Genomic DNA, 72,089 nt, shown 5'->3' with positions numbered 1-72,089 from the left:
GATCTGGTTTGTATCTCCATTTGAATCTGAAAAGGAAGGAGGCAATAATCATAAAGACAGGGAAGTTTATTTATTTAATTCCATTTATATCCCACCCTTCTCCGAAGACTCAGGGTTCCCTCTTTCCCACGAAAGGGTTGACACCGAAAGTTTAATTGATGTGGGTCTGGCCAAATGGGTTTTGAGGGGAGGGGAGTGAACCAGGAACTCTTTATAAAGTATCAAGTTGTAACACAATGCCAGATCCTGTCTTGTATTTCCACAACCGATCACATCCTAGTAAAACCTCCTTTTGGACAAGCCCTGGCTCCAAGAGTTCTTTATTTTCCTAAGATGTGGGTTGGGGTGGGTCCTGACACTTGGTTTTTCCCACAAGCTTTGGGTTTAGATGAGGCTGGAGCCCAGTTGTGGATGAATAGAAGTGAGTCAGCCTGGGGTTCCATGAGTATTTTATGGTTTTGATTTTTGTTTGTTTTGTTATTTTAGTGTTTATTGTGTCATACAGGGTTGTTGTTATAACAGAGGTGGCTTATAAAGTCTTATTTATAAATCTTCATTTTATAAAGTCTTCTAAAATAAAAGTGCTTCTCGTATAAGCAGTAATACCTATTCTGTATAAAAATTATCTTCAGGCTTGGAAACTAATCTGAATTGTCTCTGGACAATTTGACTTTGTATTATTAGATACCAGTTGGTTCTTAATTTTTAAAAAAAGTTAATATGGCTGTAGTTTGCCTCTAGATATCACTAGAAGATTATTCATTTCCAGAATTTTAAGTAGTAAAATGTGGTAATAGTATTGGTTAGGAGATGCCGTCTAAATGTTTGAAATACGCTTCCTGCGAAATTTTAAAAATTAATCACAAAATAGGGAACTAAGATATTAGTAAAAAATTTGGTAGTGTTTGCTATTTGTCATGGATAATTGATTTTAATTTCAAACGGTATCAAATGTTAATTATTGTGTTAATTCATTCAAACATCTTTGTTGTAGACAAGAAGAAATGAAAGCTCAACATTAAAAGAAGAAGGAAATAAACAATTTAAAAATGGAGGTAAGCAAATGGCTTATGACAATATTCAAACTTTTGTTCGTGTTTGGGCCTCCAAATGCTGCTTAAAGACAGATTCTAAGTTGGTGCAGGATAATTCTTCCAGAATAACTATCCCAGTCAGTATGGCCCAGATTAATAAGAATTCAACATTTCTGGACATCTGGTAGCACAAGACTAGCAAGTAATGCAACATAGTAATCAATGAAATCCTCAAAGGATTTATCTAGTCTTATTTTTAATTAGCTATCTTTGGGATATACAGTATCCTTCAGAATTGTTTCAATTTAAGATTATGCCATAGTGTTTAGAAGTAAGTTATCTTAAGGTGCTGTAAGTTAAGGAGGTAGGAATGAAATCTAGTATTGTATTATTAGTGGACTTCTGTTCCAAACATGCCACAGTAGTCTAGAGCAGATTTTGGCTTGAAGATGGGAGTGATAGAGGATGATAATAATTTTCTCCCTGTTATGTTAATGAAAGCCTTCCTATGTTGGAAAAAAAGCTGCAAGGTTGCTGGCATTTAGATGTTGGGATTGTTAGATTCAGTGAGAGACACATTTTGGTAGAGATAAACATGAGTCTGTTGCCAGCTGTTAACACCAACAGGTTTCCTGGGAATAATCTTTCATTGATGATTATAAGTTATCTTAAAATGGTTGAAAAGTAGTCATGGCTACTTCCTTTGTGCAGCAAGCACAAAGGACCTGTTCTTGTGTTGATTGGCAATCTGCTATACCTGAGCTGATTTTGGAGAGGAAGCATATTCTTACTATATATGCTCCTGGTTGCTTTTCCCAGTATAGGTAGTCCTTGACGTACGACCCTAGTCATAAAGTGAGATGTCATGTGACTGCATCCATTAGTGATTATAGTCTTGGCACTCTTGCTACCATTGTTAACCAAGAATAACGGGTTGCTAAGTGAGTGCCCATCCAAATCCAAACCATTCTGGGCTTGGTCCCTCCCAGCCTCAAGCCTAAGTAAGATACAGGACTGCTTCTAGCTCTCCCAAGCTGCCTGCCTGACACCCATCTCTGCCCCTTGGCAGCTGCAACCCTCCAGGAAGCCTCGGCATCCCCGCCTGCCCCAGCAATGGGGCACTAAGCTGCAGTGCCCAGGAAGCCCCAGCAAACCTCAGCAAGTGTCCCTTTGCCCAATTTCCACCTTTCCCAGCTCTCCACACTGACCTGTTGACCTTCTGCGGTGGCGGAAGCAGAAGGCCTCAACTGCCTTTGGTGTCTTTGCAGAGAGAGCCCGTGGGCATTTCTGATGCACCTTCCTCAGCGCACATGGAAAGTTGCTGGTTGTTGTTGGGCTGACTTCTCCCTTCAGGGGCACTTCTGGTGCACCCTCCGCAGTGCACGTTGGAAGCTGTTGCTTGCCATTTGTGAAGTTTTCTCCTTCCTCCTGCAAAGTGCTCTGCCGGAGGAAAAAGACAAATGGTGAGTAGCTTCCAGTCATGCACTGCAAAGTGTGCCAAAAGCAAAAAGGAATGTTTTGCAAAAGGCAGGAGGAAGAAGACGAAAGCCTCACGAATGATCAGCAGCTTCCAACGTGATCTGCGGAGTGTGTGCTGGTTGACCTTACAACCGTTGCCCTTCCTTTGGCTTCCATTGGCTGAGGGCTTCTGCCCTTGGCAGAACAGTTAGTTGGCTCTTCATGAATATCTCAAACAGCTACCTTGGGGTTATGCTGAGTTAACTTTCTTAATCCAGGAATTAATACAGCATGGGCGATTCTGCATAAACATTATGTTCTGGTATTGAGAGAATTGAAAAGAGAAATCTGCTCTTCTACATGAGGGAAATGGAAAAAGGGCAGCAGCGTCATCATTTCCTTTATCTTCACTGGAACCTTTAATTCCTCTCCAGCCAATCACATGCCCAGTCTGGATTCTGGTGCCCCCAGTGTTTCTGGATTCTCTTGATACCACAGTCCGCTGAACTTTTTCAGATTAGGCTTAACTTCAAAAATGAGCTCTGAGAATTGCCACAGTCTTGTTGTAGAGCTTGGTTTCTAGGTACTATTGGTCCTGTGATTGCTCTTATAACATGGTGGCATCATGACCGCTGTTCTTTGTTTGGAAGATCCTTGGAGGTTTTTTTTTCCTATCGTATACTTCCTGCTCTTGATCCTAGTATACTAGTGTACGGTATCTTCTCTCATATTCTTAAGTACAGGATAGATACCTTATGAATTACAGGGATATTAATTGATGGGGTGGTCAGTTCTTTTCCAAAAAATAATGGATAATCCTATCTACATTTCCTTTCTTTGTCTTCAATTTTTGTCATCCATGTATAGAATTAATAGCTATAGTTTCTGATATTCTCACTATTGCCATGCTGTTGAGTATTTTTTAGGAGCTTTCCTATCAGTTGTTGCTTCTAATTTAATAAATTAGCGATAGATATTGTGATAAAAAAACAAAAGGGTTTTCAGTTATTAATCTCAATTTTTAGGATCTACAAATAGTACTTATTTATACATATGTATCCCACCTTTTTATTTTTATAAGTAACTCAAGTTACTTATAATAATATTTGTTCCTCCTTTTATTTTCCCCACAGCAACAAACCTGTGAGGTGGATTGGGCTGAGACACCCAAGCTGGTGTTCCATGCCTAAGGCAGGGCTGGGATTCACAGCCTCCCAGTTTCTAGTCTAGTGCCTTAACCATTAGACATATGTTAATATATGTATTACAAGGGACGCGGTGGCTCAGTGGGTTAGGATGCTGAGCTTGTCGATCAGAAGGTCAGCAGTTTGGCGGGTCGAATCCCGAGTGCCGCGTAACAGAGTGAGCGCCTGTTACTCGTCCCAGCTTCTGCCCACCTAGCAGTTCGAAAGCACGTAAAAATGCAAGTAGAAAAATAGGGACCACTCTGGTGGGAAGGTAACAGCGTTTCGTGCGCCTTTGGCGTCTAGTCATGCCGGCCACATGACCACAGGGACGTCCTCCGACAAGCGCTGGCTCTTTGGCTTTGAAACGGAGATGAGCACCGGCTCCCTAGACTCGGAAACGACTAGCACGCATGTGCGGGGGAACCTTTACCTAATATATGTATTGACTGCATGTATATTGTACTGTGCATGTATAAAAATACAAACAGATAGTAAACTGCTTCTAAAGAAATTCAAGGCTATTCCGCTTCCACCCAGGTAGAATATATGTTATCCTCCCTTACATAATATATCTTCCCTTTCATCTTTCTTATAGAACCAAGGTCACTGCAAAAATAGGAACGTGATAAAACAAGTTTATTGTTCATTTATTGATTTGGAGAATGTATAAGATAAATAGGCTTGAACTGTGAAATGCTTGCACAAAAAATGGAGTTGAGGGTTGGTTGTTGAATGCTGTAGGAATACTATAGGGTGGAAGCAAAACACACATGAGAATAAATGTTTGCCAAATAGTTTAGGGAGTGAACCAAGATTATATATTGTCCCCTTGGTTGTTTATAGGTTTATGGATGAATAAGGAATGCTTGTGTGAACAATGAGATGTGTGGTTTGGGAATACAAATATGCATGCATTTTTGTATATAGACAATGCTGAATTATTATTGCCTTAGAACCCAACTCCTTTTATAGCAAGTGCTGGATTGATTCTATGACTCAAGAGGAATATGGTTCTCAAAATTAATGTATTAAAAAGCAAGATAACTGCTTGGTAAGCAAAATTGGGGAAAAAATTGCTAGTTTTACATAAATGGTAAAAAATGAGAGCAAATTTGCATACCCTGATACACTTTTTACTAACGGTAGGATAATGGATGGAGGATAATGTTAAAATATTCAAATGATGGTAGGCAATGGATAGGTAGCCCATTGTAAGAAATTAACCTTTGCCAAAGGAAGCAAGAGTTGGGTATGTCAGGAAAATGCATAAAATATGCTGTTTGAATAGGATACTGAAACACTGATAAAACAAAAAGTGAGTGTCAAGCATTAATGGTGGTGAATGTGTGGATTGAACATAAAAGTGAGTGTTAGGTGTTTTGATCTTACAGAAAGAATGAATAAAATTAAAGAATGAAGGGGTCAATAAAATTAAAGAATGAAGGGGTCAAGGGGCAGGAACACAAAAATTGCAGTTAGATGGAGTTAATGAGATCCTGAAAAAGAGAAAAGTGGGAAATTTAAACAATAAAAATCAATGGGTAGCACAGTATACGGACGGACATAATCAATCAAGGCTTGATTTCAAGAATTTAAAGATGACAGGTTTAGTGAATGGTGTTGAAGTAAATTAGATTTGGCTGTATTTCTTTTTTCTTCTTGCCTTGGGTCAGTTTCTTTGATTTACTCTTTCTTACTCTTTTTTTCTGCACCTGCTTGCTTGCCCCCTCGTCCATAATGTGTGTGTGTGTGTGTGTGTGTGAGAGAGAGAGAGAGGGGGGGGGGAGGGAGAGAGAGAGAGAGAGAGAGGGGGGGGGAGAGAATAGCAAAGCTAGTCTGAAACAGGAGACCAAAGAAATACTTGATGGTTTCAAATTGTTCACATCCTATTTTGGTTCTTGACTGGTATTGTTTTGATTATATAAGAATTGGCGGCCCTTTGAAGAAGAATTTGTTACTATGGTTGCCCACAATTTTTCCTGATCTTGATACTTTTAAAAATGTGTGCTTGTTATAATTATGGGAAAAATAGCCGGTCATGAAGAAACTCTATTTATATGGTTGCTAGGAGTCAGAAATGACTTAAATGGCATATAATCAATCATAATAATAACTGTGAACCATCCTTTAGATAAGCGGTTGTCACAGTGCTGTCTGAGGATCAATGAAATCAAATAATAAGGGTTTTAACATTTCTCAGGTTTAATTCCTAATACAATACCTGCTAAGAGATACCCCACATAAACCAAAGCTCTTTGGGATCCTCAAACATTTTTAGGAATGTAAAGGATCCTGAGACCAAAATATTTGAGAACCACTGCTGTAGAGGCAAGGATAGGACTTTGTTGACATTATATTTTAGGAAAGCCTGATTTGTTAGAGGAAACTATTAGAAAGTAGAGATAGTCCTTGATTTATGACCATTCGTTTAATGACTGTTTGAAGTTACAGTGGTGCTGAAAAAGTGACTTTTATGTGGTCCTTACACTTTTGATAGTTGAAGCATCCTGAAATCATGGATTGCCATTTGCAAGCTTCCCAAGTGGCTTCTGACCAGGCAAGGTCAATGGGGACCCTACGATACAATGGGAATAAAACAACGAACAAGAAGTCTTTATTAGTTTTTAATTCAATTCTGGCTGTCTAAATCAAGTGTTAACGTGACTATATATATAATCTCAGAAAATCCAAGTTCTGTTATGCAATATTTTCATGTTAGCATCATTTTAACATACTGTACATTTCCTTGCTTGGAAATCATCTTGTATGTAAATATTTTTCATAACTGAATGATACATATTTACAGATTGGATTAACCTGAATCTGAGCTGTATTTAAAAGTTATGGGGTTTTGAACTTATGCTGGCGAAGTATATTGTGTCCCACAAATCAGTCATAACCATATTAGAGTTGGTTTTTTTAAAATATTTCTGCAGTTTGCTTTTTTTTTAACTTTTTCTGTTATTTTAAAATGAAAAATTATTTAAAATATATAAATATTTCTGCATTGTTTTGTGTTTTTCAGTTTTTTTAATTTGTTTTTTACCCCTCTGCCCTAACTTCAGAGTATAAAGAAGCAGAAGACTCATATGCCAAAGCCCTGCGTGTTTGTCCAGCCTCCTGTAACACAGAGAGATCCATTTTGTATTCAAATAGAGCCGCAGCAAGAATGAAACAGGTAATACTAATTTCCAAGATTGTGAAGGGATAAGTTTTGATAAGTCTTAGTTTTGTCAGAACTTTTATGTGGGGAGAGGTGCAGGGGCAGGGGGAAATAACACCAGGGGAAAAAAAAAGTTGATTTGGCCTTTCAGATGCCAGTGCCAATTTATTAAGTTTGAACAGATCTGCTGCAGCAGAATGAGTGTATTGCCAGCATTTGCTAACTGGCCAGCTTTCCTCTCAAGCTGTGGTCCCTTGCCGTATCCCAACTTTCACTTGAAAGGAATGCTGGGAAAGAGCCTTTGCTATCGCAGTGTTTTTCAACCCTGACAACTTTTAAGATGTGTAGACTTCCGCTCCAAGAATTCCCCAGCCAGTATGCTGGGTAAACTGCTCTTCCTGTTTGACGTGTTTAGACCAGGATAGGTAGTGAAGGAGCTCTGGATGTTGCTAACTTAGGGAATAGGCTTTCTGTCAGTTCTTCTCCTCTTCTCTCTGGTATGATCCTTGGAAAAGGCTGATGGGAGACTTGCCCGAAAACGGCAAACAGAGATGTGTAATTTTTTTGGTTTGCTTCACTCACCACAACAACCCAGAGTCGAAAATCTCTTCTTGCATACATTGGAGTGGTAATAAAATTTTTGGACCCAAGGCATATTGATATTAATTATGTTGTATCTTTTATGACTTGATGTGGTGGCACAGTAGTTACAATGCAGTGGCGCAGTGGTTAGAATGCAGTACTGCAGCTAACACTGCCCACTGCCAGAAGTTCGATCCTGACCACCTCAAGGTTGACTCAGCCTTCCATCCTTCCAAGGTCAGTAAAAATGAGGACCCAGAATATTGGGGGCAATATCCTGATATTGTAAACCACCCAGAGAATGCTGTAAAGGAGTGGTATATAAGGCTAAGTACTATTATTTTCTACAAATGGAAAATTCTTGGGTGTCTTGGAATAAGTTAGCCAACCTACAGCCTCTAATTTCACTGATTTACTGTCCCATAGTTATGGATTTAGATGCTGAGCACATATTTTTAAGCTACCATGTAATCTTTCCCAATTTTTATGAATGTTGGAAAAATTATATTTTATATAAAATGTCAATGTTATTTCTCACTTAGGACAAGAAAGAAATGGCTATAAGTGACTGCAGCAAAGGTATTTTCTTCTTGTGCTTTTGCTCTTGGTGGGGATATTATGTTTAGGGACTATACATGGGAGAGATTATAGGGAATTTGACAGATATCCAATATTATTATCTACTAGGATGAAGCCTGATCAATGGCATTGTTAATTTTTTCCTTTTGCCTCCCTCAAATATTTGGTTTACACAAGGAGGATTTGATGACTGAAATAAACAGCTAAATAATTAGTGCATGATTGATAAAGTTTGACACAAGCTTTCAACTGAGCATAAAACTAGGAAGGTTCAGTACATAGAAAATATTTGGCTTAGGTTTATCTGATTTTAAAAGAAGAAATGAATTGGGCAGGTTTATAGGGATTTGGGAATAGGCTGGGTAGAATGGAGCAGAGCCAGTAACAGTGAAATCAGAGTGGTTTCCATCACTGTTAACTAAGATGCATACTAACCTATGATTTATTGAATATATAATAATGGATTGGACTCATAGAATATTAAGCTGTTAATCAGATAGAATAATTTATGAGCTACATTGTTGGTTCATGTGACATGTGAAATTGAAAGCAAACTTTTGTTTTCAGTCTTATGAATAATAGATTCAGGGTCTAGTATGTAATAGAGTTAGAAATGTTGAGTTCTAAATAATTTAAGGACATATCTTTACACACACACACACACACACACACACACACACACACTCTGCAGCATGATTTTACAGGTATCTTGTAGAAATATGCAAATAAGATGTATTATTGCTCTCTTCTTGTTTTTCAGCTCTAGAGTTAAACCCAAACTATATCAAAGCACTGTTGAGGAGGGCAGAACTATATGAAAAAACAGAAAAACTAGATGAAGCTTTAGAGGATTACAAAAATCTGTTGGAAAAAGATCCATCGATATATCAAGCAAGGGAAGCTTGCATGGTAAACTTATTTTATTTATAGTAATACTATTAAAGCACTGAACTTTTCAGGACACAGGTGAAAGATGGCAGTCTAAGAAGCATGATCCAAAAGAATAGGAAGTGAAGAGAAAGGCCGGCACTGAAACCCTAATCCTGATTTTTCAAGTTGGAGGATCAGTTATAAGAGATGAGGGAAGAACATTCTAACACTTCCTTCTTGAATTAAAGCTTTTATTTCAGAGGTGGGCAGCACAACTTTGGTATTAAAGGAAGACAGCTGCCCTAATAGGCTAAGATTGTGCGTAGATCCTCTATTATATAAGTGTCTGTTGAGTGGAATAGTCAAATTCAGGTGTTCATAATTTTCAGTGAGTTGTAGGTCTTTTTATTTATTGAGACAATGCTCAGGTGTTTTGTTTTTTTTGCAAGCATTGATTATCTGTTTTAACATTGTAAAGTTACTAGGTGATAGGTGACAGGTGATCAACAAAAATATTTGGCCTTTGCATAAGGTTAACGTGCATTTTGGGTTAGCTGTGTGTAGAGCATTTCATTTCTACCTTAATATTTAGTTTTTTTCATTGTTTTGGTGAAAGTCGATGTTTTTCCCTTTTAACAGACATAGGTCACAGATGTAGTTCAGTCTCCAAGTGTGGGAAAAATCTGCCATGGAGGGAACAAAACACCATTTTGATTTTTATCCCTTTTCTTATTCTTTTTTGTGACTTTTTGAAGAGCATTTGTTTTCAAATTCTCAGAATAGAAGATAAAGTTGTAGCTTTTTGGTCCCCTCCACAATAATTTGCTTTTTAATTTTAGCAATGTGTGGTCCTAATAGCCACTTTTAAAGAGGCAGGTGTGGAGGGTTGTCTAAAAATAGAAAAATCACAAAATCAGAATGTTCTTATGAGAGAATATCATAAAGATGTTCCACTCTTTGCATAACATCATCAACACTTAACCATAGCCTTTAATAATCGCCTTGGAAGTTTCTTAAATGCATTATGAAATGGCTGTTTATGTCTCTGAATTATATGACCTAAAAGAAAATCTAAGTCTGTAGTTGTATGGTGAGCATGTCTTAGATTTGGAAGCCCAAGATTGCATCCCCTCAGCTATTTCTCTTAACGTGGATGAGAGCAAAATCTCTTTGACTGGTATGTATGGGTCTCTAGTGTCAGATAATGATCTGGCGTATATGTGAACTTAAAGCAAGTGTTGACAATAATTGTGTCCTTATCTTTTCATCATCAAGTGATGTGTCAATCTCTGCACACCACATAAAGAATAAAGTTGCTTAGCATGTTTGTAGAATTGGTCTTCTGTTTGCTTTTGTTTTTAGAGATTGCCAAAACAAATAGAAGAACGTAATGAAAAACTTAAGGCTGAGATGTTAGGTAAGTAAATTTTGTATATAATTTGCTTATGCTGGAGAATGGTTTCTGTAAGGGTATATGTATAAAACATGGCTTTTTAAAATGGCCTTTTCTGTAGAATTTGTAGAATTTGATACTACCACAGACTCATTTCAGATTCTGCCATCTTTGAAAAAAAAGGATTTGTGTATATGTGTATTTATCTTGTCAGATCATTAAAATATGGTTGGAGCTGGGTCACCCTGATCTGTACAGCTACAAAAATAGAAACAACATCCCTACTGCAACAGTAGAAATACAAATTATTCATGTTGGCAGTAAGAAACAAACTTTTATATGATAGGAAACAGCAAACTTGCTTCTGCCATGGGATCTGCAGCTTTAAAGATGGGAATAATAGACTGGGTACAGAGGCTAGTTGCAGATTTTATTGATAATTTATATTATCAATAATCAAGATGCTTTGTTATGGCACCCAGTGGGACCAACTTGGCCTATTTATGTAATAATCTTTTGGTTTTCAGATCTTGATACTTTGTGATTTCCATTTTTTTGCTATTTCCATATGAATTATCATTGTTTTTCTTTTCAGTCACAGCTGTAGTTAGTGTGTTACGAACCAAAACTTTTATCAGTTTATATTTGGAAATCCTACAATATATTAATTTGCTCATATTCAACTGCTTTTTCAACTCTACATTTTTACCAATTTTTCATTAGTGGCACATGGTAATTTTTATAGATGTTCCAGTGAATAATTTGGGTGACTGTGTTATGTCATTGTTTATCATCAGTTTGTACAAACTTGCATGAGCTCTGTATATGATCTACTGTTTCTTCTGCTTCTTTGCACAATCTGAATTTTTAATCATTGGATGATTTTGAAATTCTGGCCTTGATTACATTAGCTTGAATAGCTTGTTGTTACGCAGCCAACATTGAGCCTTCAGTTTCTTTTTTTTCTAATGTTCCAGTTGTAAGCCATTGCCAGGTTTTAACTTTACTCGCTCTCCCCTCAATCTGTTGTAGAAATTGTCTAATAATGATGATGATGATGATGATGCAATACCAGGTGATGCACAAATTGAAGAGAAACAGCTAGAAAAAAATAACAAAATATTGTGATTTGGAAATTGAAGTTGAGTGACTATGGTGGAAGAAATAGGATCAGTACCCAAATGGCTGCCTAGATATATGGAAATTTTGAACTTATTAGACCTGAATATCCTTACTTTGCAAAAAATCACCCTACTCAGAACTGCCTATATACTCAAATGCTACCTTAATAACTCTTAGGTCCTTGGTTAGGACTTGAACTGTTAAGTTTTTACCAGTCCCAGACTATACATTGAATTGAACATTAACCATGATAATAATAATTAGATTTATTATACCATCCACTTTCCCAAAAGTTTCTGAGTGGTGGAAAAGGTCATTTCACTCTGGAGTACTTGTAGAGAGTTAATAATAGTTGTTGAAAGGTCAGTAAATGGCAAAACATCCAATTCCTTTCCACGCCCAATTCCTTTTCATTAGAAACTAGTTTTTGCTTCAGCATTTGCAATACTTCAGAAGGGATTTCTGAATTTAATCCCGAGTCTTATGAAGTCCTTCAAGTCATTTTTTTGTATGGTTCAAAACAAGATAGAACAGTGTTTTTGTCTGAAATTGAAAAAAATACTAGTAGCTTTGTTGTCATTTTTAGCTGAATTTTGCTTTCAAAATGTTCTTATAGTTAAGTAATAGTGAAACTAATATTTGAAGTATTTTTTTTCAAAGCAACAGAACAGATTTTATGCTAGTTCTATGCTTGTACTGAACCATGCTCTTTGTGGATAGCTGATTGCATTTTTTTCCCCAAACTCAAATTGTTTGTTGAGCAAAGAAAAGGCTTATCCAGCTCAGTCTTTTTTCCCCTCTTATCATTCATCCACATGCTTACTTTTGATTTTGTTTTTTATAGTCTTAAGGCATTGCTTAACCTGGGCTGCTCCCAGTTTCATTTCTCCATGAACCTTGTATTGTATAATTACAGTAGTACGTCAGATGACCATATGGGTCTTCTCATCCTTTTTTAAATAAAAATGTTAACTAAGGAGTTCTAGAATTTAGGATGAACACAGCAGCTGTAAATAATTGTGATTAAAAAGTTATGTTGGTAGTAGCAAACCGAGTCTTTCAGTTTGAAAACGGGTGTTTTGTTTCCCACCGGTCTGTCAAAACCATGCTATGGGCATTATGAAGTTCACAGGAGTTGTACTAGTATAGATGTAAATTTCGGACATGTAGCATCTTTTCCCCTAGAGGCGCTCTTAAAATGACCATTTGCTGTTGGAGGTGGATGATACAAAGAATTATCACCCTTCTTATGTTGGCATTTCCTGAATAGAATTCTTAACAGCCCTTTTAAGACTTCCTTCTTCTGTAGGCTATCATTGTCAGAAGAAATTCCCTTCCATTATTGTGATATTTTTTTAATGTAGTTGAAGGTATGATTTTTTTTAAATGTGTGTATATTGCAGGCAAGCTGAAGGATCTTGGGAACCTGGTTCTCCGTCCTTTTGGCTTATCAACGGAAAACTTCCAAGTGAAGCAAGATTCGTCAACTGGCTCCTACTCTATCAACTTTGTTCAAAATCCAAATAATAACAACCGATAACACTAGCCCAAACTGCACGTGGCAAAATCTTGAGCTTTGAAGCTTAATGGTAATGTGGTTTCAGTGAATGCAAAATGGATGAGTACACTTTTAATGCATAACGCCATTCTTTAAACTGGAAGGATTTGAAGTGAGACCTATGCATTGTGTATGTGTGTAAGTTTCTTTCAAAAGAGGTGGGCAGAAGAGGACTGTTACTTGACCCTTGCAGTGATGTTTCATGCACTTTGGGCACTCTGAATCTCTCGTCTTCAGGAGGGATGGGGGTTAGCTTTGCGAGTTAGAAAAATGTCAGTGTGTCTAAAACTGTAACCATAGTACAATCATTTCATCATTTGTGAAGTTTGTAAATCTCTTTGAAGGGCAGAGAAGTGTTTCTCTATTTAGAGAATCAACTTTTACGTTACAGATTAATAAATCATTCATGGTATTAGTGCCTGCCTTTTAATTCAAAATAGCCTTTTCAGTGTTAAATGTTTCATAACAGCTTAAATTCACTTGAATGAGGGAAAGTGCGTGTTAGCACCTGCATACTACTCCAAGATCCCCTCCCCAGGTGATTTTATTTTATTTTATGCTTTTTTTAAGAAGACACGTTGATAGGCTTTTAAATACATCTATTTATTTATTTTGAAAATCCAAAAAATTAAATAAATGAGGGGGCGTCTAGTAAAACAATTCAAGTTCTTGATCACCAAAAATAATGTTAATTTATTTGCAACATTCTCTGGTTATAAAGCAAGCTGCCTATCCCTCCTTGGACATGCCTACCAAACATTTATGCTTTATCGGATTGGTTTCCACAAAATGTATCTTGTCTTGTAGAAGATACATAGGCAGCTTGTTGTAATTTCTGTCAGTATCATAAAAAGAATATTGCAATATTAAATATGCTTTTATTACATTTGGTTTCATCTTTAAGGAATAGAATGCAATTGTATAATTTGTACCAAACACCATTATTCACCAATAGTGTTTAATCCTATTACTACACAGCCTTCATTTCAGTAAGACCTCAAGATAGAATGTTTTGATAAAAGAAAAAGAAAATAGGATGCATTTATTTCTGAGTTCTTCCTATATCAGTCCCTACAGTTTGTCAATTCATAGCCACATTGTTTCTTTCAGATTTAAGAATCTATGGTACAGTATAGATTTGCAAACAGCAATTGAATCCTTGAGTGCAGCTGATAATTCTACATGGTTAAAACATCTTTTTGCAAATTTGAATACATACTTAGCATTTATATGGAATTCGTACGTATTCAGAGTAAGAAAGCAGTGAAAATGGCACACGAAACATTTATATATTCTTTATGTTAGTACTTTGTAACAAATTTGGCAAGAATAACAGCTTCCAAACTGGGTTTGTTTTTGCTTTTGGAATTTTTCTTCTTCCATGTAGAAAACTTAAGTTGAAAAGATTACTGTATTGTGTCTTCTCCCACACGCTGTTTATTTGAGATCTCCCCACAGATTTTTAATAGTACTCAAGCCCAAGAATTGTAGGCCATTCTAAAATGCTTATCTTTGTTTCTAAATAAGTACGTCACAGTTCACAAATAGAGTTGTTTATGCCAATAGTGATTTGCATGGGAGGGCTGGCAGAAGAAAGCCTTTTCTTTAACCTCATCTCAAAAATAATTATCTAGATATCCTTGATAAACCTGAAACATTCTGAAAAAAGTGTTTTGGGCCAATGAAACAAAAAGTGAACTCTTTAGCCACAATCACAAAGAGAAAAAAGAGTCGAAACATTTGGAGAGAAAGAAACATTTCTGAACAGTAAGCACAGGGTGTGTCTATGTGCTCCGGGATTAAATGGCAGCCACTGACAGAGGAAACATTTTGTGAGTGGACGAATGAAAAGATTAAATGAAATACTAAGATTTCTAGAATTTATTGTCCATAGTTAGTGAAATAATTGAATTTGAAAAGAAGCTGGATAATTGATCAGGAGAAACAGCTTGAAGTGTCTCCAGACTTTGAAAGTGGAACATCTGTGAGATCTCAATTTGAAGTGCATATGAAGAGACTTGAGAATTATTTTCAGCTTGAAGCTGCAAGGGGAAAAAATGCCAAGATTTTGTACAGAAAGACTTATTAGCTGGCTACAGAAGTATAGGGAAGGAGGAATTTTAAAGAGAGATTTTGGCAATTGCTGCATTCTCTGTTTATACGGTTGGAAGAAAATAGTTAAGAAAGTGCTAGGAGAGTTTGGAAGGAGCTGAACGAATTAGGATAGGCCAATGAATGAAATATGACCGAGAGCAGCACGGGTGGCCTAGAGATGGAGCTCTCGCCTCACAATCGGGAGGCTTCCATGCTAGGTAGTGGCAGATCTTACTCTGAGCGCAATGAGTAATTCGCATAGGCATCAGGAAGGGCATCAGGCCAGTAAATGGAGCACTGTTCAGTCACCCCAACTCCATGTTGCAAGGGATTACAGGGTTGAAAGAAAGAAAAAATGAAATATGACCGAGAGATTATAATTGGAAGCTGTTTTACACCTATAGTGATATTTCCCTATCACCGAGATCTTTTGGCTATGTTGGAATGTGCAAATATTTTCAGTTAACCTGCTTCAGGTTAGAGTGGAGACTGGAAAGGTGATTATTTGACTGCCCAGTGTGAAACTATCCAGAAGAGACGTTGGTATAGCTTAAGAGACGTGTGATATGGTAGCTATCACACACGTACCTTTTTAAGTTCTGCTGATAGGAGAGGCAAAAACCTGGGAAGTACCTGAGAGGCTCATTACCAGCAGACTTGAAATTACTAGTGCTTGAAGATATAGGATGTTTTGATGAATTGGCAATTGGAAAGGGAATTTAAGAATTGTTCAATAGTCTAGTATTAGCAATAAAGTAGAAAAGACTGAGAACATCAACAGCATATTAGTATGTGCTAATATTTGCCAGTTAGAAGATGGTGGAGTTGGAAGTGGAACTCCCTATTATTTCTCTCTGGGTGTGCCTGAAAGTCACAACAGAATACTGTCTTCGAAGTTGGGGACTCAGTACAAAGAGAGAGAGATTGTCTGGCCAAGGTGTTGCACATTTTTGGATGAACCCTTAAAATACTGAATCTCTTGATACTTAAGGTGATGCCTGATTTTCATCTACATATTTTTAACCTAAGTGTGCTGACTTTGTGTACAGATAGGGGAATTCACTGGGTGTGAATGGATAGGTTATCCACCTGAGTGAGGTTGCAGGAGGAGGCAGGATTCTCTCAAAGTAATAGTGGGATGGTAATCTGGAATTTAAGAGATTTCAAAGAGATGCTAGATGGTGAAAAAAAAGTAATAAATTGGGCAGAGTCAGTATAAGTGGTGGCACCAGGTTAGTGATCTCCCCATATGATTGATGAATTGTTCAAGTGGGATGATTGAAATTAGTTGGTGGCCTTGGACTAATGGAATAGAATTTAAGTGGAGAGAATAACGTGATCCTGCTAGTGACAGATTGGGGAAGATATGATGCACGGTGCTAGGTTTGCTGTTCTAAGGAAAGAGATTGCTGATAATCTCCACTTCTGGCACAATAGCCCCACACCTGTCTTTTGGTAGTTGGATTGTTAGTGCTCTTGGCCTCAAGTTGATGGTAACTGTAATAAGTCTGTGGTTATCTATAGCTTGATGGAGGAGGAACAGGTAGATCTCATGTGTCTTGCTGGGACCTCTCTGAGCAAGGGCACCAATGTTGTTCTCTTGGAGATTCATTCTATTGTGTTTCATGTTGTTCATCAACTAGTGTCAGGAAGGGAGCAGTGGCACTGATCTATAAAAATACAGTGAGCAAATGTAAGTGCCAATTTATTACACTGAGCTGTAAGAACAAGTTAAGGATCCTGCTGGCTGATCAGCATGATCTTTCAATGATTTCTGGACCTGATATTGGCATTGGAGTTATTTGGCTTATTGATACTGGGCAGTTTTGGTTACCATGTCTTGAGTGTTGGGTCTGGACAGATTTGGGAATACATGACCTCCAAGCAACTATCACTTTTGTCTCTTGTGATCTCAAGCCCAACATATTAAGACAAAATTTCAGAACAGTTGTTTAGTGATCTACATATGGAGTATAACATTTAGTTATTTGCCCTGATCAGATCACTTCCTGACTAAGATAACATTGCTATCCGTGACTTCTGTGGGGTGAAGAAGCATATTCGTAACAGCCTGTCCCATATGCTTTATTATCTAGGAGGATTATGGGGGGGACTTGAATAATTTCCCACAGCTTGGCAATAGGGGGACCACCTGGGCTCTCAATGAGATTGGTATTGGGCAACACTCAAAAGCAATCTACAGATAACTTTTCAAGATATCTAGTGCAGGGCTTTTCAACCAGTGGTATGGGTACCACCTGTGGTACATTGGCACCTAGCAGGTGGTACACGACCATCTTAGAAAACGTAGCGGGGGAGGGGAATGAGCTGAACCGGAGACAGCACCGCACAAGCCTGAGCGAGACGGCTGGAGCTGCAGGGCTGTCAGGGCTGAGCGGAAGCACCAGGATCAGCGCCAGGCTCCAGCTGGAGCTCGGCACTGATCCTGGCGCTTCTGAGCCCAGAAGAAGCGCCGATCAGCTGGAATGTTGCAGCGTCTCCAGGGTCTTGTGATTTACATTCAGATGCTTGGCAACTGATTCATATTTATGACGGTCAGTGTCCCAGGGTCATGTGAAGTGACCAAAACCTGCTGCAACCACCCAGCAGATGGGGGGGAATAAAAACCAACCACCCCACCCCACCCCACCCCTGCTGCCAATCCTCAACAGAAATGCTCACAACAATGAAAACTTCGCACAGGAGGAAGAGCGCCGCTGGGTGGGCAGGCAGGTGTCTTGCTTGGCTGTGGCTGGGGGGGCCCCACTTTTTTCAGTGCCATTGTAAGTTCGAACAGTCACTAAGTGAACTTTTGTAAGTTGAGGACTACCTTTACTTCATCACAGTTTTCCTTTTTTTTTTTTTTTGGTCATCAAGTTTTTGACACCTTACTGGTGGTACTCGGATGTTGCCATATCCTAAAAGTGGTACAATGGGTGAAAAGGTTGAAATGCCCTGATCTAGCCCATTAAATGGCTTACCTGCTTACCACTGAGACAAATTAAATTACAACTATAAGCAAACTAGACTGGAGGATAATGAGGAAAATAATACCATCGATTTAAAAGTAAGGAGACATGTTGTATTCTCCCGCTGCAGAAAGATACTCCCTGCCCCTTACCTGTTTTGTAAAACTATAAACTCTAGAAGTGGTGTAATCTACATTGCTCAGAAAGCAACTGTCTTCTGTTGGAATTGCTGTTGGCTAGTTCTGCTTAATATTACAACTTTCATTAATTTTTTACTGTCAAAGAAGCAAACAGATGAAGAGACAGCAACATTGCTTCTGAAAACTTTTTAAAAGTGCAGAGAAAACAAATCAACATTTTAGTTCAAAACATGGTACACAACAATTCTTGAATATTTAACTTCAGGCAAAACTGTAAAAGTTTAATATTTTTCCTTATTCAAGTCTACCAAATAAAGGAGGCATAGTGACATAATATACAGACATAAAAGGTAACGTCAAGCAAAGCTTAAATATTAAGCAACTAAAGAAAAAAGTGAAAAGCAATACAACTACCACTAAAAATTTCCCTGACAGCATAATCTCAAAATGAAAACCAACGTGGTTACAATTCAATTCTTCATGAGCGATATAAATAGTCATCTTGTCTCTTTTCAAACTTAGCCTCCTCCTTCTCCACATCATTGAATTATGGTGGTAAAATAGGCAGAATTGGTGTGTATGAAGAAAAATAAAATCAGAGCTCTGGCTAATTGGGATGTTGTCTATGCAGGCACTGTTGGCTCCGCCCATAATCAATATATGTACCCTCGTTTGTATAGATTGATACCATTTTCCTGAGTAGAAACTTAGCACTTTGTGCCATGGTGATTCCCTCAAGCTTTATGTATTTTTCAAGCAAAAACACATCATTTTAAATTAAGATGCTTTTTAAAAGCATTTTTTCCTCCAGAATAGATAACACTACATTATATCATTAAAGTTTCTTTTAGCCTTTTCCACACTGGTTTCTAGTAACCTTTTGAATGAAAAATTGTAACAAAAAACAAAAAAAAACTTACACCATTTCTCTTTTGCTTTAACATCAGTGAAAAGAGTACTGCAGAACCTTTAAAAGTCACCAAATTTCTTATGAAAGTGGGCACGATTGAAATTACTATTAGTCATTATTAAGCAGGGCTTTTTTTTTAAAGTAGGTGGTCTGGAATCTATACTTTTAAAAATGTTTTCACAGATAATTATTAAATCTTTCAATATAGACTTGTAATAAACATCTTCCCCTTGTTTCAAATGCTATTTAAAATATAAATTTGTTACTAAATAAAATAAAAGTATGATTGCAACTTGGAAAATATGAACTGGACACTTGCTGTATTTGCTGGAATACATAATTTTAGGAAAAAAATAGGTTAATGTATTTTAATATCCTAAAGACTGAAATCTATATATTAGAAGGCATCCTTGTATTGACATGAAAACTGTTAATTATATCAATCTATATACTGTGCATTTTTTGGACATCGGTTTGTCAAGCTAACTGCTGGATTTTGCTGCCGATGTAAGGGTTTGCATACTTTCAAAATGAGAAGCAGTTTAAAAATACTGAACAAGTAATTCTTTTAGGCTTTCAGTGTAATCCAGTGAAAATTTGGCATAACTTATTCTCATTGAAATGTGAAACCACATTACTGTTAAAGACTCAAGTCCTGTTGAGAAAAGATTAGAGGCTTCCTAGGATAGGAAACTTTCCTGTGTAAACCAGCTAATCTTAAAATGCCAAGGCAGTCTCAGTGGAACATGTTAGTTATGACTAACTTAATGTGCAATACATCACTGTGCTATAAAAAGAAATGTCATGACTTTGGATACCAATTACTATTCCATCTTAACAGTACCTGTTTGTGGCAGAAATTGCTGGGCGGACACAAGCAGACACAAGATCTGTACCTTGTGATACACTCTCTTTCACTGCTCATTTTAAAAATGAACCTCTGTTCTAGCCATCAAACTATTTCCAAAAGGGATGGTCTTTGCCACAATTACTCAAGGCAGAGTTATTTATTTTTGCCCCTAGCTGCTTTCTTTTTTGAAAACCTTAGTCTCAGAACACATCTGCCAGCACTTATTAACACAGTTGAATTTGGACATGCTTCCAGTAAAGGATTAGAGCTCTGCTAACACTTGCACTAAAGACTAATGTTTGTCAAGATGTAAAATGTAGCACACACTAAGAACAAAAGTAAATGTTCAGAACTTTACAGCCAACTTTCCAGGTGTCTCGGTCAGTTACCGATGCCCATTCAGTCAATTGTATTTGAAGAGTAACATTACACTTTGTGATTCTTCATCCTGGTACTTCAAGTGGCTCCTTATGTGTTGAATAGGCTCCTTGGTTCATGCCTTTGTTTATTGCAAAAATAGTTTATAAAATATCAACATTTTAGATCTGAAATTAAAGGTACAACACATACAGGTTTCCTGGAAATGGGGTACAATTCGTTTTTTTAAAAAAGTATGTCAGCATACACCATATGCTGGATTGCAGAAGAAAGTGGCATATCAGGTGTATGCAATTTCTGGTTAGCTGACAGACTTCATGCCAGTGCAAGAGAGTTCCATAAATACAGCAGATGATTAATGTCTCTGAGCTGAAAAAGAAAAATATGAATTTATAGGGTAAGCTTATTTTCACACGTTCATACTATTATTATAGAACTGGGTTTTTTTTAATGGATATAAATTTATTCCACTGAAACAATATTGAAGAAATTTAAACTCCATAACAAAGCTAACACAATGTGTCATCAGCAATTTTTCCATTCTCTTATATTTTGTAACCTTTATAAAATAATTCTGATTGGATTCCATAGGAAAATGGAGGCTAGTGTACTTTGAAGATCCTCTAGGGATTTCATAATATAGGTAACCTAACATCACATGTTTAAAATATCCAATTGTCTCATTTTTGAGCCATACCATCAATGATATATGATAAAAGTTCTCATATAATTGGATTTGTTAAAATATAATTAAAAATCATGTTTTAAGTTAGAAGTCAAAAGTATGTTTGATAAGACTCAAAAGATTTTTAATGCTTTATAATATTGGACAAAGAAAAAATATCAGGAAAGTAAGAGGCAGCTGGATTATTTGGCATCAAGGACGTTAAAAGAATATTAAAAAAGAATAAGGCAATTGCAGAAAAGTTTAATCTTCATTGTAGTTCATTACAGAATTAGTCTTGCAACAACTCATCAAAACTGAAATTTTTAGGAAAGCAATTTGTGGAATTATGGTAAATATTTGCGAGTAGGGATTATACCCTAAGTAGAAAGTATTGATTATCCCAAAAGCTAGATCCAGACATATCCCCTCCCACTGCCAAAACTTCATCCAGATGGTATTCATAAAAAGAGTTCTGAATTCAAATGTGAAATTGTTGATATCTTTGTATTAAAACAAGTGGGGAAAATAGCATAAACTAGAAAATTACAGATAAATTGGGTTAATATCTAGTCTGATAGACAAGTCTTGCAGAAGAAAAACCATCTATTGAAAAGTTTTATTCCACTAACATTTTACAAATAGGAAGTGGTAAATGCATGTTTAGGCCGGGAATATGCCACTTATTAGTGGGTGTGGGGTACACTTGAATTTGAGATCATGTGTTAGGCACACACTCAAAATAACCATAGGGAGACTTGCTTATTCATCAGATGACAGCTATAGTCACAAAATACTTTAACAAAGTCTCTAATCCATGTTTGAATCATAATTTATAGACTATAAAATTATAGTTGTCATGACCATAGCATCTGGTCCAAATTACAGAGATGTATGTTATACTATAATCATAATGCCAAGGAGGCAGATTGCATAATTTGTATAATGTGTATGACAATGCATGTGACGTTCCCTCCATCTTGACATGAAAAAATAACTCCTGGATTGACAAAAGCTTGAAGGACAGAACACAGTGAATAAATGTTCAGTTTGGAGCTTAATGCTTTCAAAATCATGAAATGATGATGAAAAGTGTCAAAACAATTTATCATAACTGGAGGGAAAAGTCCTTATAAAAAAGTGAAGTAATGCATATTTGGTTGGAATCCATACAATCTAAGAGAATGTGTTGGGGATGCTTTAATAAAAAAGATACTTATTTTATGACTGCCATGAAGACAAATTCTGCTGAAAATTATTGATATTGTAGAAAAGGTGAAAAGAGCAGGTACCAAAATGAAAAAAGCATTAAAACATAATCTCTATAAATATATGAAACTTTTAGAAAAAAATGAATAAAAGATACACAAAATCATATGGAAAAAAGAAAATTATTCTTATAATCCAGTGTCTTCTAATTCTAAAATATAGATTTGTCCCGAATGGTATTCATAAATTAAAAGCAACTATGTCCACTTCTGCATGATGAGATCTGCCAGACCATTTATTTATACTATTGTTTGCTTTGAAATAATTTGTGCCAGTTTATTTGTAAGGTTAGCCATGATATAAATACCTGCATTGATATGAGCAATCCTAAACTCATGTGTAAAACCAGGAAACCCTAACATAGCCAGTAGAAATCTAATGCTAATATTTTTCTGTACCTTGGATTCAAGTAATAGACTCCCTAATATACTATGTTAAATACATAGCTACTGATGTCTTAAGGTAAAATGACACCGGAAGCAAGGAAGGATAATCTGGGGGGGGGAGTCAATATAAGACAAAGTTTGTCAAGAGTTTTAGCTTTCAAGAGAAACTGGCATTGGCACTGCAGGTAGAGTAGTACACTGTACTATGTCAAAGGACAGAGGCATTGTATTTCTAGAGGATCGTTATCACAGAACCACTTCACACTGCTCAAAGTGGGAACAGCAGCAATTATATTTGTTCCATTCTAACTACGCCAAATCCTGTCCATGATGAATGCAGACTCCTTCAAATGAGGCCAGCTGGGAATAATTAACAAGGACACTTCTGAAAAAACCGGAATGCCCAAATTTCAGACAGTACTGTTAGGAACTGTTATCCTCAAAAGGATTTTGGATAATGAAGCTATTGGAAACAAGGAAAGTCATAACTGCAACTGAGAACATTAGAAAACCATACAGTACCAAAAAAGAAAATCCTTCAGACAGGATAGATTTCAGAAGAACCTTCCTTTGCAGTAAGTAGTGGCAAATAATTTTGAAGATGCCTCTATTGCATCAGTTCTATTTAATGGAAGAAACAGCAAAGAATTCTGATTTAAGGTGATGTCTAATCCCTCTATAATTTTTAACATCCAATTTTTCAGCCTCTCTGGTTCTAGTATTCTTATACTATCTGCCCTTAACTTGATTCACTAATACTCAATTCATCACTTAACAGAAATATTTGTTACAAAAATTAATAATTCTTTGGCTAGCCCATGTGATGGATGCACGCAAGAGAAGTATACAGGATTATAATTGATTTGAACTTCTCTTGGGCTGCTCCAACCATTAAGAATGAAAAACATTTTTATAGCCCTGTGGTTTAATAGCATAAGATGAACCATGGTGGATCAGACCAAAGACCTAGTTTATCAAGTGTTCTCTACTCAAAATTGGCCAACCAATTTGGCTATGCAAAATCTACAAGCCAGATATATCTGGCAAGAGCACATTCTTGTTCCCCAGTGCTTGTTTTTAGACATTTTTAATCTTACCATGATTAAAGGGTAGCTTATCTTATACATTTGTCTAATAAAAACTTTAAATCCATCCCTGATAACAAAACTGATTTAACACCAGGTTTGAACTGAGCTCGTGTATATAAATACATATAAATACTGAGTTCAAAATGCACACAATTACGTGTTATATACTTCAGTAAGGCATGCATTTTGTTCCTGCTGAAATGATGGCAATGCTTTTTGAACATTAAAGAACACAGAACACCCCTCCTATAGAGATTATTGACAAAGTGAATTATTGGCTTGCCTAACTCACTGAAATATTTGTGCTTTTGCATTATAAATTCAAATCTTGCACTTTATTGTACTCAATTTTAGTTCAACCTAGTGTTGATTTATTTTTCATAGCTGGATTACTATTAAGGCATGGGTGGTACACTTATACGTTAACTCATTCGAAGTTGCTGGAGTAATTCCATTACTTTTCATATTTTATTGTGCTACCTTGCTTGTATAGAAGTGCTTTTTCCTTCACTTTCAGCACATCCAGATACAGGCTCTGGACTATTTATCACTTCTTTTTCTAGCAGGAACTAGATTTCTCATTTCATTAAATTAGTGTATTATTTTAATTGCTTGACAACTCTCAATGACATGTACTTGACCTTTCCCAAGCACACTTTTGACCCACCACCAGGCTCCCAAAGGATTCATTTACTGAGAATATTACTATTCAATAAGAGCTTTTTAAAATAAACATGCTAACACAATCCTGATTAAAACATTTCTATGGATAAATGATCAAGGTCATAATCCAAAGAGTCATGTTCATACATTCTATGTACTAATTTATTTTTCTCTAAAGATTGCTCATTAGGCAGTAGATTAGGTAAACAACATCTGAGAGGAGTTGCACTGAATCTTAAAAATGCCAAGATGTGTGAGATGTTAAAGAGTTTTTGGAGTTAGGATATACCCTATGCTTTTCTTGATTTTTTAGCTTGGTCTATTGACACAAGAGATAAGCAGTGAAGTAGAAAGATATGAGGCTTGGCCCACAGAAAACCGAGCTCAACTTCTCACTTTAATGTATGTAATACATAAAGATGTAAAAGGCAGGTGTGAAAAAAAAATACACACAAACTTATATATGAGTATGTGTATACAGAGAATATAAAAATATAAGATATATATAATTTATAGTTGTACACATTTAGTTTTATTTACAATGGTACTCATTAGGCGACCCTCTTGAGTCTCACCTACTCATAGGATAATTGTGGGGATGAAATCGGGGGAAAAAAACTATTGTACCCTGAGAATGGGCTTTCACAAAAAAGCAGGACGTAACTAAAGGTAAAGGTTCCCCCGCACATGCGTGCTAGTCGTTTCCAACTCTAGGGGCCGGTGATCATCTCCGTTTCAAAGCCGAAGAGCCAGCGCTTGTCCGAGGACGTCTCCGTGGTCATGTGCCTGGCATGACTAGACGCCAAAGGCACACAGAACGCTGTTACCTTCCCACCGTAGTGGTCCCTATTTTTCTACTTGCATTTTTACGTGCTTTCGAACTGCTAGGCTGGCAGAAGCTGGGACGAGTAACAGGCGCTCACTCTGTTACGTGGCACTCAGGATTCGACCCGCCAAACTGCCGACCTTCTGATCGACAAGCTCAGCGTCCTAACCCACTGAGCCACCGCGTCCCTACAGGACGTAACTAGTCAACTTTAAAAATGAGATTAAACGAGCAATGGTTTAAGAGCTTGATTCTTTGTTGGTTTTGCTGTGGTGAACTATTGTAGCTTTCACTGTAGTTACTACAGCTAAGCAGACTGAAAATAGATCAATTACAAGTTGCATGAAAAGTTGCTCTTTCATCTGCCAACAGCCCTATAGAAGTTGTAATTCCGCAAACCAATGCAGAAAATGTACAAAAATAATTTCCACTAAAATGTGGGCATAGAACTTGTGTAGATCTTGGTAAGATTCTCACAGCAAGATGAAATGGAGTTTAACGTATGTATGAAGGGAATTAGTTTTACGTCATTCATACAGATGCAAGACCATCATCACTATTTCTTCCATTAAAGAAAATGCTGAAATAGCACAAGAAATTCCCTTAAACAATTTGTTCAATACACTATGCAAACTACAAGACACTGCAGTAGTCCCTAATATCAAGCTTAATCAAAAGATGTAGTCAATTTTTACCTTATGTACAAAGAACCTGTCCATAAAAATTGTATGTGTGTGTTAACCTATCAGTCTCCTCTTCAGCCTCTGAAAAGCACATTGGGATAGGAGATTAAACCCAAATTTGGGTCTTACAAACCTGTAACTGATAGAAATCTCAATTATGCTCCCTAACTCCTGCATGAGAGAGACACTTTCTCCTCAAAAAGATGGAATTTCAAACAAGTTTATTTCATTTGATGCTTCAAGAGTTGCTTCTCCCTCCAAAAACAGCCATAGTAAATCACATCCATCACCTTGATGCCTTGCAATGAACAGTAATATTCATTACATACTGCATAACATCTACAGTATATATGATTTTAAAAAGTTAACCACATAAATCAAGACTTTCATAGGACAAAAAATGTCATGAAGCCATGGCCAAAGACATCAGAATGTCATTAAAAATTCAAACGTATTTAGAACATTTTTTTTTTAAAGGCACCAGTCTACGAAGTAGCAAGATACGTGAGAGAAAAGAATACTGAAAATAAAAATCAATTCCTGCTTGATAATGGTAAAATTGTGCATTTCCTTCCAGACTGTAAGAATTCTGTGACAAGAGAGAATTTCAATTCTGTAGCATAGAAACACAACCTAGAGCAGGGGTAGGCAACCTCAGGAATTCTGGGAGTTGAAGTCCGTGAGTCATAAAAGACCCGAGGTTGCCTACCCCTGACCTAGAGCAACATGTGGCTCCTGCAAGCCTTAGTGATCCAGAGATCTAGTGTTATTTTTTTTTAATGTGGCAAAAAGAAAAAGATTAAATACCTGATTAGGGAGTAATATTATTTTTCATTAAATTTCAGTATTGATGAAAACAAGTCAAATATTTATCCTGGCCCCAGGATAATTCTTGGGAATGCATCCCAAGCACTCCCTTCAAGGCTATTCCTTAGCTTGGAAAAAATTATGCATTCGGTTGAAATTAATTTCTGAATCTATTAGTAGAACATCGGGTTTGGAAATAGCGTTCCAGGTTAGAAGGAGCAAGCATCTATTAAGAGTACTTCCATAAGGTAACAGGTAACAGTTCCCCCGCACATGCGTGGCTAGTCGTTTCCGACTCTAGGGGCCGGTGCTCATCTCCGTTTCAAAGCCAAAGAGCCAGCGCTTGTCCGAGGACGTCTCCGTGGTCATGTGGCCGGCATGACTAGACACCAAAGGCGCACGGAACGCTGTTACCTTCCCACCGTAGTGGTCCCTATTTTTCTACTTGCATTTTTACGTGCTTTCGAACTGCTAGGTTGGCAGAAGCTTGGACGAGTAACAGGCGCTCTGTTACGCGGCACTCAGGATTCGACCTGCCAAACTGCCGACCATCAGATTGACAAGCTCAGCGTCCTAACCCACTTTTATCGTATCTGGAGTCAGTCCACCTATTACAAATTCAGAACAAACTTTTGATTGTCCACAGCAACCCTACGCCAACCTACATTTTCAAGTTTATTGTAAAGAGTGAGTGTATTTTAAAAAATAATCCTGAGCACAGCCTGCCTTTAAAAAAGACACAGCATGTTTGGCTCATTGAACTACTACCGGTACATTGGTTTCTGTTTGCAGGAAAGAGAATACACAGTACAGGACTGAAATAGGACTGCATGCCATTTTGTGTGTTTTTTAATTTCAAAAAGCATTGGCTGACTGAATACAAGTTTATTTCTTAGTAGATTTGGAAGCTTACAACAATTGTGAGCATTGTCAAATGGAGTACCTCAGGAAAGCAGAGAAATTTTCTAAAGCATATTTGTAAAATAGCTATACAATTTAAAACAAGTATTTTGGAAAAGCTGAATTAACATTGTATTATAATGTGAGACATACCTTAGCATCAGTCACAACAGAGCCTTTAGTCATTATTTCTTTGGACTCCATATGTTGGCCTGATTTTTGTTTAGCACTGTCTTTTTTTCCACAGAAAATATCTACTCATGGAACTCATGTGTAAATTTCAGGGCAATAAAATTAAGCCCTCTAATAACAGTTAAATGCAAAGTAGTAGAATCTGTTCCACATGCTATCTAATTGAATTAACTCCATTTCACTGCCCAGTGCAGAGCATGAGACAAGCAGAATATTTAACAGCAAGAAAACAATTCAATAACACAGGTTAGAAATATAATCCAGGAAGGTACTTCTTACAGAATTACTGATAAGACATTTAGGGAAAAACAACGGAATTTATAAAAAATAGAAATTTTGTTAATTTGAACACCATTATTTTATAAGCAGCTAATAAAGCCAGTTTAGTTAATGATTTGCAAGAAAAAATGATTTCCTTCAGAATATCTCCTAAGCATTGCATAAAAAGACCAGCCTCACTTCCTGAGTTTTCTTCAAGGCTTTTTGAGAAACACACACAAATAATTAGATTCAGTCAATTTTATTTACATTTTTGTACATTTCAGAGCATTACACAATTACATTTTCCATATTTTCTGACCTGCAAACAGATACCTTAAATGGAAATATTTTTAAAAAAATGCAGTTTGATACATCCAAATGCAACAATTACACATCTGACAATTCACAAAGTGTAATTTACTAGGACGTATCCTAAGGATTTAAGAACAAGTAGTCAGGGGAAAAAAATCTGACTAATTATTTACACAACACAAAATTCTCAAGCTAACCCTTAGAACCAATGTCCTAGGAGCACCCTCCGTTCCCCAACAGGAAATTATATAATTCACACTTAATGCAGCATTAACAGTCCTTGATCCCATACACGCAAGGACTGTCCAGGTCTGATGTGAGCAACCGGCTTTTCTCTTACACTTGCCAAAACCTGAAGAGTGTATATTTATCCTTGGGTGCATAGCATAATTTTGAGCATTTGAGAAAAAAAAAGTGACCACAGACTTATTTATTAACGATCAAGTCTACCAGAGTTCCAATGAGACTGGTTTCTAAAGGAATTAAAGTGGCCAGCAGGAACAAAAGCAGTTTTAGGCATAGGTGAACTCTTTGGGCTCACTTCCATTGGGAAAAATCACACAAATAAAGCTTACGAGTGAGACAGAAGCTAGGATTCTGCGTTTAAGGTGGACTTTTCCAGTTAAGCCTGCAAATCCCATCACTCAAGATTGATTTCCCTCCCCTTCCCCCTCTCCACATTGAAATGGTGTATACATAGTGGACAGATACTAGTAAAAATTCCCTGCAAATAAACTGCTCTCCAGCTGAGGTTATGGCTCCTGTGCATGGGGTGGGCAAAGGAACTTCTTAACTTTTACGAAGAAATGTAAAGAGTTCTCTTGAAAAATACTGAGCTCTTGCTTTAGGTTAATCTGATTGCATGTACAATTTTTTTTTAAAGGTTTAACTTTCAGTCAAGACATTGCTACAAGTCTGGAAATTTCAGTATAAAAAGCAGCCAACCGAGTGCATTTTTTTTTTGTATCTAATTGGCCCAAGTCCTTCAAAATAGTTAACTAGGTTAGACGTGTCGCGGGGCCTCCACATTTCTTGCCTACCTTACTTTGTTCATGTTTCAAACTGTGTCAGCAGGGCCCGAACTTCAGGAGTTAGCTGCTTAGCAGCCTTGGCTGCTTCTGTAATGGCCTTCCGGTAAAGACCTTTTCTCTTCTTATTAAATCGCGACTGAAAGTTTTCTAAAAAAGGGGAGAGCTGTGAAAGAGCAAGAAAAGATGTTGTTGGGGACCCAAACCATGAAATACGAGCTTCCTGTCGGACTAACAGGCCATTATCTTTTCGGCTCACAGTTATAGTAAGAATACGGGCTGGCCACCATGGGAAGCCATATATCTTGGCCCAAACAATGTCTCCTACACATATGGTCCTGCCATCGGGTGTGACACATTTAGAGACATTTTTTGAAAAGACTTTCATTTTCAAAGAATTACTGAGCTTTTTCTCTTCCTTTAAAGAGGAGGAGGAAGAGGAAGAGGAAGGAGGTGCATGCATGCTGCCTGGAGGAAAATCAAAGCTTTCAGTAGTGCTACACTCAGAATTGGAGGACTTCAAGTCATCTGTGCTATCACTACTACAGACTGATGCACTGGAAGAGTCAGGTTTCTTTTTATTAAGGGTCATGTAAACTGTAATATTGCTTTTGCTGCCTCTCTTGCCCATGGTCTGCTGTTCATCCTGATCAACGGGTACATGCACTTCATTTGTGTCCTGACCCTCACTGCTGGCCTCTTCGGGACCTTCTGAGGGGCTCTGATTTTCTGAAGGGGCCTCACCTGCTGAGCGGGTAGACGAGCAGCGAGACTGGGGCTTAGCTGCCATCTTGCCACTCTGCAATTTCTCCAGCCCTGTCTTGAGAGAGGAGTCATTTTCTTCATTTCGGTACCTTTGTGGCTTCAGACGCAATCGGGGAGGCAGAGAACCTGAGCTGGTGTTCTGAAGACGCCGGGTGAAGTGGACCTTTGCATGTGCATTTTTGGAAGCTGAAGTTGCACTCTGTTTCTTTTGTGCCTTTTCTTTGGCTATTTTCAAAACTTCCCTAGCTTTTGCGTGATCCATGTTTTTGCTCTGAAGAACTTTTTTAGTATTCAATTGGTTTTTTGACGTATTTGCTTGAGTGGGAACTTTGACTACTCTGCTTCTGCTGTGGACCATATTTGCAACTTTGACCACAGAATTCTTTTTCTGACTATCATTCTGACTTTTCCCGTCAACTTTATGATCAGTTTTAATTTTTTTATTCACAGTAGTTACGCTCTCGTTTCTTCGTTTCCTAGTATCCTCACACCTTGAGGAGTCACTTGCATTGCTGCCCTTCTTAATTTCTTTCTTTTCTGCAACAATACTGTTCTTACATTTGTCACACAAGACCTGTCTGGGTCGCAATTTGATAGCATTCATAATAGAAGTGGGTTCCTCCCTGTACAATTTTCGCTTGGGCCGCTTAATTTTTCGAGGTGGAGGTTGAGGTATTGATTGGTTATATGTGTCCCTGATAAACAAAGGAGGAGGATATGGAGCCCCCACATGGAAAAGGGGAGGCGGTTTGGAAGTCCATAGGCTTTTAACCAGGCTATGTTCTGATGGCTGGATGGGAGAAGAGTCTGTGACAACACCGTTAGCTTCACATTTCACTTGCGTCTCATCTTGGAATGATTTACTTTGGAGCTGCACGGCATCAGGTTTATCCTTGTACTCCCGTTTGGGAAATATAGTCACAGGAATTCCGTGAGGTCCAAACCTTAACAAGAGAGAAAAAACACAGTTAACTGCCAACCTCTATTTGTTTCCTTTTAGTAGTTTATTTGAGGAACATTTTGAATACCATAAGATACTCAAATTTAAAGGGCATGCCATGGCTCAACTGCATCTTTACTACTAAATGAGAACCGTTCGACTGACTTGAATGGCTTTAAAAAAGATTGTAAGTTTATATTCATCAAGAGTTTAAATTTGACGTTCATATTTTTTGACTTTATGATTTAAGGCAATAGTTTCTAAATTGTCAGTCCTGAAATACCTTTTTCCATCCTGATCTGCTTGTCCAAACCCCATATGAACTGGAGAAGGAAGTCAAATGGCAGAAGACTGCAATTGGTTGGGGGGGGGAGAATGTGCAACTGCACAACATACAGATAGGCAAGTTCTCATTCAAACAAATAACTTTTCTAAGTACAAAGTCGACAGACGATGCCATAGCTACTGCTTTACACTCTGTAGCAAGTCATCTCGAGAAGCCTGGAAATTATGTCAGGATGCTTTTTGTTGACTACAGCTCGGCTTTCAACACCATTTTGCCGAGCATTCTCATCGAGAAGCTGACTGACTTGAAATTTTCCCCCGCCATCTGCGATTGGATTCAAGACTTTCTTAGGGATCGGTTACAAACAGTGAGGGTCGGCTCTGCTTTGTCCACCCCCCTGAAGCTTTGCACCAGCACGCCACAGGGCTGTGTGCTTAGCCCCTACCTGTACTCTTTATACACTTATGATTGTGTATCATCTGACCCATCCACTGCAATAATCAAGTTCGCAGATGATACAACTGTGGTGGGTCTTATTACAGGTGGGGATGAGAAAGCATATAGGGCGGAGGTACAAAAACTATCCATATGGTGTAGTAACAACTTGCAGCTAAACATCGGCAAGATGAAAGAGATGGTGTTAGACTTCCGGAGAAAAAAGGAGGAACCTGCCCCACTTCACATCGGAGAGAACTGTGCAGAGAGAGTTTCCTCCTTTAAATTTCTGGAAGTCTACCTCTGTGAAGATCTGACCTGGAAAGTTAACACAACTCAGGTGGCTAGAAAGGCCCAACAGAGGCTTCACTTTCTTAGGGTCTTGCGGAAGAACAGGGTAGAACAACAGCTAATGACCCTCTTTTACCGGTCTACTATAGAGAGCGTCCTCTCGTATTTGGTATGCTGGTCTGACATCCGCGGACAGGAAAGTATTACAGAGGGTAGTGAGCACAGCACAAGACATTGTGGGCTGTTCCCTGACACCACTGGATGACAGACATCGCCAGGGCTCGTTGCCTTGGAAGAGTGAGGAAGATTCTCAGGGATGATTCACACCCTGGACGGTCTCTCTTTATTCTCCTACCATCCGGTAGGAGATATAGGAATATAGCCAGCCGTACCAACAGGCTGAAAAATAGCTTTTATCCGTGGGCTATTAGGCTTTTAAATGAGACATAATCTTATGCAGAATTGACTTGGGAGGCCGGTGTGTGGTGTAGTTGGTTCACATAGTGTGGTGGGATGGAGGGTTTGTTGTCACTGTGTGTTGGGGGGAGAGAGCACGGGGGAAGGCTCAGCTAATCTCAATGTACACATGTTGTACTTTGACAATAAAGGTTTATTATTATTATTAATTTATTATTAATAATAATATCAATTCACTAGATGGTTATGCAGGCCATATAGGAGGTTGAGTATACATGAGATTCTGGCTTGTATGTACAAAATCTGATGAGAACTCAAATATTTCTTTCTGTTGTACCTGGTAATAACCTAGATACCTAATAATGAAAATCTAGTCTAACTGTGTCAGCCTCTCATCTATTTTCAAACAATATAATCAGTTCAAGTAAAGAACACAATCATAAATGGTAATCATGATTGGTTTTCTTAACTCCACAAGCTTGAAATAACTTTTTTTAAATAACCAAAGTGCTATTGATAGTAGCACTGGCATAAAAAATATGTAACTGGCATAAAAATAGTTTGTACAGTTTAAATTATTTAAGAATATGGCTTAACAACTTAGTACGACTCAATATGATTTAAACAAGATCATTTGTTTCTCCCTTATTATTATGTAGGTAATAACATTACCTACACAGGAGGAGTTTCCAAAGTGGCTGGAGATGGGACATAAAGAATTTCCATGGGATCTTTGTAATGACATAAACTTTTTGGAAAACTTAGCATTTACAAGACCACGATTTTCAAATAGAAAGCAAGCAGACTGGGAACACTGGGCAGGCTGATGGGAAGAAGGAAAGTACTGCAAAGGTTGACAGATATGTGGCAGGAAGACTGGGTCTGGGCAGGAGGATAGGAAAATTGGCAGCAAATCACTACAAAAATGGGGAGGGAGGAATGGAGACCTGATGTGCAGTATACTTTGGAGCATGTATGAAATTGTGGAGACAGAAAAACTGAGGGCCTTAAAATATTAAAAAGGAAAGGTGTTACTAAGAAGTGGAATACATACTCTAGCATATGTTACAATATAAAAGAGGTACTAAGGTCAGCCGAGACTGCCAATTATTAGATATTCCCAAGCTATTTATAATACAATCCCACTGAGAGAACTACGAATTTAAAGAATCAACTCACTAAATATTTATTGCTGTGATACCAATGTTTCACTTTAAGCATGGATCTTCTGCTGTTCTTTTCATTTGGAACAATTAGACCATTATGACTGAATATATATATATATTTGACTCGTTTACAAGCCCCCCTTCACCTTCCCTCCGCACCTATGATGATTTCACAGAAAGGTAATTTTCTACTTAAGACCTCATTTTTATTAGGAAATGTTACATATATCAATTCATCCCCCCCCGTGAATCTTTACAAATGGTTATCCAATCTTTTCTTGAAAATCTCCAACGACGGAGCACCCACAAGTCAGGGAGCAAAGCGGCTCCACTGATTAATCATTTTCATCGGAAAATTTCTCCTTATTTCCTGGTTGAATCTCCCTGTGACCAGCTTTCACCTATTGCTTCTTGTTCTGCCCTCAGGTGTGATGCAGATTAAATTGACACCATCTTCCCTGTGACGGTCCTTCAAGTATTAGAAGACCGCTATCGTGCCTCCCCTGAGCCTTCTCTTCCTAGGCTAAACTATCTAATTCCTCTAGCCATTCATCATATGGTTTAGTTTCCAGACCCCTTATTATCTTTTTTTGCTGTTCTCTGCACTCTTTCTAGGGCCTCAGCATTTTTTGTATTGTGTGTTCAACTTACCTATTATTTTGCAAACATTTTGGCAGCCTAGTCATAACTAGTAACTCCTTAAAAACCTCTTACTGAATTTGTCATACACTTTTATTCCATGGGAAAGTTCTGCTGATTTGCAAGATCTCAAGACCAATACTGAAAATGTTTCCCCATCCCAAACATTTTTAGACTTCTATCAGTCAAATCCAGTATAACCAGTGATGATGGAAGATATAATCCAAATTAAAAATATATACTAACTCTTGAGCACAATCTAAATAATACCAAGCACTTTTCAAGAACCAAAATAATATGTATATTTAACTTTCTCATTGAAATCAAGGCGGCTTAAGGCAGACATGTCAAACTCGTGACGTATCAGAACTTTTCCCCCATTGCTGGCAATGGGGTGGGCGGTTTCCTTGTGATGCCTCCGGCCTGCGGGCTGGCAGTTTGACATCCCTGGCTTAAGGTTTCATATTGCATCAATTATTCTTGCTAGCATTAGATTAGATTCAGCTGCTTTCTAGCTAATGTACTAATTTGATATTGCACCTTTTCTCACTTGACAATTGTGAGAAAATAAAATATTGGACTATATTTCATCTATACTTTAGCTCTTTTCAAGTCCATCAGACTCACTCAGCTTTTCTCTGATGACATTTATCAAGCACATTATAGCCTATTAATTATTTTTATGAACTCGTGAGCTAGAGAAATTAACACCTGAAAATGACATGTCAGGCCTTATGGGTTTTTAAATCTATATCAACATACAGTGCAATAGCTTGTGAGGAGTAAGTCCCAATTGCTGCCAATGTACATTTTGCAGCAGAATTCAATGCAGCTACGTAGTTTATTAATTCCAGTATTTAAGATTCTCTCATAGAATTCAAGGATGATAGTTTTGCTTCCCATATTAGTTTTATGTACACACACTTTTATGCACACACTTATGTCCACAGCCTCTAACTGGTCTCCTCCTCTCTTTCATCCATTTGAATTGCTGCCATAATTCAAGACATGCCTTTCCCTGCTTCTTTCCCACAGCCATATTTAGGAGTGGCAGAGCAGCTGCGGTTTCATGGCTTGTAGTAAATCTGGTAAAATAACTATTTGTCCCAAATCTGCTTGCTTAGGGCCAAAGATTTATCCTAATGGTTCCTGTGGCTGCAGAAATTTGCTACCCTCCAACTTAATATTTTTTTATTTGTAGCTACATCCCTGCCCCAGAGCAGGCTTTCTGAAGTAGCAGAGGGCATCATAATGATCCAAATCTCTCAATAAATTAATATTTTGTGACTGGTCATGCTACTTTCCTTAGCCTTCCCTAATATTCTACTCTGTGAATTCAACCATATCTGTGCTCTTCTTCAGGATCATCAGATCCCACCAAAAAAAAAAGAGGATACTTAAATATTTCTTTGTACAATACTTTTATAGCGCAATCCTGTAACTATTTGTATATTCATTGCTTTAAAAAATGGTGGTATAAAATTGTAAACATTTAAGAGGAAAAAAAACAAGTCTGCTGTAGCTCAGTGACAGAAAAGCATTCCTCATCATTGAACCTGTTAAAAGGACTGCGAGAAGTCACGGTGACAATATCTGGATAGACAGGAACCAAGTTGGAGTTATCATCTTAGCCAGATAATTCCTATTCACGTTCAGTCATGAAAGTCACACGACAGGCTGCTGTCCTGGCAATGTTCTAAAGTAAAATGGGCAACCTTTATGTTTATGAAGGGCCACTGCTGGAAAAGTAGCATGTTAAGATTACCATTAATAGTAAGAGGGCTGAAGCAAATGGTAGGCAGGGCCACTGTTTGTCTTTGATACTCTTTTCTTTTTTGCTCTCTTTCTGCTCATATAGCGGGCTGCTGGGAAAGAAATAGGATTACCTTTGGTAGCAGTCTCAACTGCCTGCTTACAGGGGGTTCTAGAAAGTAATTTTAAGGAATTTTGTTTCATTTTTAATTCAGAGCCATCCTGAATTATGTTAACCTTTGGCCTGTTAATACCACCCCAGCCCCCCCAAATCCCTTTATGAAACTAAAGTTTCAGATGATCACTAAAGAGCAGTCCGAAAGATGAGAGGGAAGTCACAAAAAGACACCCTTATGGGTAATATAATTCAAGGAAGATAATATGGAGTTATTCTAGCAGCCAGATGTGTATGAAATTACTACATTCATAATATGCTAAATTATATGCATACTAGTTCAAAATGGATAGCTCAAAAAGTTATGGCTGAATGTGTGTGTGTATGAAGGCTTGGAGAAATGTTGTCCATGGCATGGACATGGCCCTACATGGCATGGGTCCGGAGTACCTCAGGGATCACCTGCTGCCGGCATCAACTTCCCTCCGCCCTGTGCGTTCCCACAGAGAGGGCCTCCTCAGGGTGCCACCGGTCAGAGAATGTCGTCTGGTGGCCCCCAGGGGGAGGTCCTTCTCTGTGGGCGCCCCGGATTTATGGAATAGGTTGCCGGTCGAGCTCCGGATGGCGCCCGACCTTCGCTCCTTCCGACGCGATCTGAAGACTCACTTATTCGAACAAGCCGGCCTGGCCTGATGAGGGATGGGTTGGGATTTTATTGTTGTTTTTAATATATCTATTTATTGTTTTAGTTTGGGCATTGTGTTTAATTCTTTTTAACTTTTGTACCTTTGTATTTTATATGTTTGCCCTGTTCACCGCCCTGAGTCCCTCGGGAGAAGGGCGGTATACAAATAAAATAATAATAATAATAATAATAATAATAATAATAATAATAATAATACTATTATTATTATTATGGTTGTACACTTCACAACTAAGAACATGTGTGTGTGTATGTGTGTGTGTATTATGTGTGTGTGTGTGTGTGTAAATATATAAATAAAATTTGTTCTTAGTTGCGAAGTCGTGTCCAACCCATCGCGACCCTATGGACAACTTTCCTCTAGGCCTTCCTGTCCTCTACCATCTTCTGGAGTCTATCTAAGCTCACGCCTACTGCTTCAGTGACTCCATCCAGCCACCTCATTCTCTGTCGTCCCCTTCTTCTATTGCCCTCAATCTTTCCCAGCATTAGGCTCTTCTCCAGTGAGTCCTTCCTTCTCATTAGGTGGCCAAAGTATTTGAGTTTCAACTTCAGGATCTGGCCTTCTAAAGAGCAGTCAGGGTTGATCTCCTCTAGGACTGACCGGTTTGATCGCCTTGCAGTCCAAGGGACTTGCAGGAGTCTTCTCTAGCACCATAGTTCAAATATATATCAGAGGCCTTTCCGGAAGGCCTCTGCAGCTGAGAACTGAGCTACGGATGCTACGGATTCAATCCATAGCTCAGTTCTCAGGTGCAGAGGCCTTTCCAGAAGGCCTCTGATGGAGAAATGCAGGCCAGAACTCCATTCTCAGCTGCAGTATGAAACTGCTTCTTTAGCTGCAGAAGATGCGGGCTGGCTTGGCGAGGCTGTTGATGCCGTGGCAGCAAGGTGAGTGGAAAAGACTTCCTCCAAAAATAAAACCTGGGTCTTATTTTTGGAGAAACACGGTATTAACAACAGTGATTCGCTTAACAACAGGGGTAAAAATGGTTGTAAAACCAAGTCCGGTTATGTGATGCCTTCTTTAATAACCACACTGCTTAGTGACTGAAATTCTACTCTCAATTGTTGCAGTAAGAAGAATTAATTGTACAATTGTCAAAAATTGACAACATAAATTTCTTATCAGTTTGAGGCAAGTAATACATAAAAATCAGAGTAGGCTTAAAAATGAGAGAGCTTAATTTTTAGAAGAAAAACAAACTTTCTACTCAAAACTCAGGAAATATTATTAAATCAGAAAATCCTGACCTCACAGATACATGCCACACAGTTCTGCCCATTCCTCTGCCAAGGATACTGCAGCTCCAGCTATCAAATAATTGCTCACCTTTTCATTATACTGTAACACATTTTGAACACAAATCTTCACTATGACTTCCACTCAGGGAAGTTTCCTTACAACAACAAAAGCCTTTTAAAAAAATTATTCTAACCAGCTCACTGGACAAAAAAGGAAGGGTAATTCAATGATATCATCACCATTGAAATGTAAGTCATTTTTACTATGAATTTCAACAAGACAAGATCATTTTATAAACCACATGGATGTTAGGCACAGAATCTTCAAATTCCAAAAAGCCTTACCTACCATGATAAGCAAGTTTGTTAATTTAGCTTTGTAAGATGATGCCCTATAACAATGTCTGTTACAGTCGCATTAACATTACTGGTTTTTAAGTAAACATATGCAGTTCATGAAAATGTTAAACGTTGGTCATGTTTTCTTATAAAACTATATAGAACTGCAAAGCTGTATTCTATGTTAACTATTTCCAGATTTCACTGGCACCTACCAACTAAAAGCACCAACACACAAACACTTCTCTTAGCATCAGCTTTGTACCACTATTTTAAAAGATTCTTTCGTGTAAAGTAGTTGTGCATTACACACAGCAAAATACTAACATCCAGCATGTTTATTTCTAAGAATACTGCATTCACTACTTATTTTCCAATACGTGAACAAAATAAGACAGCTAAAATGAGTAGGAAGCAATCTTTCCAGGCTGCTAATGGATGTTTTGTGCTTTACTTTGAAGCTACAACATGTTTCAAATTTGCCAACCAGATTAAAAGCATGTCCATTCTTTTCTTCCCCTATCCTCTTTCTCCAGTGTGTATATATCCGTGAGTATATCCATCCATCCATTATATAATAGCTCAAAAAGCACTATTGTGAAGTACTGAAGTAATGAAACAGTAACACCTTCTATCTATGCCTGTATCAAATGGCTTATCAACTATGCAAGAGAAGAGGCAGTTTCCCATTCTTTGTTAAAGAATGTTAATGATAGCTCTAGAAACATCAGAGAGTAGACAAGCTACTAATATAACACTATTTAAGGGTATGCAGTATACATGCTTGATATGTGAAACAACTTGCTGTTAATTTGTTTTATTGAATTTCACTTTATCCAGCTAAACCAACAGCACTGATGTTACTGTTTTCCAACCCTATTTCAGTTCTGCATAGTTCAAATATCATACCTGCAAAACAAAATGTAAGGTAAGACACTTTACCAGATCTATTAAGGCTATATATTAAGGAAAAACACAAGCACATTAGGTCCTAGACTGCTATGGATAATGCCAGAATATCCCTCCTACCAATGGGCTGACAGACCTGAGAATATGTAAGCAAGCATATGTGGTATATTTGTCACGGAAAACATATGGTGATATCTATGGCAGTATATGATCAGTTCTATATTTCTTTTAAATACCTTGTGGACTATGAAGATGTGTATATTGGAAATTCATACCACTCTTTCAAATATTACAAGAACCAGCCTTCCTATAGCTGAGGGGTGTCAAACTCGCAAGGTCACGTGACATGCCCTGACATATTGCAACTTTTTTCCCATTGCTGGCGATGGGGTGGGTGTGGTTTTGCTAAGACACATCCAGCCCGTGGGCCAGCAGTTTGACACCCCTGCTATAGCTGCATGTGTTGCATAATTATAATACAATTACATTTTATAATCTGCTTACCATGTACTCTGCAGGAGTTAGAAAAAGCATTACCTATATTTGTTTATAAAGGCAGTAAAAATGGTCATACACTATCAGACAGTAACCCAAACCAAAAATTCTATATGTCTATCGGGCAATTTTAGTATATACCAAAAATTTGGTAGTTAAATTAGATATATAAATAATGCATCCTAGAGTGATTACATGCCATCAAGAAAGTATTGGCTCTTAGCAACCACATAAACAGACCTTTCTCCAGGATGATGTGTCCCCAATCTGGTTCTTAAGGACTCCCAAGGGTACACCTATTGCTACTGTAATTGAAACCATCCATCTTGTTATCCTGTTAACCATTCTGTTAATCTGCAGTATTACAATTTTAAAGGGCTACTGGCCCCAATAGCTTTATCGTTTTCAATTGCCTAAGTTCTTCCCTCCATTTTTTAAAGTTTCAGGCTTCCCAGCCCTTTTTGTATCTCATAAGGCTCCTTTTACAGGACATACAATTTTAAGCATCAAATAAATCAATGACTTATACAATGTTCCTGGAAATACTTAACTCACAATAATGAATTAAAAAATGTAGAACTTTATGGTCTAAATTGACAGTATTCATCTTCCTCTTCAGAACTGAAAGACTGATGCATGGACCAAAGTTCTCAGAAATCCTGCTGTATGACCTGATTCATTAGATGAAGATTTAAAAGTACAATCTTTTGTTGTTTCTTTGTAAATAAGGGAACGGGCTCAGCCTTACTAATAGAAATGCAAGTATACTGTGGAAAAGGCAAATAAGAGGCTTCCTCCAGTGCCATGTATTTTCTTTATACAGTTGAGCATGCATGTAAAAATTAGAAATCTTTTCCAAAGAAAGCTATAATGTAGATGATACTGGGAACGTTTACAAATATACCTTTACCTGATGAGCTCGATTAAAGGGTGTTTCACAGAATGCTCTGATGCAAGTTCTTCAAAACCAGAAAAATCAATGCTTGTGCCAGAACAAGTTACTTTGCAGTATACAAACAGCTGCAGTTTTCCTGCTGCCTGCAAAAAGGAAAGCTATACACACACACACACACACACACACACACACACACACACACACACACACACGGTAGCTTTCAAATATGTATACCTGTATCAGGAGACATTCTTATCATTTTCCCCCTGAAAACTGATCATTTCTGCAGTACTCTAAAGCTATGGAAAAAAAGGATAACCAAATGAAGGAATGCTGAAATATCTGCAGCAATAAGGTAGGACAAAAATTTATATTGTTTGGTGAGCAGACTTTTTTTGGGGGGGTGGGCGCAGCTACAACGTACCAGTATCCTCTCAAGCTCAGAGGCAGGAGGAAAACTGTATACCCAGTCCATGTGGGATGGACAGCAACCCTCCAGCCCTTCTTTTACAGACCACTTTCTTTGCTGAAAGAAAGAAGCAAAAACCGGGAGTGAACGAATCTTAGCACTTAAGCCAGGGGTCTTCAAACGTGGCCCTTTTATGACTTGTGGACTTCAACTCCCAGAATTCCTCAGCCAGCAAAGCTGGCTGAGGAATTCTGGGAGTTGAAGTCCACAAGTCATAAAAGGGCCACGTTTGAAGACCCCTGACTTAAGCGAAGGCTGAAAAGTCAGCAAAGGCTAGTAGTAATTGAGGTGGGAAAGGGAGGCCCTTCCTGGCTCAGAGTTAGGCCACGAGGCTCGCTGAAAAGCCACTCGCGCCCCCTTGGCGGAGCCATAAAGCCCTGCACCTCATGGCTCTCGCCCCACCTTTCTGTGCAGCCAACCCAGGAGGCGATAAAGGCCTGGACTCGGCAGACGGGGTGGAGGCGGCGGCAGCAGCAGCCAGAGGGTTAAAGGAGTCCAAAGCCACTCCGGGCAGCGGCCGAGGCGTCTCCTTTCAACACCCCGGAGGTCCGGCGGGAGAGCGGCAGGGCGCGGCCGGGCAGGCTCGCTCACCTTTTGGAGAGATCCATGAGGACTCCGGAGAAGAGCTTCTCCCCGAAGCGGAACGACACCACCAGCGCATCCTCGATGATGTGATCCAGGGTGACCAGCACCTCTGAGCCCGGCAGCAACAGCGTCTCCTCCCTCGCTGCACCGGCAGCCACCGGCTCCACAGTCACCGAAAGCTCCGGTTGCTTTGCAACGCTAGCGGTGGTACTGGCGGCGGCGGCAACGGCAGCATCCGGCTCCTCCTCCTCCGGCCGGGGCGGCTCCTCCCCGGGCTCCGGCCCCGCGGGGCCCCCAGCTGCAAGCAGCAGCGGAGGTACCAGCGGCAAGGCGGGCTGCGGGGGCTGCTCGTCCGCCTCCTCTTGTTCGGAATGGCCGGAGAGCGTCGCCGCGAGCGAGCGAGGCTGAAGCAGCTCTCCCACGGGGCCCGGGTTGGGCTGGGCCTGTGGCAGGTCTCGGGTCCCCGCTGGGCTCTTGGGCGGCGACGGCGGCGGCTGCTGAGCCTCTCCGCCCGGGGCTGGCTCGGGATCCTCGCTGGCGTCGAGCACCGCCGACTCCAGGGCAGCCTGCGTGCCGGCAGGGAGCGCGTCGGTGCCGGCTTCGCTGCCTGGCGTGGGCTCGACCTCGCCAGCTCCCCCATCACCCGGCACCGCCGCAGCCACGGCCGCCATTTTCTCTGGTGTCGCTTCCTCCTCCCTCTAACCAGCAGCAGGATCGATAACCGTGGCCTTCTTCCCCCGCCTGGCTAGGAGGGGGGGGGGGGACGCCGCCTATTGGGGAGGCAGGGATCTTGCCGATCCCCAGCTCCTATTGGGGACGGCAAAGATCCATCAAGCGCAGATGTAACTTCCCATTGGTCCGGGGAGGAAACGTTGACGTTGAGGGCAGGAAGAGGAAAAAGAGGGCGGAGATCCCGGTATCTGTGTCGACAAAGATCAAAAGGGGGCAGGTTAATGAGCAGCTCTTTTTCTATTTGTAGGGGGAGGGCGAGCAAAGCCCGCCCCCTCTCGCGGGAAGCGTCTCATTGGCTTTGCGAGACGTCTAGTGAAATGTAGGTTTTAAAGCAAGCTAGAAACCGTGATCTTTTGCCCTTTTTTCCCCCCTCCGGGGCTGCGGCGGGGTGAGGTCGTGTGAGGGAGCAGGGCACTCTGGCACTCGAGCTTGGGGACGGCAACAATCAAAAAAAGCACAGAGTTGTAGGAAGCTCGAACTTGTAGGGTGGGAGGGAACCTGAACCTATGCTTATATAGTTTCTCGGACGAACACATGGAAATTGCTCTGCGTAGCATTAGCCATGCCAGCCCTAGAAGCCCAGAGGTTGAGGGCGGGGAGAGAAAAACCTTAGCGTGGCCCATGGGTCGTCTTGGAAAAGGAGAGGGTGGGAACCGGGATATGGATGGAAAGCGCTGCGCCCGGACTTGGGAGTGCTCAATTGAACTGAATGGAAAGTTCACCTTTTGAGTACGCCCGTGGGGTGCGACTGAAATGTTTTGCTGTAGCTGCACATCATCAGAAATATTTCTCTCTTGCCTTAATTTTTGTAGAGAGAAGGGTCGAGTTATTATAGTGTGATGGAGTTAGCATCAGCGGTGCTTCTTCCCTTTCAGACTATATTCAGTATTAAGAACATGGTTTCCGGATTATTTTAGGAGCTGTTTCTGCGTCATAGTTTCCCATGTATAACATGGTGTAGTCAACACAATGTTCATGGATTATTTAGCACGTTAAACTATTATCTTACTCTGGTCTTTCACAACATGCTGAACTAAAGTGTGGCTCTGTGGCTCTGAGTCCTTCAGGAATAGGGCGGTATATAAAAATCAATTAAATAAATAAATAAATAAAACCCAACTGGAAAATACAATACAAGCAAACTTAAAATGTTAAAAACGTCACTGAGCCTGTTTCGAAGAAGTAAACCCCAAGCCACATTATCCAAATCGGGTTATGCTAAGCCAGCATACCAGTTACTCAGTCCTTGCATAAAGGGTCATAAGACTCATAAAAAGATATTTCTCCATTAATCCTACTACTGTATATTGTTCATCTTGTTTCAAGAGACTAATTTCATAGTTAAAAATAAAATCTTAAAAATTATTTTAAAACTACTTTTTAAATCAGGGGTGTCAAACTCAATTTCATTGAGGGCCGCATCAGCATTGCGGTTGCCCTCAGGGGGCCAGGTGGGTATGGCCAGGGTGGGCGTGGCCTACTGGGTGGGCATGGCTAGAGTGCGTATGGCCTACTGGGTGGGTGTGGCCAGCTCTACATTGTTCTCATCAAGGGTGCCTATGGGGGCCTGGGCAGGAGTGGGACAGATCTGAGGGTCTCTGGCAGAAGGAGGGTCTCTGGGCCAGGGCCAAGGCAGCGGGGGCCATTCCCTCACTGTTTCCAGGATGGCTTCGCGGGCCACATGAAACCACTTTGCGGGCCAGATCTGGCCCCAGGGCCTTGTGTTTGACATGTCTGCTCTAGTGATATAGTGACTGCTACAGCATCCCTAGGGTCACGTGATCAAAATTCAGAGGTTTGGCAACTGACTCATACTTATGACGGTTGCAGTGTCCCGGGATCATGTGACTGCCCCTTGTGACTTTCTGACAAGCAAAGTCGGTGGGGAAGCCAGATTCACCTTACAAATGTGTTAACAACTGCCAAGATTCACTTATCAACTGTGGCAAGAAAGGTCGTGAAATGGGATAATATTCGCTTAACAATGGTCTTCCTCAACAATGGAAATGTTGGGCTCACGTTGAGGATTACTTGTGCAAGGCTGAGCTGAAAAAAAACAAAACCCTGCCCCACATAGCCCCATGATGTCCATAGCTGGGTAGGAGCATGACCCTAAGATCTCAGAAGTCCACCTCTAACCACTTTCTCTATGTCCATATTATACTACCACTTTTTGCTGTTATGGGAGGTTCTGCATTGTTAGTGACAGCCGTTGATTGAGCTGATTAAGCAGTATCTGATCGGATTAGAACTGGATGAGAAACTATCAGAGGATTGCTGGGTAGTATACTGTGATAGGGGCTAGTGACTAACTTTACACCAATCTACTTCATCCGAACATAGCATTAATTTGCAACAGCATTAAAGAGTAATTTATTTCTTTAGATTGTTTTTATCCCTTTATTATTTTTTTTATAAATAACTCAAAGCGGCGAACATACCTAATATTCCTTCCTCCTCCTATTTTTCTCACAACAGCAACCTACTGCATAACTCAAAAAGAACCTTTCTTTATACCTGAATGATTTATGGTGGGCCCGCCTACACAATACACAATGCCATAATATGGAATTGTATAATTTGAGCCCCCTTTTCCAGAGGATGTTTTCTCTGTATGCTAGGTATGATATAAATATATTTTTAAAAAATTAAAAACATGAATGAGTCACAATTCGATAGGTTTGTACATCTTAAATTATAAATTTTATAAATCTCATTGCTTAGGTCACAAGACATCTATTTATTAACCTTTGTGCTAAGGGCATGTGATGCCTGTTTCCTAACCTATTGTGTTGTGTCTGTCTCTATATAGACTGAAGAAAAGTAAACGTCCTGAATAATAAATAAAATAATTGGCAAAATAAAAGAGAGGCAATGGAGAACAAGTTTGCATGTCATATAAAGCTGTAGTGTGCTTAACCTTGATATACTGAATTAATCACAAATGGTTGAATTCCCAGAACACGTGCTATAACTAACGGTTTACAAGTGACAGTTGGCTGAGTTAACCCAATATCAGAACTACAGTCAGAACTAATCAAGCCAGATGTATTCTAGTGTGGAAAGTCAGCTCCCCAGAGAAGGTAATATTAAAAGGGCAGAAAAATATATTTCCTAAAAAGATATTGAAGAACCAGGAAAGCATGCCCAGTTTTCTTAATAACCCAGGCCTCCTTCCCCCAAGCAGAAAACCAGTTCTATAGACATGCAAATGTAAACCACCAGGAAGGTTGGAGATGGAAGCTTAGGAAGACAAAGACATACTCCAGCCCCAGGAAAGCAGGATATGACCTTTGGACATAATAGGATTGACCCACCACCATCAAGAATACCAGAAAGGCACACCCAGACTCAGGTCAGAATATGTGACAGGAAATACAAAGCCTGATACAGGAAATAATTCCAAACAAAAGATTCCAGGGGTTATAAAAACCCAGTCCCTACATGTGCTCAGCCCTTTTTCTGCTGGAACCATCTTTCTGTCTGGCTTTCCTCTGCAATAAACTGTAACCTTCTTCCTAAAGCAGTCGCCATGTTGTTTATCCCCGGCTTGGATGGAACCAAGATGAAGATTTTTCTTCCTACACTAGCATAAGCTTTGAGGTTATGACTGCATTTGAGTTAACTAAAAATAAATATACTGGCAGATAACTCTTAAGAAAATGCACCTATGTGAATATATTCTGTGTCTCTAATGAAAAGGGAGCCAGTTCACATGGCTTACATGGAAAAAGTGCTATTATTTAATGTGTCACACCAAGGTCAATATTGTTCCACGATAATGAGTTCCTGCCCTCATTTGTGTGGGGTTGACTGGAAAGCAGTTCTTGTGGAGTTTTGTACTATGAAATATAAATGTACTGAAGAATTATGTAAGTCATATTCATGATAGTTTTCCCTTGGCCCAGAAAAAAACTATGATAGCTGTGATATTCTGCCTTTTACTTGGTATGAAAACATCTGCAGTGTTATTGTGGAAGGGTTGAAAGTGAAAAAAGTATTTTCCATAAGAAGACAGATTTTATTATTGCTAATACTGGTACAGTATTTTTGCTGTAGAAGACATCCTGGAAGGAAGGAAGGAAGGAAGGAAGGAAGGAAGGAAGGAAGGAAGGAAGGAAGGAAGGAAGGGAAAGGAAAGGAAGGAAGTCAATAAAATGATACAGCTGTCAGATCATTATGAAAAGGGTAAGAAGGGAAGCTCACCCCATTTATTTATTTTTCAGCTGACAGACTTAAACAAGCATTCTACAAGAAAATCTGCTGACCAGGAAGGTATGTTGAACTGAAAGCCCAGCCCTATTAGCCTTCAGGGGTAGACTGCTGCCTGTTATCTGCTAAGAGGTATTTTGGAAGCCCTGTAGCTTTTGTTACTATGGGGGATAAAAAGGTAATTTCCTGTCTTGATGCTAGCCAACATTATCTAGAAGGTGAAAGAGGAATGATAGCATTCAGTCATATGCAGGGCCAAGAAATGTCTCTAAAAGTTGTGGATGCTCCAACGCTGGAAGTTGTTAAGAAGAGATTGGACAACCATTTATCTGAAAAGATACAGGGTTTCTTGCCTGAGCAGAGAGTTGGACTAGAAGATTTCCAAGGTCCCTTCCAACTCTGTTATTCTGAAATTAGGGCTGCCATTGCCATTTCTTTAGTCTTGTACACTCTAATATCTGCCTTTAGCAGCCTATAAAAAATAAAAATTGAAAAAACAGAAGCGCTCCCACGATCCAGATGGTGCAAACATTTCTTCCAGCTGAGAAGCCCACCAGCAGTCAGTAATGACCTTCAGTGGGAGAAGAAGCAGGACAAGCTTCTCCTTAGATAGGCGAGTGTCCATAGTCTAAGGCAGGGCTTTTCAACCAGTGGTACGGGTACCATCTGTGGTACGTTGGCACCTGGCAGGTGGTACGTGATCATCCTAGAAAAGTGGTAGCGGGGGAGGGGAACGAGCTGAAACAGTGGCAGCACTGCACAAGCCTGAGCGAGAGACAGCTGGAGCTGCAGGCCTGTCATGGCTCAGTGAAAGCGCTAGGATCAGTGCTTCTTCAGGGCTGTCAGGGCTCAATGGAAGCGCCAGGATCAGCTCCAGCTGGAGCTCGGCGCTGATCCTGGCACTTCTGAGCCCAGAAGAAGCGCCGATCAGCTGGAATGTTGCAGCATCTCCAGGGTCTTGGGATTTACATTCAGATGCTTGGCAACTGATTCATATTTATGACGGTCACAGTGTCCCAGGGTCATGTGAAGTGACCAAAACCTGCTGCAACCACCCAGCAGATGGGGGGGGGGGAATAAAAACCAACCACACCACCTTATCCCTGCTACCAATCCTCAACAGAAATGCTCACAACAATGAAAACCTCGGACAGGAGGAAGAGCGCCACCGGGCAGGCAGGCAGGTGTCTTGCTTGGCTGTGGCTTGGGGGGGCACTTTTTTCAGTGCCATTGTAACGAACAGTCACTAAGCAAACTGTTGTAAGATGAGGACTACCTGTAGTTCATCACTTTTTTCCTTTTTTTTTGATCATCAAGTTTTTGACACCTTGCTAGGCGACTGGTGGTACTTGGATGTTGCCATACCCTAAAAGTGGTACAATGGGTGAAAAGGTTGAAAAGCCCTGATCTAAGGAGAAATGCTTGCACCAAGAAACACTTGATAACACAATTGTAGATTTTCATGTTGAAAATGAATTCTTCAGCAACTGTGTTCTGCTTTACATCAAATTATCGAATACAATCTAAACATTTTGGACTTACCACAGCCTATCAGTTATTCCTGCTAGGAATTTTAGGAATTACAGGGTACAATGTTGGGTGTAGGGCAATTAATAGGTGGGAGAAGCCTTTAAAAATTGTAGGGCACTTATAGAACCTCTCTCCTCCTCTGCTTCCTTTATTCCACTCCTAGCATGAGCAATAGCTCTTGGCACTCTTTACACCCTGCCTTAATCAGCAGATTTATTTCCTGCAACTCGGTCAATTTGCATGATTAGAAAAGTAAGTCCTTTGTGGGCTACTTTCTCCTCTTCTTGGCAGAAGTCTTATGTTTTGTAACATTTGCTTGGCAGGCAAAGCCGTTTACAGAGTAGTATTGAAACCATCATGATAGTTGCATTGGTCCGTGAGAAAAAGAAATCAGTGTCCCTGCAGAACAGTCTCATTAGTTGTTTAGTGCTTCAGTCACTTCCTGATCTAATGGATTTATTTATTTATTTGTTTGTTTGTTTGTTTGTTTCGATTTATATATCGCCCTTTTCCCGAAGGACTCAGGTTGGTTTACAGGGCAAATTAAAACAGTGCAATGTACAAATTAAAATAAAATAAAATTAATGATAATAATAATAATAATAATAATAATAATTTTATTTGTATTCCGCCCTTCTCCCAAAGGACTCAGGGCGGTGAACAGGGCAAACATACAAAAATACAAGAATACAAAAATTAAAAGAGATTAAACAGGGTGCCCAAAAGCTTACAGCAGTAAGTTAAAATACATTAAAACAATAATAAAGCCCAAACCCATCACCCATCAGGCCAGGCCGGCTTGTTCGAACAAGTAGGTCTTCAGATCACGTCAGAAGGAGCGAAGGTCGGGCGCCATCCGGAGCTCAACCGGCAAACGGTTCCACAAATCCGGCATGCCCACAGAGAAGGACCTCCCCCTGGGGGCCACCAGACGACATTCTGTGACCGGGGGCACCCTGAGGAGGCCCTCTCTGTGGGAGTGCACAGGGCGGAGGGAAGTTGATGCCAGCAGCAGGTGATCCCTAAGGTACTCCGGACCCATGCCATGTAGGGCTTTAAAGACCATTACCAGCACCTTGAATCTCACCCGGAAGACAACTGGAAGACAATGCAGCTCACGGAGCAGAGGTGTAACATGGGAGTATCGGGAGACTCCCAACACAACTCTTGTGGCTGCATTCTGCACCAGTTGGAGCCTCCGAGTGGTCCTCAAGGGCAGCCCCATGTAGAGAGCGTTGCAGTAGTCCAAACGAGAGGTCACGAGCGCATGAGTGACTGTACGCAAGGCATCCCGGTCTAGATAGGGCCGCAACTGCCGGACCAGGCAAACCTGGGCGAAGGCCCCCCTAGTCACAGTTACTATATGGTCTTCTAAAGAAAGCTGTGAATCTAGGAGGACTCCCAAGTTGCGAGCCCTATCTACGGGGGGTAATAACTCACCCCCCGTAGAAAGAGATGGAATATTCTGAATATCCCGAGATGCCGGTACGCACAGCCACTCAGTCTTGTCAGGGTTGAGTTGAAGCCTGTTCCTCCCCATCCAGACCCGAACCGCCTCCAGGCAACGGGACATCATGTCGAGGGCATCACTGGGGTGGTTTGGGGTCAAAATAAAAAGCTGGGTATCATCAGCATACTGATGATACCCAACTCCAAAACCACGAATGATCTCACCCAGCGGTTTCATGTAGATGTTGAACAGGAGAGGCGAGAGGACCGACCCCTGAGGAACTCCACAAGCTAGAGGCCTCAAGGTCGACCTCTGCCCCCCTGCCAACACCGACTGCGAACGTCCCAGGAGATAGGAGGAGAACCACTGAAGAACTGTGCCTCCCACTCCCAGTCCCCTGAGACGCCGCAGCAGGATACCATGGTCGATAGTATCGAAAGCCGCTGACAGGTCTAATGGGACTAGGACAGAGGAATATCCCCTGTCCCAAGCCCTCCAGAGATCATTCACCAGAGCGACCAATGCCGTCTCCGTGCTGTACCCAGGCCTGAAACCTGATTGGTACGGGTCTAGATAATCCGCTTCATCCAGAGCCAGAGGGAGCTGATGCGCCACCACGCTCTCAACAACCTTCGCAAGCCCCAAAACAGTTTAAAATTTAAAATTTAAAACCTTAAAACCCCTCAGTCCAGGCCGGCTAACTCAAATAGCCAGGTTTTTAGGTCCCGGCGAAACAAGCAAAGGTCGGGGGCAATCCGGAGTTCCACAGGTAGCTGATTCCATAGGGCAGGCGCACCCACCGAGAACGCTCTCCCCCTAGGGATCGCCCACCGGCACTCCCTGACTGGCGGGACCCTGAGGAGGCCCTCCCTGTGGGAGCGCACAGGACGATGGGAAATGGATGCTGGCAGCAGGTGCTCCCTAAGATAATCTGGACCCATGCCATTTAGGGCTTTATAGGTCATCACCAGCACCTTGAATCTCACCTGGAGGGCAACTGGAAGCCAATGCAGCTCACGGAGAAGAGGCGTTACATGGGAGTATCGGGAGACCCCCATCACAACTCGTGTGGCCACATTCTGCACCAGCTGAATCCTCCGAGTGGTCCTCAAGGGCAGCCCATGTAGAGAGCATTGTAGTAGTCTATCCGGGAGGTCACAAGCGCATGAGTGACTGTACATAGGGCATCTCGGTCCAAGTAGAGATTCAAGGTGCTGGTGATGACCTATAAAGCCCAAAATGGCTTGGGTCCGAACTATCTAAGGGAACACCTGCTGCCGGCATCAACTTCCCATCGTCCTGTGCGCTCCCATAGGGAGGGCCTCCTTAGGGTGCCGCCGGTCAGGGAATGCCGGTGGGTGATCCCCAGAGGGAGGGCATTCTCTGTGGGCGCGCCTGCCCTATGGAATGATTTACCTGTGGAACTCCGGACTGCCCCCGACCTGCGCTCGTTTCGCCGGGACCTGAAAACCTGGCTTTTCGATCTATCTGGCCTGGACTGAGGGGGTTTTTAGTTTTAAGTTTTAACATTGTTTTATTGTTGGGCTATTATTAATTTAATTTTTTTTAATTCTATATGTATCTTAAGTTATATTGTCTTTTAAATATTGCCCTGTAAACCGCCCTGAGTCCTTCAGGAATAGGGCGGTATAGAAACCTAAATAAATAAATAAATAAATAGGGCCGCAACTGGCGCACCAGGCAAACCTGGGCAAAAGCCCCCCTGGCCACGGCTCCTATATGATCTTCCAAACTGAGCCGTGAGTCCAGGAGGATGTCCAAGTTGCGGGCCCTATCTACGGGGGGTAACACCTCACCCCCCATAGTTAACGATGGACTAGACTGGTTAATCCGAGATGCCGGTACGTACAGCCACTCAGTCTTGGCGGGATTGAGTCGAAGGCTGTTTCTCCCCATCCAAACCTGGACCACCTCCAGGCAACAGGACATCACGGCGAGGGCATCATTGGGTTGGTTCGGGGTGGAAAGAAAAAGCTGGGTATCATCAGCATATTGATGATACCCCACCCCAAAACCACGAATGAGCTCACCCAGCGGCTTCATATAGATGTTGAACAAGAGGGGAGAGAGGACCACCCCTGAGGGACTCCACAAATGAGAGGCCTCAGGGCGGACCTCTGCCCTCCCGTCAACACCGACTGCGAGCAGCCCAGGAGGTAGGAGGAGAACCACTGTAGAACAGTGCCACCCACTCCCAACCCCCTGAGGCGCTGCAGTAAGATACCATGGTCGATGGTATCAAAAGCCACTGAGAGGTCTAATAGGACAAGGACAGAGGAACAACCCCTGTCCCGAGCCCGCCAGAGATCACTCACCAGCACGACCAATGTCGTCTCCGTGCTGTACCCGGGCCTAAAGCCTGATTGATACGGGTCCAGATAATCAGCTTCCTCTAGGAACAGAGGGAGCTGATGCGCCACCACACTCTCAACAACCTTCGCAAGAAAGCGAAGGTTGGAGACCGGACGATAGTTGTTCAAAATAACTGGGTCCAGGACAGGCTTCTTGAGGAGGGGCCTCACCACCGCCTCCTTCAAGGAGGCAGGGAAGGTACCCTCCCTCAAAGAAGCAGTTATTACTGCCTGGAGCCAGCCTCGTGTCCCCTCCTGATCTGCATACACAAGCCAGGAGGGGCATGGGTCCAATAAACACATGGTGGAACTCAGTCTCCTCATGATCTTGTCCACCTCTTCCGGGGTCACAGGATCGAATTCATTCCAGATAACATTCCCAAGACCGCTCGTCTCCCCCCCGTCAGTCTCTGCCCAGTCAGAATCCAGACCGGCCTGAATCTGAGCAATTTTATCCATCAGATGCTGGCTAAACTCCTCGGCCCGCACCTGCAAGGGCTCCTCCCTCACCTCCTGATTAAGGAGGGAGTGAGTCACCCTAAACAGGGCGGCCGGGCGATTATCTGCAGATGCGATGAGGGCAGCAAAGTAGTTAGACTTCGCCGCCACCATCGCCACAAGATAAGACCTTGTAGAGGTTCTTAACCGCAGTCGGTCAGATTCAGACCGGCTGGATCTCCAACAGCTCTCTAGGTCCCGTCTCCAACCCTTCATCTCCCGGAGCTCCACAGAAAACCATGGAGCCCACTGGGATCTGCGTTGGGTCAGGGGTCGCAAGGGTACAACACGGTCGAGCGCCTCGGTGGCCGCCCTTTCCCAGGCATCCACCAAGGCGTCGGCCAGGCTGTGAGTGAGGGAGATAGGTATAGACCCTAGCGCCGTCTGGAACCGTTCCGGATCCATTAGGTGCCTGGGGCAGAACCACCTGGTCAGCTCCGCAGCCCAGCGGCGAGGGGTGGCATAGTGGAAGGCCAACCGCAGGAGATAATGATCGGACCATGACAGGGGGACAATAGTTGGCGAGCCTCCTCCCAGATCATCAAACCACTGTCCAGATAAAAAGACAAGGTCAAGAGTGTGACCCCCCCATGAGTCGGACCCTGAATTACTTGGGTCAGGTCCATGGCCGTCATGGAGGCCATGAACTCCCAAGCCAACTCTGACGACCCTCCCAGGGAAGGCAGGTTAAAGTCGCCCAGAACTATAAGTCTGGGAAACTCAACCGCTAACCCTGACAGGGCGTCGAGAAGCCACACAGCTGGGCGCCAGGTATGTTAGAAACAAGCCCAACTGAACCCCAGTGCCACACCTCAGGAGGAGTGACTCCCAGTGCCGCACCTCAGGAGGAGTGACTCACTCCCAGCTATCTGTACGACAGTGGCCTCCCACAGACATAAGGTCTCCCTTATAACCACCGCCACCCCCCCCCGCCCCTGCCCTGAGCCCGCGGCCGGTGAAGCACATGGAAACCTGGAGGGCAAAGCTCAGTCAGAGGGACACCTCCCTCTGAGCCCAACCAGGTTTCTGTAATGCATGCCAGGTCCGCGCATTCCTCCTCGATCAAGTCGTGAACGAGGGGAGCCTTGTTCACAACAGACCTGGCATTAAAGTACACTAGCCTGAGCTCAGGGGCCTGGTCTCCCTCACTCCCGGATAAATGGGTACTGACCGGAGGGTCGGAGCACGCCACCGCTTGAAGACAGCTGGGGCGTGATCCCAGGTGATGATATGGCCCTCCTTATAACCGCCTGCTGCCATTCCCAGTCGTCGTGGGGATTTGAAACACGAACATCATTTCATTAGGCTTGTCTGTCAGTGCTGGCTCCCTGAAGGTCTTTTGGGGAGTTCGGGAATAATATGATCAGAGCAAATCAAAAACAAAGTGTGCAAGGTTAAGGGGAGATTTCATTATATAGATGTTAGTAAAAAAATGGAAAACCAAGGAAAAATTCCAAAAATTAGGAAAGGTGCTTCAGCTGTAACATGCAACCCTTTCAAAAATCAATTTTAAGGCAGAGATTGTAGACTGATGAGGGTAGATGCTCCCTGAAAACTGTAAAGTTTGTGCATGCCTTTGTGCTAGTTTGGTTGGATATTGCTTTGTGATACAAGACAGGTTATCCATGTTGTCTACTTTAATTTGATTTCAGTTGCATCTTCGTGCTTGTGTGATTACTTGGATAGATTTCTGAGATCTGGACTATAAAGATAAAAGTCCCCAAATATACACAGTTCTATGTACACTGTCAAATCCTTTTCTATTTCAGAAATTTTATTGTGTAATAAACTTTTGGTATATATTTGGTTTTTTTTATAAATCAGCTCAGTTTAACTGAGTTGCTGAGATTGGGCAAATTCATTTTATAGACCTTTGCTTCGAACTGAACATTAATAGTAGTTAATTTAAGTGTTCAGTAATCAAGGTAGGAAGATAAAAACTGTGCTGGGGTTTAGCCTATATAATATAGTAAAAGTGAGCTAGTCAAATTGTTGGATTTGCAAGTTAATTTATAGGGTGAATACTAAAAACATTTTAGGGTGTAGAGCATGTCCAGCCTCATGCTTGGGGTATCAGTGGGTAAGCATGCAGATATGTTTCCTAGCTGAGAGGCAATAATGTTAGAATACAATGTGTGGAGTGCTAGAGAAGAGTTGCAGAGCCCTCTGGTTTAGTGGGTATGAAATGAGGAACTATGGCTGAGTTACAGATCTTTGTAGCTGAGGATTTATTTCAAGTCCTGAAAGGCTGATTAGCCCGTCTTCTGGCACTGGAGTTTGTCTTGTCTGTCTTGCAGAAGCCTGAGCTTACTAGCAGTACAAGATGAGACCTTTGAGGAAAGTACTGTGCAAGTTGTAGCAGGTCTAGGTACATTGCGGCTGCTCATAGAGAGCCGGCTTTTAATTGTGAGTTTTCTAGTTGGACTTTTCTCTGGGGACTCTTTGTTACATTTCAATTGCCTAGGGCCTAGGGGCTGGTCTGGAGCAGCATATTTTCTGGCTGTGTAGTCCTCTTTCTATTAGCAGAAATCCAAATGTAACCTGGAACTGTTTGGTTACCGGGCTGCATCACCATCAAACAGGAAGGAGTGCAGAAATGTTCCTTTCTCAGAAATCTGCCACCTGGGTTTTGGGGGCTAACAGGTAGTGGGGGTGCACCACCTTGGTGACCCTCAGTCTCTATACCACTTACCATGATATTCTTCTGAACCATCTCCAAGGGACCATCTGCTATGGTTTTCCTTACTGAAGGTAGTACCACTGGTACTGGGAGACAAAATATCCACCTGGAGATTTCTACTTTATGGAGGCCTCATAAGTTTCTCCATTCTATTTTAAGCTATTTGAAAATGCTGGGGTAGGTCATCCATTGGCATTGGGTTCAGTATCATCAACGTGCTAATGATCGCCAATCTTGTCACTGGGTTGAAGTGGTAGTGAGGTGGAAATGCTGACCTAGAGCATGGAGTCTGTCAGGTTTGGATAGGAAAGAGCAGACTCTGAATTAATCCTTCCAAGAAGAGTAGCTTTAGGTTTATGGATTCCAAGGAAATTTCATCTTTGATTCTGGGGTTGTACTTCCTCATTCAGAAGTGGCTGCAGTTTGAGGGTTCCTTTAGATTTACAATTCCTACAATTCTGGCTAGGAGGGCTTTTGCACAGCTGCAATGTGTACACCAATTGCATCTATTCCTGAACTGGGTGGTTCTATTCACAATCACTTACAGCAGGCATGTCAAACTCACGATGTCACGTGATGTTGTGCGATGTATGGTGACTTTTTCCCCATTGCTGGCTGTTGTGTATGTAAATAGTTATTAATAAGGGAATTAGCTGATTGCAGAATAGCAGGGTTTTGAGCGGGAGATCCAGGTGCAATCATTGGTTGCAATAACCTAGGAGCGGGAAAATAAGCTCCATTGATTGGTTACAGTTCAAACACTACCCCTATAAAAGGTTGCAACATTTGACAGTTGACAGTTGACTTTGTGTATTCAATAAACTCGTTCATTGTTAAACCACTCTGAGTCCTCGTCTATCAGAACCAAACAATTGGCGACGAAGGTGGGATAGACAGAAGACCAGAGAATTGGCGGAATCGTCGCGCAAAGGCGGCAGAGTCAGAACGAGTCACAGTCAACCGAGCGGCCGCGGCAGAAAAGAAAATTCTCCGAATGGCGCAAATTGGGTCATTGAAGGAATTCGACCCAAACTTTCCCGAGGATTGGGAAGAATACATAGGACAAGTCGAAGGGTTCCTGTTAGTGAATGGAATCACAGACGACCGTAAAAAAGCGGCAGCGCTATTGACGATTTGCGGCACACCGGTCTACAGAATCGCTGTCGGACTGTGTCAACCGCAACCAGTCTCAAGCGTGCCTTACGCCGACCTCCTAGCCAAACTAAAGGTCCACTTTACACCAAGGAGGTCCGAACTCTTCTGGCGGCGCATCTTTGAGAAGAGAAACCAGAGACCGGGAGAATCCATACAAAAATTTGTCGCTGCCGTCAGGGAAGCCGCAGTACGATGTAAATGCAATAATTTAGAAATAAGAATTCGGGACCGAGTAGTACTGGGCTTGCATGATGAGCAGCTTCAAAACAGAATAATCGCCAAACCCACTGGCGATCTGCAGGAAGTGATCGACGAACTTCTAACGTACGAGTCCACCGGGTATCGCGACCCCCCCCACAGCAGCATGGCAGCGGCGTCCGAGGGCTATGTGGACTGCGGGGAGGCGGACCAGCAGTGGGAAGAAGATATAGCTGAAATCTCCAGGCGGTTCGGAAAATTGGCGCCAAGACAACCCAGAAGTGAAGGGCCTGAACCTGCCCGTCGTCAACAACCCGCAACTCCGCAAAGACAAGCGACGGCGACACAACGACCTTGGCGGGACACCACAACCAGACCGCGCGACATGGACAACCAGAACCGGTGTGGCAGCTGCGGAGGCAACCATCCCCGCGCCTCTTGCCGATTCCGTACCGCGAAGTGCAGGGCATGCGGCAAGACCGGCCACATCCAGGCCATCTGTAGGAGCCGTGTTCGTGACAACCGCCTTCACGAAGTCGATGTGTGGGCCGAGGGTAAGGTAACCCCTTGTTTCAGTGGCAAGGAGACCCCTAAACCCTGGGTTAAAATTCCAAATCTAGGGGAGGTGGCGCGTGTCAGCCGGAGGAGACAGGGAAAAGGTTACAATTTTCCTGGAGGAAAATTAAAAATCACAGTCCACCTGCAAGGGGTCCCTTGCAGAATGGAAATAGACTCAGGGGCTTCAGTGTCAATAATTTCCACTGAAACCCTTGAGAGGATCGAACAAATAAGTGGAAGGAAAATTCCACTTAATTCAACAAATATTCAATTAACTGATTTCCAAAAAAGCCCCATAAAAATAAAAGGAAAGATCAGCCTTAGCGTTAAATTTAAGGGATTTAAGGGGGTCTTAGAATTAATAGTTACGGAGGGACATAGGACTAGCTTAATAGGGGTTAACTGGTTCCCTGCCCTGGGCATTTGGATTGGGGGGATAAATTCAGTAATTAAAAATAAGACCCTCGAATCAGTCTGCAATGAATTTGCAGACGTATTCGATGGGTCTTTGGGTAGGTACAAAGGGCCCCCAATTAAATTTAACCTAGACCCCTCTGTAAAACCAATCAGGCTTAAGGCCCGAAGGGTACATTTCGCCCTAAAGGAAAAAATCGAGGCCGAGCTCGACAGGCTTGTAGGCCAAGGGGTATTAGAACCTGTTGAGGGTGGTTTGTGGGAAACGCCGATTGTCACACCCCTCAAACCCAATGGGGATGTGAGAATCTGCGCTGACTACAAGGCCACCCTGAACATTGGAATGAAAAAGCATGCTTACCCGGTCCCGACGGTGAAGCAGGTCCTCGCCACGATCCAGGACGGTGCCATGTTTGCCAAGCTAGACTTGGCGCATGCGTACTTACAGTTGACTGTTTCTAAAGAGGCTGCAGAGGCACAGACAATTGTTACCCACAAGGGGGCGTTCCGAGTCCACAGACTGCAATTTGGTATTGCAGCAGCTCCAGGCATCTTCCAAGAAGTGATGGAGAGGACCTTAAAGGGCATACCTGGAGTATGCCCTTACTTTGATGATGTCCTGATAGCTGGAAAAGATGAGGAAATGTTAGTAGAGCGGCTGGAACAGGTACTGGGTAGATTTAGGAGGGCTGGATTGAAACTAAAAAGGGAAAAATGTAGCATAGGGGTTAAATCCACTGATTTTTTGGGGTTTAGGATTGACAAAAATGGAATCCACCCTACCCCTGACAAAATTAAAGCAATTAAATGGGCCCCAGAACCAAGGAATAAGGCGGAACTACAGGCCTTCCTTGGCCTGGTAAACTTTTACCACACGTTTGTGCCCCACAAGGCTGCCATTGCAGAACCCCTCCACAGACTCTTAGATAAGAAGACTCCTTGGCAATGGCTGAACAAACACAGAGTAAGTTTCCAAACTTTAAAGGACATTCTGTCCAGTAAATCAACTGTAACCCACTTTATAGAAAACAAACCGATTTACCTGGCGTGCGATGCTTCGCCTTATGGTGTAGGGGCTGTAATCAGCCACTTAGACAAACAAGGAATACAAAGACCAATTGCATATTATTCACGCACACTAACCAAAGCAGAGCGGAATTACGCTCAGATAGACAGGGAGGCATTAGCAATAGTGGCAGGAGTAAAAAAGTTCCACGACTACCTTTATGGTAGGAACTTTACTATACTGACAGACCACAAGCCACTGTTGGGACTGTTTACCACGGATAAACAGACTCCCCAAATAATGTCGCCTAGAATGCTGAGGTGGTCCATTTTCCTCTCAGCATACTCATTCTCCCTCTAATACAGACCGGGCAAGGACATGGGACATGCTGACGCCCTTAGCAGATTGCCCCTAAACTTAACAGAGGAAGACCCTGCACCTGTGGGACAAATAATGTCCCTACAGGATATTCCCGATTGGCCCCTAACTGCTAAAGACATAGCTGAGGCAACAAATAAGGACCACACTTTAAAGAGAGTAATGGCCTGGGTCCTGAGTGGGTGGCCAAACGCCAACCCGGATGAAAAATATATTCCCTATTTTAGAAGGAAAGATGAACTGTCAGTTCATTTGGGATGTTTACTCTGGGGAAATCGTGTGGTTATTCCAGGAATCCACAAATCAGCCATTTTACTAGAATTACATGAAGGACACCCTGGAATAGTACGGATGAAGGCGTTGGCTAGGAGTCACTTGTGGTGGCCAGGACTGGACAAGGACATTGAGGAATGTGTTGCCAATTGCCATCTGTGCCAACGCTCTAGGCCTGAACAACAACACATCCGTACGCATAAGTGGGAGTTAGCTAGAAATCCTTGGTCCAGGATTCATATTGACTTTGCTGGGCCTTTCCAAGGGTTAACATTTCTGGTAGTGGTTGACAGCTTCTCTAGATGGCTAGAGGTAGTACCAGTCAGTTCAGTAACCTCAGGTAGAACCATACAGGCATTAAGGGGCCTCTTTGCCACTCATGGGTTGCCGGATTTAATCGTGTCTGATAATGGGCCACAATTCACATCTATTGAATTTCAGGATTTCCTCAAGGCCAACTCGATTAAGCACAGGACATCAGCACCCTTCCACCCATCCACCAACGGCTTGGCTGAACGGAATGTGAGGACCACGAAGGACGCCTTAAAAAGAATCATTCGAGGCGACTGGCATCAGAGACTGGCCGAGTTCTTGTTGGCCCAACATACGACCCCATGTTCTGCTACAGGGAAAAGTCCAGCTGAAATGAGGTGGGGAAGGAGACTAACCACCAAATTGGACAGATTACACCCTGACAGACTTCTACCAAGCGCTGAATTGGACATTCCTAACAGAACATTTAAAGTGGGGGATTTGATCTGGGCCAGGAACTACGCCCAAGGGGACAAATGGATTCCAGGGGTGGTGACTGAAATTTTAGGCCCCCTGTCGTACACTATTGAGGGGGAAGGGAATAGGATCTGTAAAAGACACACAGATCAGCTGAGGAAGAGATCCAGTGGGTGCTTGCCAGTAGAGGGGGGCCAAAGCACATTTGGGGAAAAAAGTACATCCAGGTTCAGTAATAACAACATGCCAGAGAGTGTGGTAGAGGAATGGCAAAACATCTCTTCCCCTGCTACCCCACAACAACAACAACAATCTAGTCAAATAGACTGGGAGGTACCCCTGCGAGGTAGGCCAGTGACTACTGAGTATCAAACACAAACCAATGCACAAAACAGCAACAGGGAAACATCAGAGTCTAGTAACCCAGAGCCTAGGTCCAACACAGACAAGCAGCCAAGCAGTCAATCAGGAAAAGGGGTCCCTAGCAGCCAGAGTAATAGATACCCTTCTAGAATACATAGGCCACCAAAATATTTAAAGGACTTTGTAAAGAAATAACAACAACTGGGGGGTAAGGGGTGTTGTGTATGTAAATAGTTATTAATAAGGGAATTAGCTGATTGCAGAATAGCAGGGTTTTGAGTGGGAGATCCAGGTGCAATCATTGGTTGCAATAACCTAGGAGCGGGAAAATAAGCTCCATTGATTGGTTACAGTTCAAACACTACCCCTATAAAAGGTTGCAACATTTGACAGTTGACAGTTGACTTTGTGTATTCAATAAACTCGTTCATTGTTAAACCACTCTGAGTCCTCGTCTATCAGAACCAAACACTGGCAATGGGTTGGGCGAGGTTTCGTTGTGATGCATCCGGCCCTTGGGCTGGCACTTTGTCATGCCTGACTTACAGTGTTTCCTAGTCCCTCCCATTGGGATTGCAGTAATGAGCTATAAATGTGGCTGTTGTGGAAGAGCATTTGGAAGCTACAGCTACTACAGAATGAATGGCCCAGGCAGTTAAATATATTCTTGGATGATGTCACTGTTTGGGAACTCCACTGGTTTCCAGTCAACCTCTGAGTATGCTGATTATAATTTTGATGCTGATTATAATTTTTAAGGCCCTGTATGGCTCTGGATCTGGTTATTTAACAAATTGTCTTCAGGGATGTCTTTGATATGTGATCAAAAAAATCAAGGGTGATTGAAATTCTGCTTGTTTATTACATGCATCACATGAAAAAAAAATGCAGGCAGAACTCCAATCTCTTTGTTATGACCACTATCTTGATTTTTTTTATCAGATCCTATGGATGCCCCTGGCATTTGATAAAGATTGTGGACTATTTGCATTTCCTGGTGGTTGTTTTAAAAGAATCTGTGTACTGTAATTATCTTTTTCTGTGCCTGCATGTTGACTTTCTGAGGAAGTAGAAAGAAATGTCACGAGTAATGGTTAACAAAGCTCTTGTCTTGTCTTGTAAAATTCCAAACATCAAATGAAAATGGTTCATTGTTCTCATTTAAAAATATTTATTTTCTTCCTGATTTCTCACAGGAAAATAATTAAACTGGAGGCTGGTGAAAAGGCTAGTCTTAGATGATGCATTATGAAAAATGAAGTCACAAGCAAATTTTTCTTGGAATATACCCATGTGCAAATAAAAGTGATGTAATATAATGCTACCCAAGTAAAAAAATCAAACTTTTTAAACCAGACTGAGTACAAAACCCAAGTTTTCTTTGTAAGCAAGAAGTTGAAATGTTGGAAACAAGCGCTCTCTTTTCCTGTTGCTCTTTCTTTGCCGGGCTTGGCGATATAAATGATAAAGAAATAGTGAATTGCCACAAACATATGCTCAGTTTGCTCCTAGGGATACATCTGGTTTGTTTCTACAGACACATCTTCAGGATAAAATGCAGCATCCGCTATCAAGTCCCTCTAGAGTGACAGTCGTGATTCACAACAGTGGGCCTGTTCACCCTGGGTGTGAGGCAGGAGAATGGGGTTGATTAGCAACTGAAAATGGCTAAGATGGATGGTGAAATCATCAGTGCTGAACAGCCTTTGTGTATTTCTGGAAGAGGGTGAAACCTCAGGTCTTTGCTCTTCCAAGCCTGGTCCAGCAGCCCAACCACAGAATACCCTCATTCATCAAAGACTGAGGAAGTGAGACTTGCTGCACAAAAGGACTCCTCTTCCGGCTTCCCAGCCTTGGCCTCTCTCCATATTTTCCAAACCCAGCTCAGACTCCCCTCTGTGCAGATAAAAAGAAAACATCTCTGATCCAGTGTCAGCTGTTCCTTTGGGCTGGCGATCATCATAGTTATATTTTTTATCATTTTGAGCAACCTATTATTTAATTGCACTACATTTATTTTGGGTGATGGCCATGATGGAGCAATTCTGTCTGGCTTCTAGGCTGATTCAGAATGATTCAGTTCTTTCAATGTTATATAGTTTATCTTATTATCTTATTTTTCATGGTTTTGAGTCAGTGTTTGATTCTTGGTGGCCACTCGAAGAGAGAGTGGTCACCCAGCTGCCTTTGGGCCTAAGGTGGTATTAGAACTCACAGTCTCTTGGTTTCTAGCCTGATGCCTTTTAACCACTAACCAACCTGATTCTGCTAATCATTCATTAGAGGCCTCTTAATGATTTTTGAAGCTGATGCTTCAATTACTGTATAGGCTCATATCTCAGTCTAGATATTGAAAATGGAAAGGCTTGAGAAATTCTCTACTCTAGCTTACTAGCTGCTTAATTGCCAGGGAAGAGAACCCAGGACAATGTTAGAAAATCATTAATCAATTTTAGGTGATCTTGGAAAAAAGCTAAGGAGGGACTCAGATGGAAGAAATATCAGGGCTATAGGCCAGACTGGGAAGTCATAAGATCCCAAAAGAAGGCAATAGCAAATATTTCTGCCAAGGAAATTGGATGTTAATGGACACACCAGAATCAAGCTTGCCTTAAGCCAGATTGATCTTTAGAATAAAAGTTTCTTCAGGAAGAGACAATGGATCGAATCAGCAAAGAATGGCAATATGGAAACAGATTAAAGGATGAGACTTAATTAAATTGTGCCAATTTAGATTTTGATTGCATCTACAGATTTTTCAGTACACAGATCTGTTATGGTCACAGTTGGTAGTGCGTTGTCATGGAATGAGAAGGAAGATATTTTTATTCAGGCCCTTCACACAAATGTAACCTTAATAAAATAGGTTGCTATTGGTCAGGCTGAACCTAGTCCACCCTAATCCCTGAAGTATCCAATGTATCTCTTATGGGTACCAACATGTCCTCTGATGACTCTCAGGCCTTAATGCCATATCTGACTTTTCAATATAATTGACTGACTAATCAATTGTATGTCATCAAATTGTTTTCAAATCCTAGCAACCATGTTGTATAAATAAATCATATTGCATGACTGTGCCTTTTTAAAAATATCAAACATGCAAAGAAACAAAAATAAGTCCAAAATATCTGTATTACATCCAGAAATGTCAACTTTGCAACCAATATTTCTCATCCATAACTATGGCACCCTAAGGATACCTGCATACATGCAAATGTTTCTCTGGGATCAGTAACATAACAGGGATTGCTTTTTCCTTCCAGTAACATATACCTAAAACCAGTTTATTGCATTTGGCAATTGTACTAAAAAAATCTCATTCATTTAATTTGAAATCAAGTGAAAAATTGATTTAAATTATTTTATTAAAACAAATTAATGGCAATTCTTTTATAAAAAATTGCCTCAAACAAAATGAGTTTGACATGCCTGTTCTAGATAGTTGAATGCTCCAAAATACATTCTAGACCAGGCCTGTACATGCAGCCTACCACACACACTTGGACAGAGCACAGACTTTTTTTTAAGTAATAAAATCACCACCACTGCCCTGAAAATCATGTTGCCTAGTGCCTCCATGGCTTACCATGACCACAAGCTCCAACACTGTAGATGCTCCTCTAGTCACCAAATCATTGATTAGCCCACCAGCATTCCTTTGCAGATCACAAAGATTTTTAATTTATCAGTGGACCTTTCCTTTCTACAAGATAATAATAATAATAATAATAATAATAATAATAATAATAATAATAATAATAACAACAACAACAACAACAACATCAACAAAACAACAACAACAATAATAATAAGAAGAAGATGTTGGAAGGGACCTTGGAGGTCATCTAGTCCAACCCCCTGCTCAGGCAGGAAACCCTATACCATTTATTATTATTTATTAATCCCATTTATATCCCGCCCTTCTCCGAAGACTCAGGGCGGCTTACAATCTAAAGCACAAATCAATGTGCTTAGCAATAGCCTTCATTCTATTTCAGACAAATAGCTGGCCAATCTCTTCTTACAAACTTCCAGTGTTGGAGCATTCACCACTTCTGGAGGCAGGTTGTTCCACTGGTTAGTTGTTCTAACTGTCAGGAAATTTCTCCTTAGTTCTAGGTTACTTCTCTCCTTGACTAGTTCCATCCGTTGCTTCTTGTCCTGCTTTCAGGTGCTTTGGAGAATAGCTTGACTCCTTCTTTGTGGCAGCCCCTGAGATATTGGAACACTGCTATCATGTCACCCCTCATCTTTCTCTTCATTAAACTACACATACCCAATTCCAGCAACCGTTCCCTATGTTTTAGCCTCCAGTCCCCCAATCATCTTTGTTGCTCTTCTCTGTACTCTTTCTAGAGTCTCGACATCTTTTTTACATTGTGGTGACCAAAACTGGATGCAAATATAAATGTGACGAAATTCTTTGAACAATCTGGAACCTAAATGGTAGTTATGCAACCCATGAGGAAGGTTTTATGAGAATTTCCCTTTAAAACTCCTTAACTATATTTATAAATATTAACATGTTTTGGGGGAAAAGAAGGACAAAAAAGGGAAGTAGATTCCAAATCAAAATCAGTCTAACTAAACTAGTTCCACTCTACTTACGTGAAGGGTATCTTGATTGTCAGAATATAAGTATATTTTGAAACCAGTCCAGATGAAACTGCAGAAGGCTTCTTAAGTGTGTTGAGTCTCTTCTGGAGATGTTCCTGCAGAATATTCCTGAAGTGATAGGTTGCAGTTCCGAGTCCTTCCTCTTTGAACACATCTGGCATTGCATCTGTCAATAAAAACAGGGAAAGTAATTGGGAGGAAGAACCTAGGGTTGCCCATTCCAGCTGTAAAATGTCTTAGAGAAGAGAGGAGATGTTACAGCTGTTCAATATTGTTTTGGGATGGGATAGAGCAGGGCTGTCAAACTGCTGGCCCATGGGCCGGTTTCATCATACTGAAGCCGCGCCCACCCCATTGCCGGCAATGCAAAAAGAGTTACAATACGTTGTGACACGTCACGTGACGTGGTGAGTTTGACACCCATGGAAGGCCAATATTTTTAAAAAGTAATTGCACAGACATGTAAGTAATTGCACAGAAATAGGAGTCAATGTGAAAAAAATAGGTACTATGCTTGCTAAGCAATAGGAGCCAGCAAGAATTATTCTGCAACAATCTTTGGTTAACATGCCAGTCTACAAGCAACTTGATTGTGGGACTGTAGAGAATCTTGGCACTTTGATTGATAATCTCCACTTAAAGATGAAAGTACTTCTCCAGCATTTCAATCTTGGAATTGGTGTGAAACTACCATGATGCTCTAGCTCAGGGGTGTCAAACTGCCAGCCTATAGGCCGGATGCATCATAGCAAAACTGTGCCCACCCCATTGCCGGCAATGGAAAAAAAAGTCGTGATGCATTGCAACATGTCACGTGACATTGTGAGTTTGACACCCCTGCTCTAGCTTGTACAAAGTTGGTTTTAATGCTAATCAGAAACTACAACCAGTACACAGTGCAGCAGCTTTCATATTAATTGAGATAACCCAGCATTGCCATAAAAGACCAATATTATGGAGTTGGTTTGTTACTGGATAGATTCAAGGTGTTAGGTGTTCATCTTTGAAGGCCTACATAACTTGGAGCTTGGATATCTTTAAGACTGTTAGTTCCAAATAGAATCTACCTGCCTTAGGAGTTTGTTTGTTCTGGTATTGTTCTCTATCTCCTCTTGAGAATCAATCTCCAGTCCTCCCCCAGTTCAGCAATAAATTAAATTAATAAATTAAAAGGGGGGAGGGCTTATTAGACTCCTCAGTGAATCTTCACTGTTGTCTTTATGTTGTAAATCAATACTTTTTAAAGGCATCTATAATTTGATCATGTATACAGGTACTCCTCTTTTGCAACTGCCTCACTTAGCGGCTGTTCACAGTTACAGTGGTGATAAGAAAGTAACTTTATGACCAATGCTCACATTTACAACCTTCACATGTCTGTAAGGCAAAGGAAAACTGAAGTAAAATCATAAGCAGTCACAGTTTCACTTACTAACCACTTCACTTAATGACTGACTTGTGTTTGTGTCCTGGTTGTGATTACTAAATGAGGACTACCTGTAGTGGTAGTTTCTTATTGACTGGGAGAAAGTTCAGATTCACTGATGTTTATGTGCTGTTAATTATAATTCAAAAATCTGGAATTGGTCCATGTAGGATAAGCTCTGGACTTGTGCTTAGACAGCTGGCAGAATGATTATCCTGTGTTCCTGTAAAGTTGCTTGTATACCACACACTAAAGACTATCTCAGTAAAATCTGTCCACTTTCAGCCTTTGAACTGAATCTTTTTGATGGAAAGGAACAACTAAACAGGACAATTCCATATGATCAAGGTTTAATGTTTAAAAACTGAGTCATCATGGTAATGCTTATATAGATGTAATTATTGCATCTGAATTGTAGTTATGTAAAATGATTGTACAAGAGGTAGCAACTAAAACCATACTAAAGAAAAAGAAATGCAAGAAAGCAAAATGGCTGTCTGAGGAAGCTTTGCAAATAGCTGAGGAAAGAAGGGAAGCGAAAGGCAAGGGAGAAAGAGAAAGATACACCCAATTGAATGCAGAATTCCAGAGAATAGCTAGAAGAGATAAGAATGCCTTCTTAAATGAACAGTGCAAAGAAATAGAAGAAAACAATAGAATAGTGTGGACCAGAGTTCTCTTCAAGAAAATTGGATATATGAAGGAAACGTTTCATGCAAAGATGGCCATGATAAAGGACCAAAATGGCAGGGACCTAACAGAGGCAGAAGAGATTAAGAAGAGGTGGCAAAACTACACAGAAGAACTATACAAGAATGAGCTTAATGTCCCAGAAAACCATGATTTGGGTGGTCACTGACACCGAGGCAGACATCCTAGATTAGAATGTGAAGTGAAATGGGCCTTAGGAAATCTGAGCAACAACAAAGCTAGTGGAGGTGACAGTATTCCAACTGAGCTACTCAAAATCTTAAAAGACGATGCAGTAAAAGTGCTACACTCAATTTGCCAGCAAACTTGGAAAACTCAACAGTGGCCACAGGATTGGAAAAGGTCAGTTTACATTCCAATTCCAAAGAAAGGCAGTGCCAAAGAATGTTCAAACTATTGCACCATTGCACTCATTTCTCATGCTAGTAAAGTTATGCTTAAAATCCTACAAGCTAGACTCCAGCAGTATGTGGATCTAGAACTACCAGAAGTACAGGCAGGATTTCGAAGAGGCAGAGGAACTAGAGTCAAATTGCCAACATACGCTGGATCATGGAGAAAGCTAGAGTTCCAGAAAAACATTTACTTCTGCTTCATTGACTCTGCTAAAGCCTTTGATTGTGTGGATCACAACAAATTGTGGCAAGTTCTTAAAGAGATGGGAGTATCAGACCATCTTATTTGTCTCTTGAGAAACCTATATGCAGGTCAAGAAGCAACAGTGAGAACTGGACACGGAACCACTGATTGGTTTAAAATTGGGAAAGGAGTCCGGCAAGGCTGTATACTGTCACCCTGCTTATTTAACTAATATGCAGAGCACATCATGAGAAAGTCAGGGCTAGACGAATCAAAAGTTGGAATTAAGATTGCCGGGAGAAATATCAACAACCTAAGATATGCAGATGATACCACTCAAATGGCATAAAGTGGAGGAACTAAAGAGCCTCTTGATATGAGTGAAGAAGGAGAATGCAAAAGTGGGCTGAAACTCAACATTAAGAAAACCAAGATCATGGCATCTGGCTCTCTCAATTCCTGGCAAATAGATGGGGAAGAAATGGAGGTACTGACAGATTTTATTTTCCTAGGCTCCAAGATCACTGCAGATGGGGACTGCAGCCAAGAAATTAAAAGACGCTTGTCCTGGGGAAGAAAGCTATGGCAAATCTGGAGAGCACACTAAAAAGCAGAGACATCACCCTGTCGACAAAAGTGCGTATAGTCAAGGCCATGGTTTTCCCAGTTGCAATGTATGGCTGTGAAAGTTGGACCATAAGAAAGGCTGAGCACCAAAGAATTGAGGCCTTTGAACTATGGTGCTGGAGAAGACTCCTGCAAGTCCCTTAGACTACAAGGCATTCAAACTGGTCAGGCCTAGAAGAGATCAACCCTGACTGCTCTTTAGAAGGCCAGATCCTGAAGTTGAAACTCAAATACTTTGGCCACCTAATGAGAAGGAAGAACTCACTGGAGAAGAACCTAATGCTGGGAAAGGTTGAGGGCAATAGAAGAAGGGGATGACAGAGAATGAGGTGGCTGGATGGAGTCACTGAAGCAGTAGGCGTGAGCTTAACGGGACTCCAGAAGATGGTAGAGGACAGGAAGGCCTGGAGGAACATTGGGTCTATGGGGTCGTGATGGGTTGGACACGACTTCACAACTAACAAGAACAAAATGGTTTAAATGGTTTTTGATCTTTCAATCTTTCTATGCATCTTTGTTGCTTTGTTTATTGGGCTTTTAATATTTTGCTTTGTTTGAATCATATTCACATTTTGGTTGTAAAGAGAAGAAAGAATACATAAAAAGTAAAAAGGACACTTGCCCAAAATCTTTCTGTCTGCTGAGTATAGTAAATTATTTCCTATGTCTGATGGGAAATAACAAGCTAATGACACCAAGCTTGCAATGAAACCCCATCTCCTGAAGTTGTCTCTCCCCAGAGATTCTGCTCTGTGATGCTTGAAGCTAGCAAGCAGGGGCAGAATTCAAGACCAGATCAGACTATTATGGGAATTTAATAGTGATGTCCTCCACATCCTTAGCTAAGCCAGGAAGTAAGAGACAAAAAAATGTAAATGCTATTATAAATAGCAGGCATAATTTTACAGTAGCTGTCCTCTTTAATGATTACAGCTTCTTGTATTTGAGGTAAAAGTAATTTATCTACCCAACCGTGTCCTGCCAACTCTTGAGTGCAGATCTGAGATCTATTACATCCCATTGAGAGTGAAGCACTGAGATCTTCAGCCTCTCAATGCAGCACGTTATGCCCAGCCATATGCTTTGTCTCACACTTCCCAGCCTTTTTTCTGAAAAGGCTGTAATTGCCAAATTAGCACACAGGTCACATACAGCATATTGTGTTCTAGGCATGATTTCCATTGCATAATAAATGCTCCAAGCAGCATCTCCCCAGCATAGATACTGTATGGTCATTGGGTCATATACACACACATTCAAATTAGCAGTTTAATGCTAGTTGATTCCTAACATCAACAAAGACAGAGGCAGATTGGAGTAATTCATGTTTCATGAATGCTGCCTTCTTTACCAGCACATGTTAATTTCTCATTAAACATATAACACAGTAAAAACAAAATCAGAATATTCTAAATTTTAAAAAATGACACTTTCTTTGATCCCATTTCCCTACATGTCTTCTCTTTTATTAACCATACAACTGAAGGGGAGAAAAAGAAGATTACTGTTCAGGAGAAATGAACTGCTAGCACAAAAGGAAGCAGCCACCCTAGTTACATTTCTGATGCAAAGAAATGCCTTTGCAGATCCTCCAGTTAGTCAGTTATGCTGACTCATGCTACTTTGCTATTATACCTCCCCATTTTCTGTTATCAGCGGAGTGACAAAAATACCAGAACGTTTTCAAACCAGTGTCAACAATTTCAGGTAACAAAGCCATGTAATAATGTTCCGTGTTGCCTGCTGTCATTTTCTTCTCATTACCAAAGGCCACCGAGGGGTTCCTCTTCCTCTCTGCTTCTAGCCAATCTAGCATTAACTATTCTTGCCTGTTACTTGTTCTCTAATCTTTTACCTTATCAATTATTTTCACCTTCTCTTGCTCCTCCAGCCACCTCTCCCCTCTCCCATTTCTTTATTCATCATACTGTGAACCTTGTTTACATAGTTATGAGTAGTGCAAGGTGAGGTATTTGATTAGTGTGGTAGTTAGAGAAGGTGCTTTGTGGGATGTTCCCATAAACCAGACATGTCAAACTCACAACGTCATGTGATGTCGCGCAACGTATCGGGACTGTTTTGCCATTGCTGGCAATGGGGTGGGCGCGGCTTCCACGTGACTTATCCAGCCCGTGGGCCGGCAGTTTGACACCCCTGCCATAAGACATCCCAATGGTTTTACCAGTAACAGAGACGATATTATTATGGTTTGTCACACAATCAGGCAGATGTTCAGACTGGATCTGGCATTTTTATCCACCTATTGTATTGCATCCTTTCCAAAGATCAGGGATAGGCAGATGTGAATGTTTGATTATGTTAAGTTATCATCACAGGATGTAAACTGTTCTGGGTAAAGCTGCCTTTTGCAATTGACTGATGGTGATTTTGTCAATGCCCATGGTGTTTAAATCATGCTTCAGTTGTTTTGGGATTGCAGTCAAGGTGCCTATTATAATTGGTACTACATTTGCTTTCTTTTGCCACAGTCATTCTATCTGCAGGTCTTTTATTTTGTTATTGTCTCCAGTTCTTTCTGTTTTATTCTGCTGTCTCTGAGTCCTGCCACATCCACTATCCAGACTCCTCCTCGTCTTCCTCCTCCTCCTCAGAAGTGGGGAACATATCCTGAAATGACTTTTCAAAGATGGCTAAAACAGATTTAATTTTCTCTGACTGGTGATTTCTGGTGTGATGCATAATAACATATTCATAACCTTGAGAGTTGTGGATAGCATAAGTGAAGTTCATTATTTTTATCCATTATTTTAAATGTTTGCTTTTTTTTTAACAAATGGAAATATTGTTGTTAGATAGTAAGAGAAAAAAGAAAAATGACAAGTTTATTGTTAATACTTATAAAGTAAACCTATCTCAAGAAAATATATATATAAGAGATACCTATCTTTTAGCAAGCGATATATTTTTCAGATCCTTGAAGACCTGAATGCATTCCCAGGCATGGGGTTCAGATTGCTAGTTTGATCCCATTGAGTTGCTCATGTGTAGCAAATTGGCTTACTGTACCTTAGTAGCTCTTATAGGTTTCAATATTTTATTTTGTTGTATTTGTATTTTGATTTTAATTATTGTCAATCCCCTAGAGTTGCTTTGGTAAGAGAGGTGGCCACATAAATTGAGTAAATACATACATGCATACATAGAAAGTCATTTCTTGCCTAACTCTCAATATTTCTTCCACCTTGTTTTGTAAGTATGACTTTTTTGCCCTCTATTATGCCAGTGCTACCTATAGGGATAAAACTAGAATTATGGGGAGATGAAGCAGAATGCACATTGACCTTCTCTTGACTGGATTACAAATCTCATCAGTGCTACTCTCACTAGAGGAAGGGCATCTTTAACAGATAGATAAGGGAAATCTTTTGTGAACCTGGTCCAAAGGAATGGATTACTCCAAAGCCCCTTTGGGTAGATAGGGTACAGTATATAAATCCCTGATATATTTTTTTTGGCCAGTAAGCCAATAAAAGAAACCTCAGCTTAATCTTCTCTTTCCATGCATAACTGAAGTCAACCCCCCAAGCCCCAGCTCTGACCACGTCTCTCTCCTCCCCAACTTTGGAACCACTTGAGGTATAGTTTCTTTAACAGACTAGGTTTAATCCTAGTCAGCATGACTGCAAAGTGGACAGAGGTCTGTCAGGGCCCTTTATTAAGTTGGACTTGCACTTTCAGTCCTACGGAGGCTGATGGGCCTTCATATATTGCCTCCTCAGACCTCAGAAGAACATTTTTTGCTGGA

General features: G+C 40.9%; 2 protein-coding genes across 6 annotated transcripts in view; one reads left to right on the top strand and one right to left on the bottom strand.

The window, feature by feature from the left end:
* TTC1 (tetratricopeptide repeat domain 1) overlaps positions 1-13,854 on the top strand; it is a 19,115-nt gene extending 5,261 nt beyond the window's left edge. The window contains exons 3-8 of one of the 2 annotated variants that reach the window (XM_083351338.1): positions 995-1,055; positions 6,745-6,857; positions 7,967-8,003; positions 8,764-8,912; positions 10,236-10,290; positions 12,792-13,854. In XM_083351338.1, coding sequence (XP_083207464.1) covers positions 995-1,055; positions 6,745-6,857; positions 7,967-8,003; positions 8,764-8,912; positions 10,236-10,290; positions 12,792-12,928 — 552 coding nt within the window. In that variant the 3' untranslated portion in view covers positions 12,929-13,854. The remainder of the gene's footprint in view (positions 1-994; positions 1,056-6,744; positions 6,858-7,966; positions 8,004-8,763; positions 8,913-10,235; positions 10,291-12,791) is intronic. The other variant, XM_083351337.1, reaches the window with a different exon arrangement.
* Positions 13,855-17,552: 3,698 nt separating this feature from the next.
* PWWP2A (PWWP domain containing 2A) lies at positions 17,553-42,834 on the bottom strand. 4 transcript variants are annotated; one of them, XM_083357048.1, is made up of 3 exons: positions 41,819-42,834; positions 30,111-31,075; positions 17,553-20,656 (listed from the first exon to the last, which is right to left on the bottom strand). In XM_083357048.1, the coding sequence occupies exons 1-3, from the start codon at positions 42,481-42,483 to the stop codon at positions 20,643-20,645; spliced, it is 1,644 nt and encodes a 547-aa protein (XP_083213174.1). In that variant the 5' UTR covers positions 42,484-42,834; the 3' UTR covers positions 17,553-20,642. The 4 variants fall into 4 exon arrangements, with proteins under 4 accessions (XP_083213174.1, XP_083213172.1, XP_083213173.1 ...); XM_083357046.1 differs by having other exon boundaries at positions 20,594-20,656; positions 29,379-31,075; XM_083357047.1 differs by lacking the exon at positions 17,553-20,656 and adding an exon at positions 28,275-29,532.
* Between the last annotated feature and the right edge of the window lie 29,255 nt (positions 42,835-72,089).

This window comes from Vipera ursinii (assembly GCF_947247035.1).
Source record: "Vipera ursinii genome assembly, chromosome: 2".
Classification (NCBI taxonomy): Eukaryota; Metazoa; Chordata; class Lepidosauria; order Squamata; family Viperidae; genus Vipera; species Vipera ursinii.
The sequence above is the reverse complement of the archived record's forward strand: the minus strand, read 5'-3'. Positions and strand labels throughout refer to the sequence as shown.

Excerpts from the sequence above, each read along its gene's own strand:
- PWWP2A (XM_083357046.1), bottom strand. The coding sequence starts at position 42,483 with ATGGCGGCCGTGGCTGCGGCGGTGCCGGGTGATGGGGGAGCTGGCGAG. Across the intron at positions 31,076-41,818 it reads CTCATGGATCTCTCCAAAAG|GTTTGGACCTCACGGAATTC; the intron begins GTGAGCGAGCCT and ends TCTCTTGTTAAG.